This window comes from Erpetoichthys calabaricus, chromosome 3, assembly GCF_900747795.2.
Source record: "Erpetoichthys calabaricus chromosome 3, fErpCal1.3, whole genome shotgun sequence".
Taxonomy (NCBI): Eukaryota; Metazoa; Chordata; class Cladistia; order Polypteriformes; family Polypteridae; genus Erpetoichthys; species Erpetoichthys calabaricus.
Genome location: NC_041396.2, coordinates 248,574,051 through 248,646,139, shown reverse-complemented (window position 1 = coordinate 248,646,139; position 72,089 = coordinate 248,574,051). Strand labels below are relative to the sequence as shown.

At 38.2% G+C, this 72,089-nt stretch overlaps 2 protein-coding genes across 3 annotated transcripts; both read right to left on the bottom strand.

The window, feature by feature from the left end:
* Positions 1-948: 948 nt before the first annotated feature.
* On the bottom strand, positions 949-11,910 carry rnaseka (ribonuclease, RNase K a). The gene is given in 4 exon segments (XM_028797984.2): positions 949-2,124; positions 6,080-6,162; positions 11,655-11,690; positions 11,692-11,910. Coding segments are annotated over 4 exon segments (303 nt in total). The 5' UTR covers positions 11,734-11,910; the 3' UTR covers positions 949-1,982.
* A 13,213-nt stretch (positions 11,911-25,123) lies between these two features.
* LOC114648756 (polyunsaturated fatty acid 5-lipoxygenase-like) lies at positions 25,124-65,755 on the bottom strand. 2 transcript variants are annotated; one of them, XM_028797982.2, is made up of 15 exons: positions 65,551-65,755; positions 48,415-48,561; positions 41,713-41,911; positions 41,376-41,457; positions 41,141-41,263; positions 39,248-39,354; positions 38,989-39,161; positions 38,756-38,899; positions 33,092-33,295; positions 28,941-29,027; positions 28,691-28,860; positions 28,458-28,579; positions 26,063-26,163; positions 25,812-25,982; positions 25,124-25,638 (listed from the first exon to the last, which is right to left on the bottom strand). In XM_028797982.2, exons 2-15 carry the CDS (start codon positions 48,559-48,561, stop codon positions 25,459-25,461), a joined length of 2,010 nt encoding a protein of 669 aa, XP_028653815.1. In that variant the 5' UTR covers positions 65,551-65,755; the 3' UTR covers positions 25,124-25,458. The 2 variants fall into 2 exon arrangements, with proteins under 2 accessions (XP_028653815.1, XP_051780104.1); XM_051924144.1 differs by lacking the exon at positions 65,551-65,755 and adding an exon at positions 64,079-64,099.
* Between the last annotated feature and the right edge of the window lie 6,334 nt (positions 65,756-72,089).

Here is a 72,089-nt window from a genome sequence, read left to right as displayed (position 1 = left end):
TTTTAATGCTTCATTTTAGTGGTCTCGCTTGTTAAGGTTCTCCAACCTTAATTGCTTATTTCAATCTTAAACTGCTGCATCAGTGTTTTAATTGCTCCTTATTAGCAATAAGATGTAAAAGACAACGCAGCCAGCAGTTCTCCAGCTAGCTTTTTTCCAGTTACATCTGTGTGTGTTCATCATGCACAGTTTGATTTAATAAAACACTTAATAGAAAAATGTGACAGACTGAAAATGATCTGTTTTAGGCTTCATATCATTTGGATGATATCCTTGGAAAGGAAACAAATCTACGATATAAGAGCCTTACATTGCACAGACTAACAAGCCATGAAATTAAATAAGGTCTGAGATTGGCATGATTGGTTTCTAATTAAGCAATTGGGTTGAATGAAAAACCTGTAGCCACTGCGGCTCACCAGGACCGACATTGCCTACCCCTGTTTTTACATCTTATTGCTAATAAGGAGCAATTAAAACACTGAATGCAGCAGTTTAAGATTGAAATAAGCAATTAAGGTTGGAGAACCTTAACAAGCAAGACCACTAAAATGAAGCATTAAAAATGTCACTTAAGCAATATGTGCTTCATCAGCAATAATTGAGTTCTCGTTAAGGAACTGGGTTGGAACAAAAACCTGCACATACTGTGGCACTCCAGGAGACCGACGTTGCCTACCCCTGTGCTAGATATCAATTTAGAATAAACAGGTAATAGTTGGAAAAGTCTGTTCAGAAATCCACATAACAGCTCAACAAAAATCTATAATTATGTATTCACACGCTCATTAAAGACTGGAGGACCTGGGATTTTCATTTCAATTTTCTCTCGATGAGACATGAAATTATTAAAATGCAGTCAATCTCAGCAAAATCTCAATTGGAACAATGTATTTAACATTATTTGTGGTGGAAATTGTAGCCAAAGTAAATAATAAAAAAAAACCATTTCATTTAACTTCACCTCACCTTTGTTTATTGCAGACTCGGTCTCTTAATAATTTACACAGGAAAAATGTACATCAAAACATTTAAAAGCCACCAACGTTTCTTAAATACACAAACCTCACATACATCATAATTTTCATTCTTTTTATATAAATTACCAAACAAAAAATAACAAGGTTTCAAGTTCCACCATTGTTGTATGTGCAGATTGCAGGGATGGTTGTATACAAGAAACTAATAGAGCTGTTGATACGTGTTTAAAAAATTCTTAATTGCCAACATGGCCACTATCCTTTAGGAGATCTTCTCCTACTGCAACAAAAGGTCCCAAAAAGAGGACAACACATTTAGCACATCAAAAACAGGGGCCCTCACACTGTCTGTACTTCCACCAGTCCACCATGCATCATATTTAAGCCATGAGGACCCTGAATGCCAAGTAAAAATAAACTAAAATGACACAGTTGGAAATGGAATGATAGAAAAAAAAGGCCAAATAAAAATGAAGTCTGAAACATTCAGAAAAAAGCAAGACAGTCAAGGTTAATATTCATAACAGCGTGTAAGAATGTCAAAGAGGAGACAGGGTCAGTGGTAATACTCAGGTCTAATGTAGAATCCATGGATGTTTGTACTGTTTTGTATGTGTAATCGACATAACAATGCATCTTGAAAACTACATCAGTTAGCAGTTAGATTGGGAGATAAAATAAGTGTGGCCTAACTCATGGCAGCAACTCCCCACCTGCCCGAAGTTCATGTTACATCCCACATCCCCACTGTCTGTGCTACAATTAGTACTAAATTTATACACTATTACATAAAAAGGAAAAACCAATATTATAAAAGACGAGTGGCATCTCCCAGAAAATATCAGCACCAACAGCCACAAAGGGAAGGTGTCCTTAACAAAGAACACAATAAACATAATTTTCCTAAGATTGCAAAAACAAAACAAAAAAAAAAAAAAATCATTTAAGAAGTGATGGTGTATAATCCAGAGGGCCTGCAGGTTCTGCGAGATCAAGGGCAGTCTAGCGCACCATGTATTCTTTCCGCTTGTTCAGCCTCACTTGACAGAAGGAAAAGCCTCCCAACAATGCATAGATGGCTGCTGCAATGAAGCAGTTATAACTCACTTTTTCATACAGCCTGTAAATCTCTTGTGGGGGATTCCTAGAGGAAAAAAAAAAATCATTAGTCAGTCAGTGAGATGATTTTTGCTGCAGAACCATCTCATCCTTAAATATACATTAGAATGCACAGAAGAGCCAAAAGGTAAATGACTATACTACAAATACCTTCTGTCCTGCATAACTTGCCTCACACATACACAAACAATGAGAAAATATCTAGCAGGTACAGTTTACTAGAATCTAAAATGGAGGAGAAATTAGGCAATGTTACCCCATCCTGAACACCTGAAATGTTCTGTAGTTTCTGCACATTTCCTGATCTATGATGTATTCAAGTCTTCAACATATTACAGTTTAAGGGACCACTATCCTGTTTTTGTCCAAATGATACGTTGTTTATGTCTTAAATAAGGAGATGCATTATCACTCTATCCAGTTACTGTTAAATGCGAGGATGCTTTGAACCAGCACTGTACATGTGTAAATATGACCGATTAGAGCACTCTATAAAATGTTCCACAATTAAGCATCTAAAACCTAATCTGCATCATAAATACAGGTCAATGAACTCCTTGCAACGTCGTAGTTTAATTACACTACTGATCAAAAGGGTTTAAATGTAAAGTTTGCAAAAAACTGAAAAAAAACAAAATAGCAAATTTCAAAATATTACCTTTTTTAATGTAACTTTTAAATTTAAACCTCTGGCTGTTTACAGCTTACCTTTTCACCATTATAGGTCATTCATTGCATTGCAACTGATTAAATTTGAAGAAAAAACTGAAGTGTTCTACAACTTTTGACTAGTAGTGTAGTTGACATTTGGAAAACGTAAGCATTGAAAATCAATGCAAACTCAACATTATCACACTATATATGTAGGTCTAACAAATATTTTATTGTGCTCTGCGCACAAGCATAATTTTAAAAGGTATGATTTAAGGTAACACTTTAATAATCTAGAATGGTATGCTTTTTAATCTGCTAATAATGCAGAGGCAATCTGGAAATGCACTGTACTTATTGTATCTTGCAAATAAACCCCAAAAGGGGCCTTTTTTAATACACACATTTTTCAAGCATGCTTAACCAAAATTCCTGCTTACAGCCTGCCAGATGCCACCTACTTAACACAGAGCACAATATAGGAAACAAACCTAGACTAGGTACTGGTCTACTACAGAGCTTATACAATGGAACCAGTGTGGAAGAAAAGTTAGGACTTAGCAGTCACATAATCATTTAGGATAAAAGTATTTTGATATGCTTTCCATATTAAAATATTGCATTCATCTTAAAGAAATAGCATAAAGGGTTAATAAATGTCAGAAAAATGTTCAGGCATATGAGGAAACCAGATAACGGTCAAGTGAACAATAGACACAAAAATGTAATACACAAAATATATTGAAAGATGACTAAGAGATCAGATGTCCTGTATTCAATAACAGTTGTTATATACAAAGAAATTTCAAGGATGGTGGATCAACCAAAGGGTATAAAAATAATCTAATAAAACAGACTTATTTTATATGTCTTTTAGTTGTAAACCAATGAACAGGTCGAGGAGCATGCGCTGGTATAGCGTGTTGCCGCACCCACCACATGATGAAACAGCTTTGGATCCCAGTTGGCAACCCCCCAGACTGACATGCAGTTCAGTCCCAAATAATGGCCATCGATCTCCTGCAGCCAGATGTTACATGGGTATCCCCTTGCCTTGGTCCAGCTACTCGGGTCCTCTGCGAGCTGGATCACCCATGGAGAATCGCTCCATATTGCAGTAGTGCTGTAACTGATGATACCCCCTCACAATGCAGATTATGTGCATCATTTGGAACTCTGTGAGATACCGCTCATTCAACACAAAGTCGAATCAGTGGTACCCAAAGATTCTCCGAAGACACAGTACTGAAGGAGTCCAGTCTTCATCTTTGGTCACGGGATAGTGTCCATGTCCCACAACCATATAGCAAAACACGAAGCACCAGGACTCTAAAGACTTGGACCTTGGTCCTTTTGCAGAGATATTGGGAGCACCACACACCCCTTTCCAGCAATCTCATGATGCCCCATGCTCTCCCAATCCGTTTATTGACTTCATATGATGAGTCACCAGAGACATAAAGGTCGCTGCTGAGGCAAGTAAACCTCTTGATGAGGTTAACATTCCCTCTGCTGACAGACACACTGCTGATGGCTGTGCCCATTAGAGGCCATTAAAGGCATGGATCTTGGTTTTTAATCCAGGACACTCAGACTCCTCCCTCAGTCACTCAAGAGCCCCAAGCGAAGATCACAGCATCGTCGGCAAAGTCAAGATCAGTGAATCTTTCGTCACCAACAGATCCCCCACACCCGCTGGACCCCCCGACCCTGTTCAACACTCAGTCCATGCAAGCATTGAAAAGAATAGGAGCATGAAAAACATTCCTAATGAACCCCAGAATCAAGTGGGGAAAAGCACAGAGGTATTCATGTTTGCACTTGATGAGAACCCTCAGTGCCATGATGCAATTGATGGTAGACTTCTTAGGCAAAAAACCAGACTGCTCCAGTTACTAGTAGGTTAGCAAGTGATCTTGGATCCTATTTAGGATGACCCTAACAAGGCCTTTACCCAGAACAGAGGGCAGTGTTATCTCCCTGGAGATGCTGCAATCCACGCAATCACCCTTCTCTTTCCAGATAGGGAAATCCCATTTTCCAGTCAGTTGGAATGATACCCATCTCCCAAATGGAGGCAAAGATTGCTTGCAATGCCAGAAGGACAACCTTATCACCAGTCTGGAAATGTTTGTCCCGGATACCAACAAACCAACCAGAATAAATGTATGCACTGATTGACAGAGTTATGTAAATTCAGTTCCTTATACAGTAAGACTTACACCTTTAATATTTGACCATTCTCATCATACTGTAACAGAATACTGTTAAAGATGCTCTCTCCTCAGCTTGGTGATGTAGGCTCAATGAATAACACAGATGGACAAGCTTTTCTCCTGCCTGATTACTGACTCAAAGGTTCTATTAGATTTGTCCTGTAAAGGATAAGTTTCTTTCTTTAATTAAGTTGTTGATTTCTACTACACCAGTCAACATATTTGTTGATAATATGAGAGAGAAAACTGGAGAAACCCTAGGAAAACAGATGAGGGTGTAGCATTTAAATCAGGATGTTTAATCCATGAGACAGTAATGTTAACCACTACACCCTGAACAACTCTTTTTTAATACATAACGTATTTACATGGACTGCTTACACTATGATGCTTGTTAGGAAGAGTAGGTACTGTGTATGAAGTATTTTTTACATGCAGTTTGTATTGTAGCTCTTCACATATTGTTCCATTACTTGTTGCCCCTTCTGGCAGTAAAATTATTTTACTGTCATTGTATTATTCAGTAATTGCTGAAAGTCAGAAGGCACACAACTCCAAGAGTGCTACAAACTGGAGTTTGTATTTCTCTTAATAGTTACAACAGGGCAATTCTATTGTTAAAATGCATTTCTATTAGCATGGTTTTGTGTATAACCATTGAGGTTGCCTTCTGTTTAAGTGTTTGTTTAAACTGATGGTATAAGGTTTTATATTAAATGGTGATAAAGTTTTTACTGTTTTCAAGAATTACAATGTATTTCATTTATATATCTGTGTGTCTCACCTTAAATACTTTGAAAATAAACCACAGTGACTGAATGAAAAAAAAAAACCTTTGTCAAGACTATGATACTATAATTTACATGGTTATAACAGCTGGTTTTCATACTTCTTCTGAAAAATGATCACCACCAGGTTTCAGGTCAAGTGTCAGGAAAAAAAAGTCCAGTTCTTTTGGATCACAGTCCTAACTCAATTGATACTGAACTTTCAAACCTACTGGTAAAATTAACAACGCTTTGCAAAACAGTGAAACAAACAAGATATGAAGTAACTTTTGAAGTTAAAAATCTAGCTACATTTTTCAATTGAAAATTTTACACTCGCACTTACTTGTCTTGGAAATCATTTTCTGTGAAGGGCACATCTTCAAACAGCACAGCTGAGTGCACATTAAAGAATATTCCCAGCAATACCTGAAAACACACAAAAGGACCAAAATTAAACTTATACTTGAGATACTCTCCAGATGTAAAAACAATGCTGCATATCTTTGTGTTTGCTATTTTGGCAATGTTCCACTTCTGCATTAAATACTATATTATAATCTTGCCAAGTCTGTGAAGCACCATATCAATTCAAAAGATGACATGATTAGATCTTGCCTGAAGAAGGGGTCTGAGTTGCCTCGAAAGCTCGCATATTGTAATCTTTTTAGTTAGCCAATAAAAAGTGTCATTTTGCCTGACTTCTCACTACATTCATAATGGCTAACACGGTACAAAACCCTAGTACTAATGATGACAGAAAGAGCTAACCAGAAAACACATTCAAAGCTGGAATACCATCGATAGGGAGATCCTTCTCAGAGGATATCGCTCCCTTTCCTGAACTCACTTTTTTTCATTGCTAGATACTGGGCAAGTAGCAGTCATACATAGTGAAGGACATCTTGCTAGTCCACTGCACGGTGCATTTATACGTACATGCAGACCCTTACCCTACCTCTCTGTTTGTGTTCCAAACTGCTTTGCTGGCGTTATAATTTGTTGCAGACGAATTAAAAACATTTTTTGTTTTAATTGACTAAAATACTGTTGACTGGCTGCAGTCTTCTATGTAAACATCTATTGTCTCATCTTTACAAGTACCATTACATAATCTCTAAATGCAGAAGGAACTGCTAAATGTTGTCAAAATAACAGAATCCTCCTATACAAGTCATAGTTTTGTTAAATGTAGTAATAGCATATTATTAAAAAATGCAAGGATACTCATGAAGTTGGTTTGATTTTCTGTGACAACTGCCATATTGAACAGGTTGCAACTCATCCCAAAGCTGCATTTTTTTATTGACTCAGTCCCTAGCTTTAACTATACTGCAACATCTTAGGATTCCACAACTCTGCCACCACAGGTTTGTCAGCTTTCAATGGACTAATAGTTATTTTTGAAAATGTACAGTGGATAGCCTTAAGCTGTAAGTAATTCAAAATTGAAGATTTGGGGAATGAAAATATTAAATTTAATTGAGAATGTCATTATAATGACATCTACCTATCCACCCATTATTAAATACCACCCACCCCCACCAGTTAATGATCATGTGAATGCTAGCCTATCCCTGAAAATTATCCGTAAGTCAGAAATCAACCTTTGAATTAAGTACCAATTTAATAACAAAGTATTCAGATTAATTTAGCTAGTACCTTTAAGGTTACCATCGAAAGCAGGACTTTAGGGACCTTCATATCTCAACTTGATATCATTTTGGATGATGTAGATTAATAGGACGGATAAGGTTGTGATCAGAATAATTTGTTCTTGTCAAAACTGTTCTAATGTTTCATAAACTCTTTATAGCACATTTTGTACAAATAATTCTTGGATGGGAGATTCAAACTGTAGTGCTCGGAACAAAGTCAAAATATCCTTTTAAGAGATAGAGCTAACCAAAAAAAGAGGACTGCAATTGAGAAAGCCAGGAAAATGCAACAATAATACTGTATGTTGATGTTACTATAAACAAATATAGCACTTAAGAAGCAAAACCTGAAAAATTATGCAATGTTACTTTAATACTTGTAGATACACACTCAGTGTCTGGCTTGACTTTAAGCAACTGATATAAAATTATACATAAGAAATTAAAATTGAACTAATACAAAATTGATGATCTGGAGCTAGGAAAGCACACTTTATGTTGGCATCACACTTCACAACTTCAAGTTGGAGAACCCATCCACATAACTACCAGATCTTGTCACCTTGACGATGTCAGATTACACGAGTAGGAACTGCTGGGGAAAAATAGGTTATACAACTCCCTCATGACTTCTTGACACATTTTATGATTTCCAAATTATCATGTGCTTGCTACATTTCAATAGCCAATTAATGTGGTGCCCGACAATGCCAGTGGCTATATTATGTTTCTGTGTATGGTGACTTCAGCTGTTGTCTCAGCATCTTTATCCATTCTGTTGTGGTATGACAAAAAATTAGGCATTGGATAAGCAAGCCTCTTTTCTGTTTGCGCAGTTCAAAAGACTCACTTGCCCTTCTTTATTTGAAACTACATTGTACTCTCGTATAACACTTATTGGCTATCAAATCTCGCACTTAAAAATGCCTACTCCTACAGCATGAAACAATTTTCTTGAGGGCGAGTCACAGAGTGCTAGGACTGAGTCGCGGGTGAGGTCTGATTATCCGCAACTGGCTCAGATTATTTAAATGAAGACTACCACTGAAGGAAAAGCCATGTAGTGATATGCTGGCCTTGAGGAGCTAGTGGATTCATCACTGTCAATCACATATAAAATATAGAAACAAACAAAAATGCTATTGGTAGTATTAAATAGCAGCACGGAGAATATGGAGAATAACAGCTTTCAAATTTAAGCTGCACAAAACCCTTATATCTTGTAAAGTCACACTGTGGATCATGCCAGTCTCCTGATGGGAAAAAAAAAAAAAGAATGCAACACTGGATAAAGTGCAGAGAAGTGATATTAGGTGTACTGCAGTAGTTGCACGTATGGCCTATACAGAAGTAAAATTCACTCTTAAAAAAAAAAAAAAAAAAAGAAAGGCAGAACACTTATAGTTTATATTGCTGATTTTTCCAACAAATCCACCACATGAGGTAAATATCTTTAGAAAATGCACTGACAACAATTAGCAATCATAAAATCTGCTGTCCATTTACTTCGATCTGGGACACTAAATTGGCCCATTAGAGTGTGGGTGTGAGTGAGTAAACACCTTTTGCATGATGCTCCAGAGAGTTTATTAAAATAAATGTAAGTAGTACAGTGAAGCCATCATTTGCACTGCTATCTCATGGATTCAGGATCCTATGCGCTCCCCATGTCTGCAACAGGGCTTTTCCTTGGGCACTGATTTTCTTCCCACATACTCAGAGAAATGAGGTTAGTTTAACTGGCAGTTACAGATTTGCTTGGCATAATTAATAATAGGTGTTCACTTCATTGGGCCCTGCAATGAACTAGCATTCTGTCTGGGACTGGTTAATAGCCTGTGTAACTAAGATACGTTCTGGGCTCCCATGATCCTGAAGTGGATTAAGCAGGTTTTTCCTATAAAATTAATGGCTTTATAATGAAAACGTTTTGTACATGCTCTTTTCTTGAAATTATGAAAGCCCACCTAAACGAAATATGGAATGAAACACAGCACCTACTTATGATTAGTACCTTATTTTTACTTTTTAAAGAAAAAACACGCATTTAAAAAAAATAAATCAAGAGATGTAGCGAGAGCTAATTTGAAAGCATTTTAAGGTACATTAGTATGGTTATATTTGCCTGAACAAGCTTGTATGTGAATTTTCTTTTCTTTATGTTTTGCTTAATACGGGCCTGCATTAGATGTGTAACATATGCAAAATAATAGAAATCTTAAGCATGGTACTAGTATACTTGAGATCGTAAGGAGACAACCTTTACATGACACCTATCATAAAATGTTAACTGATGGCAGCATTCATAAAGTTGTTAAGTAACACTCAGAATAAACGTTTTCAAAAATCAGAAGCTTCTACTTATGCACTTTAGAGATCCCACTAAGGTCTATAAATTATGCACGGACTCTGGTAGGTATCTGAGTACACACTAATTTCTTGGGGAAGTTGTACTCATGATTGCATTATAGGAGATATTTAGTCATACAAGTCTAGTGTTCACTTGTCTGGACATCAGATAAAATGGCAAACTAAAACAGAGAAGTTAAAACAAAAACTGCAGTAAATGCCATTTACCTTACAATAAATTTAATAAAAAAAGCAAATGTGGCACGGGCTGTTATAACAATAAACCGTGACATTCCTGTATATTGCTTGGCTAAAGGGCCAACAGCACATTACTACTCGACCTATATGACAGACTTTTCTTGGATTCAACAGCGCTTATTTTGATATTTCAAAATCAATAAACAGTCACCTAAAATACAAACAGTAATGAAAATGCCTGCAAGAATTTGCTTCCTTATTGTTGTTAAAGGACACAATGTTTAGTGGCAACAAAACCCACCAAAGAAGCTGGTTAAAGCCTGCTAATTCCACTTCCTCACAGCCAGTAGCTTCCAGTGACCTTCAAGTAGGTATCAACAAGAGAGAAGAACTCTACAGAAGTTTTAAGCATTAGCACACTGCTTACCCAATCTGTTAGATTTTCAGTTATCTCAGTGGCTTGTGCAAGATGGAAGCTCCAAACAGGTGACCCTTGAAAATACATTGAGTATGTACTCTCTATATACTATAGGTCGCACCACAAAAATACTAAGTGTGGATCATTCATTTCCCCACCTTTATTCACCAGTAAAACAAACTGAAGAATTAAATAATAGAAAGATGTCACTCCCTTCAACTTGTACACAATGAACCTATCCTGGCTAGAAAGGAGACTGACCCAAGGTTGTATAGATGAACAGCCTTCAACGCAAAAAATTCTCATGAAAAGGCCTAAACACTATTAATTACTCACTCTGCTTCATCACACTTGGTTCTCTATTTCCATGTTTTTTTCCCCCCAATATACCATCCCTGATAAATAACTTTCTACTTCGTTTCATTCTGAAATTAAAAGCGTGTTACTACTATCACTGTCGCCGATATCCTGTACTATACAGCTTAAAGTATTCCACATTCAATACAGTACTTCGCCTTATTGCAGTGCTATCCTTAAAACAGTTCACACAAATGGAATTGTGCTCTGCCAAAATAATTATCTCAAGATTACGACCACTTCAAAAAGAAAGTTAATATTAAATCTAAAATACTAAAAATGCAAACATTTTAACATTGTGTAAAAAACGAAACTGTATTTTCTGAGAAATCTACAATTGAGTCCAACAGGATACAGAAATGGAAACGGGTTTAGAAGCCTTAGACACACTGCGAAGTACAATCACGATCATATGATGCCTAGCGGAAACTCCTAACGACGCCCTTCAGCAAACAGTTATAAAGTACTGTTCTGCCAACCAACATGGACATTAACATTTTCGGACACAACAGATACAAGTCTCTGTGGTGGGGTTGACAGACGTCCCATGCCCTTTAAACGACAGTGCTCAATACAAATTGAAATCAATTAATCAAGTATTAAGGTAAAGGATATCGTACCTTACCCTCTTGTCCACACTCACGAATTTATATATTGCATACCATGTGTAATGTTCTGTTAACCCAATTTGTGCAAAGCCAATAACATCTATAAATCCTTTGCATTCACAACCGTATCTTTTAGTCCTTAATCTGAATGTTCACGTAACCAAAGCCTTCTGAAGATCAAATCGGTTTACTGGTTCTAGATAAAATATGTATTTTTTTACCAGGGTAAAACATGTAATTCTGATTCACATAGCCCATGGGACTACAAACACGCTAGAGGAATTGTACCAAAACTGGCACACACGCTTCATGTTTTTACAGAGATGTTCTCACCAGCATAATGACGCCCCAAATGCTCAAGACGATCCCGGCAAGCCGCCATTTTCGGCCCGCAACACAGAAGGGTCACCATGGCTATCGAATATTTGGTCGCTGTCTTCAAACACCTTGTCCGCTTCACCCGCCGCCCAGATGTAAAGCAGATGTGCTACCGCGAGTACTGACAGAAATCCTCCGGTTTAAAGTCAGCAACTAGGAAGTCTATCACATGACTTTTACGTGCATGCGTAGTTTAGTACCACTCTTCCTCTCCACGGGACGCGGAAAAGACCAGTTGGAATCTACCAAAGGCAATAAAAGGGGAAGTCATGTAAATCAGTTCGAGTGCTTAAACAAGTAACATACTACATTTTCCTTGTGCTTTTCGTTTTGTTAAACATTTTTTGTAACAATTGTAAGATTATAATTTTGAGAGTATGCTTTATTTTGGTACTTTGTGCTATATAGGTAATTCGGGAATCCCTTATCTTACGTTGTAAATGGGAACATCCTTTGTTGCATCTGAAGTCTCCATATGCACTGCGAAAACTGGCAAAATAACTTTGTATAGGAGTGCATGTAAAGCTGTTATTTAGTTTTACAGTGATCATAATGCATCATCTGAGACTGTGAGATGAATCTGTATCCATTAGCATAATTCTTGAATATACACTTAACGAATAGGTAATACAGTTGATAAAGTGTATGCTGCACTTTGTTGTGGAAGGCACAGAAGAGAAAAATTATTTCAGCGGCTAGCATTAGCTAAATGAAAAATATAAATAAATTATATATACTGTATATTTCATTCTATCTGCGGTGGGTTGGCACCCTGCCCAGGATTGGTTCCCTGCCTTGTGCCCTGTGTTGGCTGGGATTGGCTCCAGCAGATCCCCGTGACCCTGTGTTCGGATTCAGCGGGTTGGAAAATGGATGGATGGATTTCATTCTATTTAAATAAATTTAGGAGGAAGTATTTAACGGTGCTTCCCCTGAGAGATTATACTGAATTGGCCGCAGAGATCGTTCTACAGGGATATTCTTGGCATGGGAATTTGTGTTGGCTCGATAGTTTTTATAATTCAGTAGAGACAAAACAAAATAATCCAGAAGCAACATATGATTAATATCAAGAGAATCCGTAGTATTTATTATGGATATTCATATAAATTGCAAAATGTTAACAGGTATAAAAGGAATTTCTTTTAGATTTTGTATCATAATCCAAATGATTCCAAAATTGTAGAGGACACTAAATCTTTAAAGATTGTCTTGAAAGCACAGTACTAAACAACATTTTGGTGCCATTTAAATTTTTAAAAGTATAAACTGAAAGAAATTGATATTTAAAAAGCTAAAATGTTATGACATGTTTAACATGTACAGTATAACTTGTTTAATCCACTTAATTTAAATCAGGTTTGTGGAGTGTGGGGGGCCTCAACTTATCCTGGCAGTTTTCAGGCGCAGTGTACAGGTGCCAGTCAGTCACAGGGCTTACTCACAGACACCCACAGGGCCAACTAGAATCTTTTAACCTCAAACACTCATTGTTGTGGATTGGGAAGAACATCCACATGGGCACAGTGTACAAATTCCACATCACCAACAAATGGATTCACACACAAGATGATACATTTTTAAAGCCATAGTATAACACACCATGCCACTCTGGCTATAGCTTGACTCTAAATAGAAGAACGAAGACCATTTTTAATTTGATAGAAAAAAAAAAGATTAGATAATTTAATAATTTAATAAGTATGGATACATTTCTCTCCACACCTGCGCTGAGCCACTTGGAACACCAGAGGAGCTATATGAGAATGCTTTTTATTGACTATAGCTCAGTGTTTAATACTATTATTATTTTCGATATTTTAGTTAGTAGACTGTCTAACCAAGTTTCCCCCCACTTTTCTGTGCATGGATAAAGGACTTTCTCATCAATCGCACTCAGTCCCGATTTTTTCCTCATCTCACTCATTCAGCACTGACTCATCACAAGGAGATGTGTGTTAAGTTCATTGCTGTTTGCCCTCTGCACCCATGACTGCAGTCCAGCCCACCGTAATAACATCATCATCAATTTGGCTGATGACACTATAATGATTGGACTCATCTCGGAGGGGAATTAATCTTCTTACAGAGAAGAGATCCTGAAATTGTCAACTTGGAGCTCAACAAATAACCTGACACTGAACACCATGAAAGCAAAGGAAATCATCTGTGACTTGAGGAAAAACAGCGCAGAACTTGAACCCCTCTACATCAACGGTGAATGTGTGGAGAGGGTCCCATGCTTCAAAATTCTTGGGTACCTTCATTTCTGCTGGCCTGTCTTGGTCTGCAAGTACCAAAGCAGTCATTAAAAAGGCACAGCGGCGATTTCACTTCCTGAGATGCTTAGGAAGAATGACCTGGATCAAAAGCTGCTTGTGAACTTTTACTGCTCCTCCATACAGAGCGTGCTGACATACTTTACCATAGTGTGGTATAGAAGCTTCATTGCAGCTAACAGGAGGGGGCTTCAGCATGTCATAAATGCAGTTCAGAAGATGGTTGGCTGCTCCCTGCTCTCTCTACAGGACTTGTATACTTTCCGCTGCCTTGGCAGGGCAAAAACAATTTGACGAACCCCTCACATTCTGGTTTTTACTTGTTTGGCCTGTTTCCCTCTGGTAGGCCATACAAGTCAATTAAATCAAGGACAAGCAGACTCAGGGACAGTTTTTTTCCTAGAGCCATAACTACATTTAATCTCAGCATGTACTGCCCATCTCTGTCTGTGTCTTTGTCCCTCTCTATTTTCTCTCTCCTTCTCTCTCTCCCCCTCCCCTGCTCACCTTGGATGTGCAATAATCCTCTGTGAAATAATCACAGTCCAGCACAATATCTGCTCAATCTGTCCAATGTGAAATATCTACATTATTATTATTCTTTGTGTAATATTTCATAGCATTGGTAATTCATTGTGCAATAATCACAGCCTATTGCAATATTGTTCTATTTGTCCTATGTGCAGTATCTTACGTTATTAGTATTCTTTGTGTAATATTCAAATAATTGGTAATTCAATTGTTATACTTGCATGTTTAGTAATATTCTTGTTTTGTAATTCCACATTTGTTGCCTAGCAATTAGCACCTATTAATTAGTATCCTTTATACTTTTTTATTTAGCAGTTTTTTATATGTAATACTTTACTGTTACTTGTATAAATGTTTGATTGTTTTTTTTTTCATTACATCTGAAAGGAGTAGCTGCTCTGTAATTTCGTTATACGTAGTATAATGACAATAAAGGCTTCTTAATTCTAATAATTTTAATTTTGAGAAATATCTAGATACTTTATGTTGCCAGCCTTTGCCAAAGCTGTATTAACAAGAAAGAATAAACCATGTATGCATATGTTTTTGTCCAGACCAGGGTTATTGATAAATATTTTCACTCGCATTTTGAAACTACAAAAAAAACAAGCCTACAATACATGTTGATAATTTGAATAATTTCTTGAAATGATGGATTGATCAATGGATATTATGCAATTGTTCTGGATTTAATTAAAGATTTTCTCTTTGGTGTTTTTAATGTGCAATTTTATGAAAGAAAGAAAAACAGCTTCTCACACCAAAACCAAAAAAACCTGCAGCAAAGAACTTTCTGAAGAATAGAAATATACATCCTTCCACCCATCAATCCATCCATTTTCTTAACCCGATTCCAGTACATGGGTACAGGCAGGAACAACACATGGACAAGGCTCTGGTCCATTGCAAGGTTACCACACCAACCTGCCAAATGAACAACGGCAGATCACCTAACACCTACATGTCTTTGGACTGCAGGAGTAAACCTGAGCACCCGAAGGAAACTCATGCGGACAGAGGAAGAGGGCAGAAATATACTGTATGTAATAATATTTATTTTACCTTGTATTTGGTCAATCATAATGCTCTTATAAAACTCAATTTTATAAAACTCGATTTAATTTTTTTTGTTGATTTAAAAAAATCGTTTAATACTGTAGATCAAAGGTTTATTTGGTTATGGTTTTTATTTTCAGAAAGTCATTAAGATGGCTTCTTTTGAATGTAACAGTAGTCTAAGGCCATGGTTTCTAAAATTTACAATCAGAAGAAGTATCTCTTAAGAATGCTGTTTATCTCCCTTTACATTTTTATTATTTTGTCAAATTTTGTCCCCGACATCAGTAAAAGTACAATAAATGATATTTATTTATAAGTACAGTATTCAATTAACTGAAACTCAGTCTTTTATTATCCTTTTCTCTTGCCTTTGTACAAAGTCTGATCAAGTCAAGGTTATTTTTTCACAATCGTTGTATACATTAATAAGGATAAAAAAATTGAAGTGGAAATTCATGGCACAACTTGTAGTAGAGTAAAAAAAATTGGCTCAAACACAGGAAGCAAAGGGTAATAAAGAGGGCAACTTTTTCAGAGTTGCATTATGTTAGAACTGGTGTCCCTCAGGGATCATTGTTGCTTCCACTGGTGTTTTTAATATATATAATTGATCTGGATAGGAATGTAAATGACAATCTGCTCAGGTTGTCAGATGATTAAACCAAACTAGGTAGAAGGGCAGATAATGTAAAATCAGCCAAATTGTTACAACGGAACTTGAACAGCATGCAGGCTTGGGCAAATTCATGGCATATGAAATTTAATACAAGTAAATTGAAGGTATTACACATAGGAAGTAGAAATGTTAGATTTGAATAGACAATGGGAGGTCTAATACCTGAAAGTACACCTTAGGGGGACCGAACAGTCGTAGTGGACTCTTCACTATCTATATCAATTCAGTGTAGAAGCAATCAGGAAGGATAATAGGATATTAGGTTATATATTGCAATGTGTGGAGTACATGTCAAAGGATGTTATGATTAAGTTATAAAATACACTAGTGGGGCATCATCTGGGGTATTGTATTCAGTTTTGGTCTCCATATTACAAAAAGACATAGCAGTGCCAGAGGAAGTCCAGAGAAGAGTGGCTAGGCTGATTCCAGGACTGAGAAGTATAAGCTATGAGAAGAAATTGAAGGAGCTAAACCATTTCAGTTTAAACCAGCAGAGATTAAGAGCTGACATGATCAAAGTGTTTAAAAGTATGAAGAGAATTAGTATAGTGGATCCCAGTTGTATGTTTAAAATACATTTTTCAGTAAGAACACAGGGACACAGTTGGAAACTACTAAATACATAGACACATGGAATAAATTACCAAGTAGTGTGGTGAAGAACTTGATGTTATTTTGGAGAATCTAGGTGAACAGGATGGACAATCTGATTTGGTTCAATGACCTTTTCTCATAAAAGTTGATCAAATTTCCTAATTTATCATGGGAAATTGTGCTCTTCAGTGAAACATTTTTTTAAACTTTAAAAAAAATACTGCAATTGTTGTACAGGTGGGAGGGGATGAGGCATTTATCTGTCTCTCTGTCTGCTCCACAAGATTTATTCCCAATTGGGCAAAGCTGGCAGCACTGTAAAGATTATGTTTTTTTTAATTTACCGGTGCTTTTAACTCCATCCAGCCATTGCCGCTAAATGGTAAACTCTGGGATATGTTAATGGATGAACCTGGATAATGAACTATCAGTTTCTGAAGCTCTGTCTTCCTTTCTGTTCACCCTCACCTCGGACTATAAATATAACATCAAGTAAGGTCACTTGCAGACATTCACTCTCTCTGATACACTATCATTATGTACTTTCAGTCAATCAATTACTCAGTGTCAAGAAGTAACTACTGGCATTTTTTCATACCTACAGTGTTATGCATCAATCTAAATTGGTGTTTCCCAACCTTTTTTCTGTGGTGGCACACTTTTTTTTACCAAAAACATCCCAAGGCACACCACTATTTTACTTCCCACAAACACATTATATTTCATACACTTGCTCAGCTGTCCGAAGTGGCAGGACTGCCAGAGAAGTCGGTTGAAAAGCAGCTCCAAGATCAGCGTTCACAGACATAGCACTTAGAGAGCACTTTCATGGCATCTCCCAGCTGCTTTGTTCCTTTACCAGCCCCTCTCTGCCTCAGAGGAAGCATATGCCCACTATCCACCAGCCCTATGACTGCACACACGCAGATGGAATGTAGCAGCCTGGGGATATGCCTGAAGTGCTCTAAGTTCTGTGTCCGCAACAAAGTGATCATGGATCTGCTTTTATGCAAGCTTCTCCAGGTAGTCCTGTCCTCATCAGACAAGTCCTCAACCACCTGTAGAGCTTGAACCTCTCAGTTTCAGACCCAGGTGTGCTACACTATTATTTCCACAGCACACATGGTTATCTCTCATTGCGTAACAATGTGCTGCAGCACACTGGTTAAAAAAACTGCATAATGTATATATGTATAACAGAAATATATACCTTTATTTGTACTTCCTTAACTTGTGGAGGGTGTATCCTGTAGCAAAGCCCTAACTTTTTTCATGAAAGCCCCTTTCAGTCAATAAGCCTTAAAAACAGGTGTAAAGCTAAACTTGCAGCACCGCTATTCAATTACACTTGCCTAACGCCTCTCCTAAGGGGAGATACTGTGGGATCTGGGCATCAGTCAAAGCACCAATCACAGGCCCGATTAGAAAGCGGGAAGCTGTGATTTGTCGTCTCCCTCCCATGTAACAATCACAGCCCGTGTTACAACGCACTATGTATGTATGTATATATGTATATATATGTATATGTAGATATGTGTATATGTAGATACACGTAATCACGCGAACTGACTGTGAACGCAGTACGTAGAAAACAAGGAAGATCCCCAAGGAGCGCTGAAGAAAACATTCATTACACAATTGAGAAGGCAGCGAAACAATAAGAAGCGAGCGAGTGACGCATACAAGCATATTCATAAGTGCAGCTAAGGCGGAAACAAAGCACAGTGTAAACCGTAAGTTTAAATTAAGTTTGGCAAGATTGCTTTTCTCCTGTACAACTATACGTTGCATTCTAAACAGTAAGCTTGCACGACTTGGTCATATTACAACTGGAGTGCTGAACTGACAACGTGGTATACAAAGAGAACTATAACAATTGTAATAAATGAACAATAAAACAGCGGAGAACCCGTGGATTAAATAAAAAGGCTGCTTCCTTGGCGAAGCAAGTAAAAAGGATGGCCTTATATGGCGTTCGTTTATAAAACAGCGGAGAAGCTGTGTAAAGACTGCTTCACAAAAAAACAGCAGAGCGCCTTATATGAGCAGGGCAGTCAGCTAAAGAAGGGAATCAATAAATAACTATAATCGTAATAAACGAACAAAAAATAGCGGAGAATCCGCGGATTACATAAAGGAAATGGGTACCTGAACAGAAAAGTGAGTCTCAAATACCTACACAATAACTATAACAATCGTAATAAATGAACAATAAAACAATACAGAACCGCTAAGCAAGGAGAAAGGACGGCCTTATATGGCGTTCGTTTATAAAACAGTGGACAGGCTGTGTAAAGGCAGCTTCACAAAAAAACAGATCCTTAACAAATTGTTATTGGTATATTTTCCCTCAATTTAAAAAGGTTTTCTTTTCTTCTTAATTAAAATTTAAAAGCAATACTTCACCGCTGCGAAGCACGGGAATTTGGCTATATGCAGTGCGTGTGTACGCCTGATGAGCCCAGAATTAGGACGAAACACGTGTCGCGTACTCTTTGCATTATTTGACAGTAAACTATTTTCAACCATTCTATGATCTGCTTCTCATAAATGAGGGCACCGTGGCGGATGTTAGCTGACTTGCTGGCCAACCACTATATTTATATATATATATATATATATATATATATACAGTGGTGTGAAAAACTATTTGCCCCCTTCCTGATTTCTTATTCTTTTGCATGTTTGTCACACAAAATCTTTCTGATCATCAAACACATTTAACCATTAGTCAAATATAACACAAGTAAACACAAAATGCAGTTTGTAAATGGTGGTTTTTATTATTTAGGAAGAAAAAAAATCCAAACCTACATGGCCCTGTGTGAAAAAGTAATTGCCCCCTTGTTAAAAAAAAAAACCTAACTGTGGTGTATCACACCTGAGTTCAATTTCCGTAGCCACCCCCAGGCCTGATTACTGCCACACCTGTTTCAATCAAGAAATCACTTAAATAGGAGCTGCCTGACACAGAGAAGTAGACTAAAAGCACCTCAAAAGCTAGACATCATGCCAAGATCCAAAGAAATTCAGGAACAAATGAGAACAGAAGTAATTGAGATCTATCAGTCTGGTAAAGGTTATAAAGCCATTTCTAAAGCTTTGGGACTCCAGCGAACCACAGTGAGAGCCATTATCCACAAATGGCAAAAACATGGAACAGTGGTGAACCTTCCCAGGAGTGGCCAGCCGACCAAAATTACCCCAAGAGCGCAGAGACGACTCATCCGAGAGGTCACAAAAGACCCCAGGACAACGTCTAAAGAACTGCAGGCCTCACTTGCCTCAATTAAGGTCAGTGTTCACGACTCCACCATAAGAAAGAGACTGGGGAAAAACGGCCTGCATGGCAGATGTCCAAGACGCAAACCACTGTTAAGCAAAAAGAACATTAGGGCTCGTCTCAATTTTGCTAAGAAACATCTCAATGATTGCCAAGACTTTTGGGAAAATACCTTGTGGACTGATGAGACAAAAGTTGAACTTTTTGGAAGGCAAATGTCCCGTTACATCTGGCGTAAAAGGAACACAGCATTTCAGAAAAAGAACATCATACCAACAGTAAAATATGGTGGTGGTAGTGTGATGGTCTGGGGTTGTTTTGCTGCTTCAGGACCTGGAAGGCTTGCTGTGATAGATGGAACCATGAATTCTACTGGTCTACCAAAAAATCCTGAAGGAGGAATGTCCGGCCATCTGTTCGTCAACTCAAGCTGAAGCGATCTTGGGTGCTGCAACAGGACAATGACCAAAACACACCAGCAAATCCACCTCTGAATGGCTGAAGAAAAACAAAATGAAGACTTTGGAGTGGCCTAGTCAAAGTCCTGACCTGAATCCAATTGAGATGCTATGGCATGACCTTAAAAAGGCGGTTCATGCTAGAAAACCCTCAAATAAAGCTGAATTACAACAATTTTGCAAAGATGAGTGGGCCAAAATTCCTCCAGAGCGCTGTAAAAGACTCATTGCAAGTTATCGCAAACGCTTGATTGCAGTTATTGCTGCTAAGGGTGGCCCAACCAGTTATTAGTTCAGGGGGCAATTACTTTTTCACACAGGGCCATGTAGGTTGGATTTTTTTTTCTCCCTAAATAATAAAAACCACCATTTACAAACTGCATTTTGTGTTTACCTGTGTTATATTTGACTAATGGTTAAATGTGTTTGATGATCAGAAACATTTTGTGTGACAAACATGCAAAAGAATAAGAAATCAGGAAGGGGGCAAATAGTTTTTCACACCACTGTATATATATATATATATGTGCATATGTATATATATGTGTATATATATGTAGATATATATATATATTTATATGTATATATATATGTACATATGTATATATATGTAGATATGTAAATTTGAATATGTATATATATGTATATGTGGATGTGTATATGTATGTATATATGTGTATATGTAGATATGAGTATATGTAGATATGTATATATATATGTATATATGTATATGTATATATATGTTTACATAACCTCTTTAACACACTACTTCTCCGCTGCGAAGCGCGGGTATTTTGCTAGTACATAATAAATGTGGCATAATAATAATTGTTTTTTGGAGAAAATGTAAAATGTAAGTTTTCCTGGACAGCAGTGGACTGTGATTTTAATCATGACTGCTGAAGTAATTCGATTCCTAGATTCATCAAGTTTAATTTTTCCAGTGGTTTAACATCTGCCTTTGTAAAGGTCTGTCATATCATATGTCATGCTTGATGCAGTTTTATTTTAACTATGGTGTTGTGTTTTGCTACCCAAATATCAAGCTGAAAAGGTATCAGAACCATTATTTAGTATCCTTCTTAGCTGAATGCAGTGGAAGGTTGAGGTATCGATTAAGCATTTTTGAATTTGTATCCCTACATTTATTTCTATGGCATGAAACAGTATATTCTGTTCTGTATGTGGGATTATCTGTATGCATGAGCCCATGCACTTACCAGTACCACCTTGTACATTTTGATAAATTCATTCTTTGCTGGGTTTTGAGCTTCTTTATCCTAGATGTGGATAAGATTTTTCTCAGGATTTAGGCAAATAACTTCTCCCTGCGTGGAGTTTGCATGTTCTCCCCGTGTCTGCGTGGGTTTCCTCCGGACGCTCCGGTTTCCTCCCACAGTCCAAAGACATGCAGGTTAGGTGGATTGGCGATTCTAAATTGGCCCTAGTGTGTGCTTGGTGTGTGGGGTGTGTGTCCTGCGGTGGGTTGGCACCCTGCCCAGGATTGTTTCCTGCCTTGTGCCCTGTGTTGGCTGGGATTGGCTCCAGCAGACCCCCGTGACCCTGTGTTTGGATTCAGCGGGTTGGAAAATGGATGGATGGATGAACTTGTATGTTATATGCGCTTGTGCATTCCCACATCAATCAACTCTTCCACTGCCACCGACTTGAAAGCACCAATGCACCTAATGTGGGCAGCTCGGTGGTGCAGTGGTAGTGCTGCTACCTGGGTGTCCCTTCCCAGGTCCTCCCTGCGTGGAGTTTGCATGTTCTCCCCATGTCTGTGTGGGTTTCCTCCATGTGCTAAAGTTTCCTCCCACGGTCCAAAGATTAGGTGCATTGGCGATCCTAAATTGCCCCTAGTGCGTGTGCCCTGTGGTGGGCTGGCGCCCTGCCTGGGTCTGTTCCTGCGTTGTGCCCTGTGCTGGCTGGGATTGGCTCCAGCAGACCCCCGTGGAAGGAAATGCTACGTTAACTCAGGGAGAATGTGCAATATCCACACAAACAACAACAAGTCACCCGCTCTGAGCCCAGTAAATGGATCTGTGAAGCTGCAACACTACTCATGCCACTATACATAAGTGCTGCTTGCCCATACATTATTCATTTATTAAGTTAATTTCCATTGCCAATACTGAAAAGCAACATTTTCAACAGCTTCAGGCATGTGTCTGGTTTTGTACTATTTTGTTTCCTTATTTATGTGAAAACGTTACCCACAGCACTGACACTGATCAGATAACAGAACAGGAATGTGTTCTTTGTGCGGTTTGTTTACTTAAATAAGAACAAACTGTGGGTTCTTTTAGTGAATTTTACTACAATTCTAAACCACTGCTCTAAGCAGAGTACTGGCGGCAACTGCCTCACTGCTAAAGTTTCTCTATAGGCCTACTGTATACAGTTTATTCGTAATGTGTGCTCTACTGCCCTCTACAGGATTTGCATGCTTATTTATATTATCACCGATCCCCATTTCCTTTCAAATAAACAAGCATATTTCAAAATTTACATATCCGAGCACTTCCTGCTTGTAGACCTCAGTAATCTCTGTGCTCACCACGTTAAAGACCTCCACAACTTCCCTTCCTTTGGCTCCGATGACTCTGTCACCACAACACCCTAGATTTGCCCCAACTTCAGTTCCTCCTTCTACCCAGTGACTCTCCGCCATTCTCTTCTTCTCACCGAGATCATTTAATAGACTCAAGCAATTTCACGCTCACGTTCAAGCTGCATGTTAGTAATCAAACCGCCCAGATGTGCTCTTCAACCACTAAAATTATTAATAAATTAATCCCTTAAAACATCACCTAACTTGACTAATCACACAAGCATAAAGCAAAAAGACTATTGTCTCTGTCCAGAGCTACCTACCAGGTATTGTGGCTGCCCCATCTCATAGTACCACAACTGCGCTCACTAATATCAATTATGTAGTACTTATTATATATTGATTGTACTCTGAACCTTTCCTCAATTTTTCTGAAGGATTTCAGGCAAAAGAGTTTCACAGAACAAGTTGTATTAAAACAGGGTAAGGAGTACATCAGGCAAGCTCTCTTATACACTTAAATGGAGTTCTGTATTTTAAGTCTTTCTTGTTGATAATGGCACCAGAGAGTGGTAGCATGGTGGCATGTTGGCTTGACATTGAAGCAAAAAATTTCACTGTTGACAATACCAATACTACTACTACTACTATTACTACTACTACCACTATTACTACTACGGCTAAACACCCATCTTTTCATTCTTTCTGAAGATCTTGCTGTGTCCTCTCCTTGACCCAAAGTTCTCATTCCTGCCTATTTGAGATATCACCAGAAATGAAAAGATTTCTTTGGAGTAATCATACGCAGTAGGAGTGATATTCTCCAGTTTTTTTTCTCCTTTTTATACTATATATTGTAGTTGTCACTATTCTCTCCCTCTCTCTGTCCCTCTCTCTTTGTCTCTCGCAAAGTCCCATGGAAAGTTACAAAAACTAGGTCTCAAGGATTCACTGAGGCTTAGACACAAAATCAAACTGGCTCCAAACTTGAGAAGCAAGATGTGATGTATGTTAAAGGGAATAGGGAACTATAAACCCACTGGCACTGGCACTGACAAAAAACAATGCTCCTAATATGTAAATAGTTTATTATAGAGATCACAAAGAGTAAGACAAGAGCAATAGGAGCAGAAATAGCTTGCCTCAAAGGCAAGCCGAGAGTTAACAAAAACAAGTCTACAATCCACAAATCAAAATCCAAAAACAATAGCTGAAGTCCATATACCAGAGAAACAAAACGTGATTACAATATTACAAAACAGAAACATCAAAAAACAGAAGGAAGCTAGACAAACATACTCATAAGACCATGTCACAGTGACAGCTCTGAGGCTTTCTCAAGGTCCCACAGCTGCAGCATTATTTAAGAAAATGTCTGTAAATCAGGGTGCCTTTCAAGACATGCACTGTGACTGAGCAAGGTCAGATGGCTTGTTCACATCAACTGATAACTCATTTTGTGGTTTCCAGCCAATCTAATGAATTCCATGTTTCAAAGAACAGCATGGAATCTTTTAAACTATACAGGATGTGAGCATGAAATGAAGTGCATACAACATAGAGCACAAATGAAATCATTTCTAATGATGCAAAGAGCAAATGTTTAGAGTATGCTTGCACATGGAATGGTGCACCTTGGTTCTGTCATGATAATGCATGCTAGTGAACCTAATCAAGTATGTGGGTTAGAAAATGGATGGCCTGTAGTGAAGAACTTACTAACATAAGAAATAACACTGAACAGTCTCTGGAATCATACTCTGTAGGTTACTCTGAGCAGTTCGAGAGAATGCATTCTTGAAAAAGATGAATGTAGGTAATCCTTTTCTAATGAGTTAAAAAGTACAAGTTATAAAATCTTCCAGCATTTCAGGGTCTGCCAGGTTGTACATGTTTTGAAGTCCAAGCATAAAGCATGAAGCCTTTGTCTATGATTTAACAGGTATTTGTTCAAGAATGTGGAAACAGACTGAGACTGACTTTCAGAAAAACACATAGAAAATGGCTTTATTTTAGAAAAAGTTAAGATTTCAACATTTCCCTTTCCACGTTTCTTGGTCCTTGGACTAGACATTCACAGTTACATTATGACCTTGTTTTTTCTTTCTCATCTTGATTTTGAATAATCCCAATGCTGAATTTGGTCCACATCTACTTGGGTTACCAGGTCAGTTGTAGATACATTCTCAGTTTTTAGCCTTGCAATATCACCATTCACTAATACCCGCCAGCATGTGACAAGAAGCTAGGCAAACTTCAATTTGCAGAAGCTTCCTATTTGTCACTGGCACACTTTTCTGAGCTCCTTCCACACTCTTCTCACTATATGGTGATACTATTCTCAATCTGGCTTGGACACAAGTACAGATATTTCAGCTCACTATTGCCATGCCTCTCTACGATAATCTCTTCAATCTCCTTGAGTTCTTCCTGAAACTTTTTGATCTCAGCCTTGGCAGATGCTTCAGTGAAGTATTCTTCAGGGTACTGGCCAAGTGGGATCTGTGTGAGAAGGAAAATAAGAGAAGCATTTGTATATTGTCAAGATTGGCCAATGATGGAACCTTCCATGCCTGTACAAGGTATGGGTAACAACCACCCAAAATTTAAACAACTTAATGAAGCAGAAAGAAAGTAGAGCCAATACAAGTAACATTCTGCAATGGTCAACTTACTGCATTAGGCTGGGCACGACTCAGGTGCCACGTGATGGCCATCTCTACACATGACTGGTGCATATCCGGGAGTGTGTCCATAATCATCTCAATTGTAATGGAATCCTTGCAGGAAGGCGGGGGAAGACGCATAGTGCAGGGTGTGTTTGGAACCCAAGAGCACCAATCAAACTACAAGAAAAGGATAACCATACTGTCAGTCACCCAGCCTGATACAGTTGTTTTGAAAACAATGTTTGTTCAGCAATTACCTGCCCATTGTTGGTTGCAGCATGTTGGACAGAGCATGTGAAAATGACCATTGTCAAAAGAGTAATGAGCTCTTTTCTATCCTTCAGGTCACTAGATAACCCTGAGGAAAAAGTATAAGAGAAAATGATGGGCAAAAGACTGATGAGAGGACTTTCACCTCAGTGTTTCTGGCATGCAGTTATTGTTGAGCAACCACCCTAATGTTGGTGCTTGACTGGAGATCACATTCAACATGTTACCAAGGAAATTCTGTGGTGATAGATCACTTCTTAGCACTGCCACAATGACCTTGAATCTATTTATTTAGCTGGTGCTTTTATCCAAGAGGTATTATACAGTTGATTCACTCAGAAGCAGATCACGCAGTGAGTTAGTGATGGGGATTATAGCAGAAGGACAGAAGGTTTTTCCTTCCTATCAATTATGCTATTCACTATCAGGGATGGTGTTCATTTGAGGTGAACTCATATCTGCTATTAACTCACTGGACTTCTACTCATAATGCACAACGAGTATCTTGTAATTGTTCATTATTTTTTTAATGGTCAAAAAGGGCAACTGAAAAATGAAGGAGACAAATACATGTTCTTTTTGAAGGCTAGAGTAAACCAAACCCAACCATCAAAGCATGAAACATATGGACATCAAATATAAAGGAAAACGACAGAATAGTAGCATTCTTTGTACTTTTTCTTTTTAGAATTTATCCAATAATCGGAAAACACAATGATGCACTCGACTATTTTCGGTAGAATGGCACAATGACATGATGCATCTCAGTGACATTTGAAAACAAACAATATGGTTTATGCCATACACAACAGGATTATGGTAATGGTAAGATGTTACTAACAAATGCTTCGAAACTTCCAAAAGAGTATTAATCAGTTCCTTTGAGCACAAAAAGAAAGATCAATCATAGTAATGTATAATAATAGCATGTGAAAAAATTGCTGTGAGGAAAAGTAAGCAATAGTAATACACAGAAAATACAAAGAGGAGCAAAAGATCACTCCAAAAAATAATTGTCTGAAAAATAAGCAGCAGATCAAAAAATGAATGGGAATGAAACCCATCATTGGTGAGAAACTGATCACATAACAGGGGATGCCACAAATTTGGTGAGCACAGTACTTAAGAACTTGAGCCCTGCAGCAGCTCTTCCTGTAAGAAACATCGTCAGTTGTCTCTTCCCTTGGTTATTAGCTATGGACAGCCAGTACTGATAGTCATAGATAGATCAGTTGAAGTAATAGCAATAACTAGTGTAGTAGGGATGGTGTAGTGGAACTGATCATTGAAAGAATTGGTTCAGGGTGATAGCTTTGTCCACATTCCCTTCTGGCTCCCCTGGATTGCATTAGTCCACTACTTATGCCCAGTCCATTTCAAATATTTTTCAAGTTATTCTCAATGAGTTTTTTTATTGTAGCTCCTTAAGGTTCATGTTCACTTTCACATCTTTCACATAGCTTTAACTTCTCCCACCATGTTTGTTTAAACTATTCTGTACACATTACTACTACATTCAACACACTTGATACAAGAAACTGATGAAGTGTTGCATGTTGGTCAGGCATATAATAATTTCACTGTACTCCGTACATGTGACAATATTCTCTCTATTACTATGAAATTGTACACCTGCATATTGTCCAATGATCCCCATGTTTACTTTTTTGCCATAATGAAGTGGGTCTCGGCAGCACGGTGGCGCAGTGGGTAGGACTGCTGCCTCGCAGTTGGGAAACCTGGGGACCTGGGTTCGCTTCCTGGGTCCTCCCTGCTTGGAGTTTGCATGTTCTCCCCATGTCTGCGTGGGTTTCCTCCGGGCGCTCCGGTTTCCTCCCACAATCCAAAGACATGCAAGTTAGGTGGATTAGTGATTCTAAATTGGCCCTAGTGTGTGGGTGTGTTTGTGTGTGTCCTGCGATGGGTTGGCACCCTGCCCGGGATTGGTTCCTGCCTTGTACCCTGTGTTGGCTGGGATTGGCTCCAGCAGACCCCCGTGACCCTGTGTTCGGATTCAGCGGGTTGGAAAATGGATGGATGGATGGAAGAAGTGGGTCTCTTATGATAGCTGCTACGTCTGCTTCTGCATAATGCTGCATTTATTCTAATAACCACTTTGAACCTGAACAAATTGTCCACACATGCTGAATACACAGTCTGTTATGATATCTTCTTGGCTGAAATCTACCTGGCCGTTGTACTGCTATTCTCTGAATAGTTACCATATCTGTATGATACAGTATTTTGCCACCATCTAAATGTCTTCTCCAATGTAATTTCCTGCTCACTGAATACAATGAGGGCATCCATTTTTCTAACTGAAAACAGTGACAGTGAACTACTTATTCTTTGCCTCATTTCAGAACCATCAATGTCTCTTACCAAAATTTGGAGTATCTACAAATCCTTCATTAACCACATCATGAATCCAGCTCTGCAGTTCTTGATCTTCTATAACCTCCTGGTCCGAAGAATAGTAGAGAGTCACAATTCCAGACACAAAACTGCAAAATAACGCACACAAAACAGAATGTAAATGCCCTGATCTGGAACCATGGGATCAAGGGATAGCCAAGGTGCACAAGTGTTATGCAACTGTTTGGTGCACCACTAACCTGTGAATGGTGTTCCACAGCATCATGCAGTCCTCCCTGTAGAAGTAATTTTTGAGCCGGGTCACACCCCGTGCTTTGAAGTCAAAAGTAGGTAAGAGAGACTTGAAAGTCAGCTTCTGATATTCCTTTTGAGCTACTAGGAGCAAGCCAGTTCCTCCAGTGGACACCACCTGTATAATGGATGGCAGCACATTAAGAGTGACCTTTGGACACTTGTGTGACAAAAAGAAGGCATTGGCATCAAACATACCCTCTTGAAGATTCCATCTTCAGAAATTAGCTGTGTGCGGCCACGTATGTTGATTTCCAGAGTATATCGTAGGTGGGGGGTGAGGAGCTGAAAAGACACGAAGAAACAAAACTGAGGCAGCATCAACCAGAGGAACAAGTTGAGGTAAACAGAACAATAGAAGGTGGTACAACGAAGATGATTTGCATCAAGAGCATCTTCACTTTAGGTTTAGTAGTGTGTTCTGGCCAATGTATTGTGGAAAGCAGTCCCCCGATTAAAAATAGATAAAGTCCTTATTTACAATCAAATTTTAAATGACTGAAGAATGAAGAGAACAAATAATATACACCAAGAAACAGAGATGTATAGAAATAAAAGGCAAAAACATCCCTACTCTGTGAAGAACATTAAATTTACAAAACAGAGACGATGAATGAATGAAACCAGTTCTGACAAAATGGAGAAGGCAGCAGACCACAGACAGAAAAAGAAAAGAAACAAGCAGGGTGATCTCTTCACCAACCATTAGACAGCAAGTCATCCACAAGACTGGTTACCAAGGGCCATTTTCTAATATTAGGGCCAAATGCTCTATTTATCCTTATTGCTCTGAGATCAAAAAGAATTAGATAATAAGAAAGAAGTTTTCCAAGAATCAACAGAAAAACTATTAAGTCTCTCCTGCGAAAGTCAAGTGACAGATTCCATGATGCTTAGGAAATACAACCTTGTCTGTATTGGATTAAGAGAGAGACTGGAAGCATTTAGAAAAAAGAAAATGTGGGGACAAAGAGAAATTTGGACAGAAAGGATCACTGAGAGAGTTTGAGACAAAAATAAAATAAAAAATGGTGGAAAGATAAATAATAATAATAATTCATTACATTTATATAGCGCTTTTCTAGGTACTCAAAGCGCTATCCACACAGGGAGGAACCAGGAAGCAAACCCACAATCTTCCACAGTCTCCTTACTGCAAAGCAGCAGCACTACCACTGCGCCACCTGTGAGGATGATAAGATGAAGGGAAAGTCCCAAAAGATATCGAGAAAAGATTTGAGAACATGTAGGAAGCACAAATAACAAAGGGGATCAGTGGACAAACCCATTATGAAAACATTTACAAGGAGGTAAGATATACGCGATGAACAAAATGAAACTGATTATGCTGATGGCTGAGGTTCCTGGAGGACAGGGTGATATTCTTATTTTTTCCTGGATAAATTGATGGAAGATGAGAGACCACTTTACCACACTGAACACAAATGGAAGGGCTTGTAGGAGGCTTTGGGCAATGCAGAAAAAAAAGAGTGTCAATTGTTTTTTATATTACCAAAAGGAATGAGAAAAGACAAAAAGCTGATCAAGAGGAAAGAAGGAGGAAAGCAACATTCTACATGTCCTAAGAACTGATCTCAGTTGAAGTTAAATGAAAAAGAAGAGGTAAGAATGGAGAATCCAGACCTTACTGTCTAGGGTGTCTGGAGTCGTAAATCATAAAAGATATCACTCAGTGTTAATAATTAAATGAGACCAAAGCACCACCACCAACTCGCAAAACTTCATTATGAAAAATGAAATTATGTAAGTGCCAATGGGGTGTAACGTAAATGATTCTCTCTCTAACGTCATATCTTCAAACTGTAAAGGATAAAATTACTGGTGTTGCAAACAATAGATTTTAGTCTTGTGTAGGGAACAGGGAAAGAAAGCCCATGTTCAATAGAAAGCTTAGAAGGAAGATTAGCAGGAACATTAATCCAGATCCATATGGACCTAAGGTAAAAGGCCCAATGATGAAATTCTAGGTCTGGAAGAGACACTTCCCCATCAATCCTATCTCAAATTAAAGTGACCTACTGATATTCTATTTCAAAAAAACTGGGAAAGGAGAGATCTGACTGGACCGATATTTGGTAGGAGGACAGAAAGGGAGCATAGAGCTAACAGTTTATAAGGTGAATAATATTCATTTTAATAATGGACAAATGAATATGGAAAAATAGAGAGGAACCGTAATACTTCATTTTTAAATGCACAGCGATAATTGGATGTAACTATAGTTCTCCCCAAATTAGAAATGTCAATACTGAGATAGTTGAATGAATTTGTGACAGGGATAGAAGAAGGGAGAGTGGAGCAGATTCCGTGAAGGTTCGGACCCATTTATTTTGTTTCCAGGAACAGTTTCATATTCACTAAACAAATTGAGTTCATGAGGTAGATCTGAGGGGACGCTACCTAAGAAAAGTAGGACGTTGTACACATATGAAGAAAACTTTTGTGGAATACTATGTGTATTTATAATGGTAAATAAAGGGCATTCTGGAACTTATTTCAAACCCAAAAATACCAGAGTTAGTCCAATTAACAGGAGAAAAGATATTTACTCAACTAAAAGACTTCAGGGAGGGTAAAACAGAAGTAACAAAATGAATAAAACCAAAATAATATAGTCTACCTGGGCCTTGCTAAACATTTGCCAACTACAATTGCTACTCCTCTCCCATCTTTCCTTTTAATCCTCAGGCTGGCTTTCTTTTGCTTCTCACTTCTCTGCTCCCAACTTCAAGCTTGCCTAAACGAGGAGTGGGAGTCAGGAGGTCAGGAACAGAGCAGTGTCAAGAGCTTGCCTAGTTGAGAAAGAAGAGTAGGCCAGTTAGAGGAGTTCTTAACAGGCTAATCTCAGGAGTTCCTCTGGTGCCAGCTATGCCCAATATAAAGTACCTGCAGTCCAGAACACCTATGATGTCACTTGTGTCACGTGTGTGTATATATATATATATATATATATATATCACTTTCGATGCACCCACTCAATAGTGTCATCCTCGACTTGTACTTTATTAATAAAATGTGATATTATCTAGTGTCATTTGTGACATCAGTATGTCTGTCTATCACAAAGTCAATGGGTATGTTGAGAGTGATGTATCCCTCAGCTAGCCAAGAAGCACTCCTTTTTCAGCTTGATTACCTGAGATGCCTGTAGAGAAAAGCCAAGCAAAATGACACCTTTTATTGGCTGACTAAAAAGATTACAATATGCAAGCTTTCGATGGCACTCAGGCCCCTTCTTCAGGAAAGATTATCTGCAGATACATCTTGCCTGAAGAAGGGGCCTGAGTTGCCTCGAAAGCTTGCATATTGTAATCTTTTTAGTCAGCCAATAAAAGGTGTCATTTTGCTTGGCTTTTCTCTACATTCATAATGGCTAACACAGTACAACACCCTAGTACTACTGAGATGCCTGCAGAAACTACAACCTACAGCCTAAGCAGATTGAATGTAGCATGCCAGTGTTGATGCCCACTAGTAGTCTGTGGATTTATTAAATTTTAAAGAATTTCCCTCACTGTTATCACACTGGTTCCATTCCATCTGAACTAGTGTGGTGCTGAGGTGTCACCCATTGCATTGGCTGCACTCAGTTCCTAATCTGTGATCCTGAGTTGGTTTGTCGTGTGGTGGGTGTGGCATTGCGCTGTTTCAGCGCGTGCTCCTAACCTATCCCAGCTAGAAGGATATCCTGTCTGGAATTTGTACTGGCTTGTTGTGTGGGATGTCTATTTATTGGAAATGCCAGGTGGAGACTGGCATTTCAGGCAGAAAAAGGCAAAAATTAGTGTAAAATAATGCCAAAAGTTAGTGCTAGGCCTAATACTTTAGTAGTACTGTATGTCCAGGAATGGCTAATAATAATGTTATCCTTATGCTATAGCTTATGTCATAGGAGGATGTCTTCAGCCTCACTTGTCTAACACACCATGTTTACTCAAACCCATTCCTTCAGAATGGACTATTGGCATTGTTTAAGGTGTCACATCACACTTAGCATATTAATGAATAAACCAGGCCTTGACTCCATTTCACATAAGACCTCTTGGCCTTTATATATAAGAAATGACTGTCTTAAGTACATTATTGAAGAAAGGTGCCCAGAAGTTGATTCAGAAAATAAAAACTCATAGAAATCCTTGGTATCACTACATACCTAATCCTCAAAGACCTGTCAAGGGCACAAGCTGCCTTCCTTTCAATCTCAGCACGAACTGGTGACTTAATTATTTACAGCCCCACAACTTACCTGCACTTATTTAGCCAACCAACACCTGGAAATGACTAACCCCTCCCTTTGTACCCCCTTTTCCCTTCCAAACAGACAGTACCTTATAAACAGGGTGAACTGCAGGCAGCTGCCTCAAGGTGGCCACACAGAACACCTCAACCACAAGATGTGTCCGCAGCAGGTGAGACAGAAGCTGGAAGATTTGGAACTCAGAATGCCGAACCCATGTCTTGGCTAAAACCCAAGCCAACTCAGGATCTGAAGGCAAGAAGATTGGGTTGTTCTGTCCAGGTGTCTGTTTCAGCTACAAGATATAAAATTTTAGAGGTCAACTCCTTATTTTAGAAGTCAGAATTCCTTATTCATTAGAAAGATCCTTTACCCTGGATGTCTCAGTGTAAGTCAAGATCACATGGTGTGAATATCTTGTTAATGAGGCTCTGACTGCCAGGTCTTATGCACTTACCTGGTGATTCATTTGGGTTTTAGACAAGCAGAGTAGATTCCACAGGAATTCTTTAGTGCTGCCAAAAAAGCATGGTCTCAGCCTGGTGGTGAGTGTAGAAAGTATTACCATGATGGAAGCTTCCTCCTTTGTAAACTCTTGGTTTACAGGTATTTATGTCTTAGTGAGTATGGAGACGGGGGAAAGGGTGGCAGCTTTTTGACTAAGAGACCAAGAAAGGTTTAATTGAAGCATGGAGGTTCAATACCTGAAGTTGGTGGACTTGAGTTGGATTTATTTTCGTTAATGAAAAAAATTGCACATTACTGGTCATTCTGTGGGCAAACTGTAAAGTCTTTAAAGCCAAAGTCACATTACATTTCTTATAGTCAGAGAGGATGTCAAATTTGATGATTGAATTGCAGATCTTGTCATTTCATTATATCAGTTTACACTAATTGAAATTATTCGGGATGTCTAATGAGACAACTGCATGACAACGTTCCAGCACAAATTCACATTTCAAAGTATTGCAACCTTGCAACTTTTGACAGCAAATAGGGCTACCTGAGATAGTCTGTGCTGTATGAAGGGTTTAGAGGTATGGCAAGTTCATCCACAATCTTGTCCAGCAGGAAACATTTCAAGTTTAAATTATTTTTCTTGTTGAGAATCTGCTAAACAAGTGGATAGGTCAGAGTAATTCTCCCTGCTCAGTGGCCTTCATAGTTTACATTTCTCCTACAGACTTGTATATAAATAAGGAGGGAGAGTGAAGTTGAAGGGAGGGGACCATAACCCAAAAACAAGCAGAAGAATGTGTGCAGATGTCCTTCTGGAGCCCCCACTACTCCCTCCACCCCCACTTCCATTTTATTCCTTATCTTTCCTCCTCTCAATGAGGCACTTGGCAGCCAGGAGGTTTCAATGTGTTCATTAGCTAAGGCTATGGAAAGAAACTGCCTTAGGACAAGTGTAGCCAAAGAGTGCATAAGAGAGAAACAAATCAGTATAGTAATACCTAGCTGGGTAGACTTTCACTGCCCTCTGTACTCTTCCAACTTCCTCTCTTCTTGTTATTCCCAGTTTAAAATGTCATGTTTATAATTTTCTTCACATGACACTGTGAAGGCTATCCTTTTCCCCATTCTTCAGATTTTATAAAATATCATTCAATCACTCCCATTTTCCCCAGTTTTCTTGACTGAATCTCTATTTTCACATTTTTTTCCAAAAAAAATTGCTAATTCCCAGCATTCATGATTATATGAAACAATTAATTTCTTCTTAACTGTTAGTAATAACAGTTGTGATGGGTTGCCACGACCATTACCCAGCCAGGACACCAGCTGGATGGAAGGCCTGGGGGAGATAGCATCTGCAAGGCACTAACTCCTGCGGGAAATTAGAGGGCCTCCTGGGTAGCTGTGGCACCATATATTCCAGCAGGGCACATTGGGAGTTGTAGTTTGGAACAGCTTTGTTGGGTTCCGTGGAGGTTGCCAGGGGGACCTGCAGAACCCTACTTTGGGCTTTCATCATACCTGAGAGTGATTCCATGTCTGATTAATGACATAATCTTTTTCCTATAGCATATTAAACAAACTCTCCATTGTTTGATATTACAGAATGTTCTCCCATCTGTTTTCTACTCTCAGAATCATAGGAATATTACACTTCATGGGTTTAAAGTTCAGACCTCCGTTATTGCTCTTTACTTACTTACTTAAAAATACCCTGCGTCTTCTTGGATGGCCAACAGAGGGCAGCACAGACTAAAACTAATAGAGGCTGGTGTGTTTTATTGCAGTTTTTTCAGTTACTTAAATGCAGTTCTCAAAGCACTAACCTAATTCCCGTAACTTAGCCTCAAAATTTCACTACCTTAACGCTATTGGCCACAGCACTGTTACATTTGTTAATATGTATGTGCTAAGTGGCAATTAGTTATGCACATTTTGCAAATCACGAAGTACATGCATCATTGTATAGACACAACTTGCATTGTATAGACACAATGCTCAATTGACATTGATGCGCCGATCACAACAGATTGTCCTTTTATCATTTAGAAATGTACATTTCTCATTCATATTAGCAGAATGGGTCATTGTATGAATCATTGCATGCTAAATATAATGTACAATGAGTACTGTATTCATTTGTCAATTTGGTAGAGATGAGAGAGAGAAAGGTTGCGAGTATGTGCTGATTACAGCCGCCTACCACGCGATCAATTGCTTGGATTGGGACTCAAGTGCAGCGGGTGACACCTCAGCACCACACTGGAACAGTGTGAGGATTTTTTTATGGTCGCTGGAGTGCCAATCCTGCCACCAATTCCCAAGTTTTCCCAGTAGGTTGGAGGACCTGCTTGCAGGCCTGGATGCAGATTAAAGTTATACCCAGAATGAAGCAATTGCAGGTTAAGGACAATACTCAAGGGCCCAACTGAGTAGATTCACTTCTGACATTTACAAAAGATATATAATAATAATGAGCACCCCTACCCATCCATTCCACATGTGCAAGTCATTGGTAATTGTAACCAATTACTAATTACAAATCTTTATAGGGTCTACCTCAGTGTTGCTGCAAGAAAACAATGGAGCAAGTAGCAAATGTAAGAGCAAGAGTTAGAGGTGTCAAAATGCATGGTGGAGGGTTAAGAGGTATGCAGAGAGAATGAGGATGAGGAAGAGACAGTTGACTAAACATATCACAAGAGATCAGAGCCAATATTGTTGACCGTGTAATAAACCATGGCCTAAGCATGGCGGAGGCGAGGTGAAGGGTGGAGGTGGCATGCATATGACCATCAGTGCCATGACCAGTTGTATCTACTGGGGCAATGCATGCTGCTTGTGAAGACATCACTGTGGAAGAATGGCGAGGGTGAGTGTGACATTCAAGAAAGATCTTCCCCCTCTGCTTTGGAAGACAAGACATCAGATGTGATGTTGATCAAGTGTTATGGCCAAAACAGAGAAGACAGGCAGGATGCGGAGATGGCTTGAAATTACAGTTGCATTGTATTTACTATACAGACATCACTGTATGTTTTGTAATGTTTTGTTTTCCTTCTATTAAAAAAAGATTTTGTTTCATGTCATCATTTGGAAGTTATATTTGAGTATGTGTGTTGTATGTGTATATACTGTACAACAAAATAAATGGTGTGTCTGGTTTTGGTTCCAGTACATGGTATTTTTGGGGGTTTACCTATGCATTGGTCAAGTGTGCTGTCTTTATGAGGATAATAGTTTACTGAATACTTATTTTGTTTGTTTTGGTACATGTTGTCAGTGTTTTTAGGCACTTGTGATATAGTGTTGTGATAACTGCCTTTATAGACTTGGGAACTGCACTTAGAGTTTTGAGACAGATGTTAACATTTTGGATGGTAACATTTTGGAAAATGCATCTTAGCAATCAAGAAAGACTACACAGTGCATCCGGAAAGTATTCACAGAGCACCACTTTTCACATTTTGTTATGTTATAGCCTTATTCCAAAATGGATTAAATTCATTTTTTCCCTCAGAATTCTACACACAACACCCCATAATTACAATGTGAAAAATGTTTACTTGAGATTTTTGCAAATTTATTAAAAATAAAAAAAATTGAGAAAGTACATGTACATAAGTATTCACAGCCTTTGCCATGAAGCTCAAAATTGAGCTCGGGTGCATCCCGTTTCCCCTGATCATCCTTGAGATGTTTCTGCAGCTTAATTGGAGTCCACCTGTGGTAAATTCAGTTGATTGGACATGATTTGGAAAGGCACACACCTGTCTATATAAGGTCCCACAGTTGACAGTTCATGTCAGAGCACAAACCAAGTATGAAGTCAAAGGAATTATCTGTAGACCGCCGAGACAGGATTGTCTCGAGGCACAAATCTGGGGAAGGTTACAGAAAAATTTCTGCTGCTTTGAAGGTGCCAATGAGCACAGTGGCCTCCATCATCCGTAAGTGGAAGAAGTTCAAAACCACCAGGACTCTTCCTATAGCTGTCCGGCCATCTAAACAATCGGGGGAGAAGGGCCTTAGTCAGGGAGGTGACCAAGAACCCGATGGTCACTCTGACAGAGCTCCAGAGGTCCTCTGTGGAGAGAGGAAAACCTTCCAGAAGGACAATCATCTCTGTAGCAATCCACCAATCAGGCCTGTATGGTAGAGTGGCCAGACGGAAGCCACTCCTTAGTAAAGGGCACATGGCAGCCTGCCTGGAGTTTGCCAAAAGGCACCTGAAGGACTCTCAGACCATGAGAAAGAAAATTCTCTGGTCTGATGAGACAAAGATTGAACTCTTTGGTGTGAATGCCAGGCGTCACGTTTGGAGGAAACCTGGCACCATCCCTACAGTGAAGCATGGTGATGGCAGAATCATGCTGTGGGGATGTTTTTCAGCGGCAGGGACTGGGAGACTAGTCAGGATAAAGGGAAAGATGACTGCAGCAATGTACAGAGACATCCTGGATGAAAACCTGCTCCAGAGCGCTCTTGACCTCAGACTGGGGCGATGGTTCATCTTTCAGCAGGACAATGACCCTAAGCACACAGCCAAGATATCAAAGGAGTGACTTCAGGACAACTCTGTGAATGTCCTTGAGTGGCCCAGCCAGAGCCCAGACTTGAATCCGATTGAACATCTCTGGAGAGATCTTAAAATGGCTGTGCACCGACGCATCCCATCCAACCTGATGGAGCTTGAGAGGTGCTGCAAAGAGGAATGGGCGAAACTGGCCAAGGATAGGTGTGCCAAGCTTGTGGCATCATATTCAAAAAAATTTGAGGCTGTAATTGCTGCCAAAGGTGCATCGACAGAGTATTGAGCAAAGGCTGTGAATACTTATGTACATGCGATTTCTCAGTTTTTTTATTTTTAATAAATTTGCAAAAACCTCAAGTAAACTTTTTTCACATTGTCATTATGGGGTGTTGTGTGTAGAATTCTGAGGAAAAAAATGAATTTAATCCATTTTGGAATAAGGCTGTAACATAACAAAATGTGGAAAAAGTGATGCGCTGTGAATACTTTCCGGGTGCACTGTAAATGAAGGAAGCCTGGCATGCAGCTGACACCATCTAGTGAGCAGTGTTACGGCATCACATTTTCCCCATTTCCTACTTGTCTTTACTATTTTCTGGATCTAGTTTAATGCTGGCATAGCTCTAGTGACAGACATGGGTCCAGATGGGAAAGTGAAGTTTTGCCCAAAGCCTCTTTCTATAATAGGTGGGCTCAAAGCACTTTGAGCATGGGAAAGGTATTAAATAAATAAAATATATATTTATTCTCTTTTTTTGTCACCTGTATTGCCAATGGAAGTAGTCCTTGCACAGGGTCCTCATACAATAGGCACAGAGGGGCACACAAATACTGTTGTTTGCCACGGATCTCATTGGCAGGAATGTCTTCTAGAACAGAATAATCCACCAAGTAAATATTTCCAGCCTGCAGAGAGGTATGCAAATCAGTAAAGGGTTGAGGAGAATGGAGAGAAGGTCATGTGGGAGTTCCAAACTACGCTAAAATGTGCTCACCTTCATTTCCTTATAAAGATTGGTTTTGGGACCCAGTGTGGCCTGCACCATATCTCCTGTGACAGGAAAATTATCCGGGAGGTGATAACAACATTCAATCATCATAGGATTGCTGCCGTTCAGAAATTGGTAGCCAAAAAACCAGTCCTCCTTCCAGTGCTCCATAACATACTCTGGTTTGGACAACAAAAATGTTAACTGGCAGACTTCTGGACAGACATTAGAAGCCAAGTTATTTAGGCCAATGTGGGTCTCCTACCTGCTACTGGACTCCTTAGTCTCCAGAAGATTCGACGGAAATCTTCAAGGTCACACCAAGACTTTCCAAAATTGATCACTAGCTTCTTGAGTGAAAGCTCCAGCAAGCTGTAGGCAGAAATCACTTATGGTCACCAAGCTATTCCTGGCAGGATGAATTGAATGGAGTGGCTGAAATACACCTGTTCACCTCGGGTGGCACTGCACTGCATGGGGAGAGAGGCACAGCACCAGCAAGGTGCACCTTGCACCTTTTCGTGTTAAAATTACAATGGTTCTTTGTCCTCAGAGATCTTCTTTACATATTCGGTAAAGCATCAGTATTAAAGACATGCCATCATGTGCCTGATTAATAAACAGAACTTTAGTGTGTTGTTTGAGAGAGAAGTGCTTTCTAAAACAACATGTGGGAAGAAATGGGCATTGGGGCAGTGACACATACTCTTTGTTTCTGCCTATCATGGAAATCACCAGACATGCTGGCGGTACAAACATATTAAGGGCACTAAATTCAAAATATTATGTCAATGAACTCTCAAATTTTCTTTCAGCAGGAGCACACATTTTATTCTCCAGGTGCCATGCAGCTGTAACAGGGCTCAATTGAGCCCATTACACTGCAAAAAATGAAATCTTAACAAGCCAGACAATCTTGAAAAGAGATAATAGATCTTGTTTTTCTTATTTTAAGAATAACTGACTTGAGTAGATTTGTATGTGTAAGATATATAATCTCATTTTTAGAAAAGTTAAGTTAACAAGTTAAACTTTCTCACTATATTGGCAGATAATTTTGCTTGATTCTAGTACCTTTTTCACAAGAAAAAGGTACTAGAATCAAGCAAAATTATCTGCCAATATAGTGAGAAAGTTTAACTTGTTAACTTTTCTGTGAAGAAGCACAGAGGATTAGGAAGGAGCACAGGTGCTCTAAAAGAACATGACTCAGGATGGAATATAATAACATAAGCAAGTGAGAATGGGTTGTCTTCAACAAAGAGCTAGGCAGCATATTTTATTGCAATATGTACCCTTACGCTCATTTATAACAACCAACAGGGAAATGACACTTTATAAGTGCTATAAGAGTAGCTTGCTTTCAGTCTGGAAATGGATATTTAACTGAAGAAGTCGGATCTGAGTTCTGAAATCTGGTCCTGCAGAAGTCTTGCTTACTGAATAACTATTGTAATGGATGGCAAGGATGGACTGGCTTCTCGAATGGGATGAATAACCCCTTGCCTAGCCTATAGTGAAAAGACAGGGAAGAGACCACCTATAAAGGGTTTTATAATTCCCCAAGGTATTAGATGGCAGCCTCCCTTGAATAGAACGCCCTGGCGCACACCTGTGGAGAGAGGCCTGCAGAGTGCTGTGGGTGCCACCAGAGTGTGCTGCTGAGAACAGGTTTCCCTAATTTTGGGAAGTTCCACCTGATTCAGAAGTGCTTCCTCCTTGCAATGCTGTGGCAAAGGAGGAAGTAGGGGAAAAAAAGGAAAGAAAGAAGTGTATTACACTGTATTTGGGAGAAGGGAGCAGTTGAAGGTACTTGTTTAATTATAATAAGTTCATTTGAACCAAAGACTGTGGTACTGTAATTGTGTACATTATGTGGTTTTGGGGCTCAATGACGCCCTCTACATGCAATAAAGAGAAAAACTCAACACTTTCAACTGCATATGATTCTTTTTCCTCTGTCTCATAAACACTGACCCTAATCTTCTGCTCCAGTTTACGTGACTAGTTATTCTCGTGATCATCTAGCCTAGCCTCCACTATTTAGAAACCCCACCCCCCAAACTTAGAAGTCACTAAACCAATCATTACACCCAGTCAACAGATGACTTATCCTAAATCATACCCAAACTCTCCCCACACTTAACCGACAACTCACGCGTATTGCAATGAGCCTTCAAAGTCACTTGTCTTCTCATTGTCGAAACGACTGTCCTGTGGGAGATCCTTCTCAGATTTTGCATCAATACACTTCGGAACCCCTGGTTTCCAAGCCTGCCATCTTGTGGGTTGAGAGGAAAGTAGGCATCAAAAGAATAAATCATGAGTAGATTTACCAAGTGAACAGTCTAAGTCTGCTCACCCTAGAAAGAACAAACACAAGGATTGAATACCTGTATGTCTGCTTCCGCTCTTGCAGTTCTCTTCTTCGGTGAGCAAGTAATTCAGGAATAGTGTCATCTAGCATTCTCTTAGCTGTAAGAAAAGTTGAAGGTGAGTAAGAAATAGAGAAGCTAGAGAGATGGAAAAATGGTAGAATGTATACTGATCAAGATAATGATCAATTAAGTTAAAGAAAAGGGGCACCAAGGTGAAAATGAAAGGAAAAGTAAAGATATAAATATACATGGATAAAGCTGGCAGTGTGGTCTAGCCTTAGAGTTGCAGAGTCGTCATCCCCATGTGATTCCAAAGTGGTGGTATCACTGGGCTGGAGATATACCTCCATACCTGTTCCCTCTCGTAACTCTATGCCCATGTCACCCACAAACCAGCGGTAACAGGGAAATGTCAGGGAAGTGCCATCAGGAGTCTTCACTTTCACATAAAGACAAAACCAGTTGTCCTCCACCCAGAAACGACGTTTCTCCAGTCTGACAAGCCAGATGGAGCCGAGTGGGACACTGCTCTTTACTTCATACTCATCCACCTGGAAAACACAAGTTAAAAAGTAGGTTTGCTGAGCTTACATTATACAAGAGGTATATACAGGTTATAGGAGCTGAAAGTTATAATAAAAAACAAGCTGAAGGTCAGAGCCAAAAGGGAAATCAGAACAAAGCATCCAAACTAAAGGGCAAAAATAAACATGAAGGTAAGAAACAAAGCTAAAGTCAACTCCAGAATCAGAATCATAATTCTAAAGCTAGGGCCTACTTGGGAAAAAAAGCTAACTACTACTAAATATTTTAGTTGTTTGGGAATATCTGGACGATATTGAGCTTATTGCATGTCAGCATGTTTATACTGTAAAAACTGGTGACATCACTCCAGCTACTGAGATGAGAATGGAAACGTGATGACATGCAAACAAAATGGTGTAAAGCAAATAAAAAAAAACTATTAATAAAAAAGAACACCAATAAAATAGAAGCAACAGTAAAATCTAGAATAAAAATTGAATTTTCACATATAAAACCACCAAATCAGAAAAAAGTTCACATATTAAAGTGATTTATTACTACACAAATATCATGAGTTAGTAACTTACCATTCTCTGAGGGTTATTAATCTTGTTAGGTTAATAGATTTACTAAGGCTGCTTGTTTTAAGTCTAGAATCAGCCAAAAGGACATTACATGGTCTATGATATCTGACCCTGAGGTCCAATTTTTTTCCTGACTCTAGTGTAATTTTTATTCTAATTTCTGGAAAAAAATTAAATTTAACATTAGGTAACATTGAGAACCTATGTATAAAACAGAAAGAATCAAGAACTGAAAAATATAGTATTTGTTTAAAATAAACAAATGATTAATTGGAAATCTATCCTTTCTAAATGTTGTGCTGCTGGAGTTAACCCCTTCACATGTACTGTGTGAATGGTTCCAAATCTAAAATCAATTTCATCCCCAAGTGTTTTTGTTCCTAGTATTTCAATGTTACGAATATCAAAGATGTTTAGGCTAAAATACAGAAGTACCCATTTGAAGTGTAGAGTCCCAGTAACAGAAGTTGTGGCTCTCTACATGAGCTCTCTGGCTGAGGGTTGAGCCTTGAAAATTAGGCACTTTGTACATTGGTCCTTTTCAAATCATTAGCCAAATTGTGCCTGTTACCTACAAGTTAACTTTTCCAGCTTACAAGCTTACACTTTCTTTCACAAATCCCATTTAAAGGATGTTTTTCCAGGTCTTAGTATTGTTACATGTACTCTGATAATTGCTGACATTCTTATCATTATGGCCCCCATCCCATGTCCCACATACAAGCAATGTCAGAACTGTACAAATACTGCATCATTTTCTTTTGTGTTTTTACAGAAGACCTATATCATTATTTAACCAAACCTAAGTCTCACTTTTAAAAGTTTCAACTACCTTTCCAATTATTCATGATTAACAGTTAACAGAATCAAAAATAAATGAGCAAATCATTACCAAATTAATGGGGATTGGGGAGATAGGTAATCAAAACTATGGATGGTAATATACAATGTGAAGTATATCAAACCTATCATATTTTAAAATATGTGATATAACATTAGTAGCATGTTAAATTATTCATCAAATTGTCTGTAAAGTAATTACTCAGATAGATAGATAGATAGATAGATAGATAGATAGATAGATAGATAGATAGATAGATAGATAGATAGATAGATAGATAGATAGATAGATAGATAGATAGATAGAACTTTATTTATCCTCAGGGGGAAATTTGGCTTTTACTGAAGCTCCTTAAATACCTACATAATTTGATATATAAATAAATACATATATACACATCCTATGGCCTAAATGCACACCAGAAAGACTAAATATGAAGAAAATTTAAAATGAAGGAAAACTTCTGACTTAGCAGTCACAGTATCAGTGAGGCATTATACAGATGTATTGCTTTTTGTATAAGCCGCCCCAGTGGCGTTTCTTCACACACTTCTGCTGAATAATTCATTGGCTGAAAGGCCTCCATGTTAGTGTGTCAGAGAGAGGACAATGCAGCATTGTTCATAATTGCAATCAGTTTTGTTTTAATTCCCTAATTCGCTTGTGCCTCCAGGAGATTCAGATTGCATCCCATAATTGAACATGCCCATTTAATTAGCTTGGTGAGTTGGTGGTCCTCTCTTGAAGTGATATAATTGACCAGCAAACCACAGCGCAGAAAATCACACTGGCCACCACAGTGTAATTAAATAACTTTTAATAGTTTACTTTGAGATAGGGGAATTCCAGCAGGTGTCCTTGCACTATGAGCAACTAATACTAAACCTGGTCTTCCTTACCAGAGTTATAGGTGGTACGCTACAATGATATGCTGTAGCTTCTTCAGTACAACAACAACAGCAATGCATTTCTTGTACGGCCCAAAATGACTCAAGAAATGTATCAATAGGCTTTAATGGGCCATATTTTTTTTAATTGTCCAGCTTGACTCCCTAAGAAGACAAGAAAAAACTCCCCAAAAAGAAAATATTGCCCTATTACTTCATTTTATGGATTGAAGTTTACAAGACTAGTTGTTTGAAAGAGAAACCCATTACATGTACTGCTTTTAGAAAGTTCCAAGGAAAATGTTTTCTTTTTTCAAATTCATTATCAATGTGTTTGCAGTTTCCATAACAATTTCACACCACAAAGTCTGTCTTTCTAAATTTAATAAAAAATCTTCCTCTTATTTTAATTCACTTACAGCGAAATGGAAGGTTACACTGTTAAATAACACTGCTAAATGGGAATAGGGGAACAATGTTGTATTTGTTTTATTGTAGTTATTATTACATATTTATGTGACATGCCATCTATCCCATTAATGCTGAGTATTTCACTGTGGGAGATTAATATCTGAACAATACTCTGGCCTCAGCACCTGCCTGAACCTCAAGCACACTTTATTCCCTCTTGCAAACAGAGTGACGTGTTCAGTGAGAATTCAATAAGAGTAAATTCTCTGAGCAACACCCACTGTACTTAATAGTAATTTTTGAACTCGTGTTGCCTCCTCTCGACTCATTAAGATTTATAAAAGGTCTGCTGAACTCTAAACTTAACTCTTTTTAACCTTGCCCATGTGCCACTGAGAGTTCTCTAACCTCTGATTATGATTACATATTTTAATTGTTTTAGATATACATGGAATCACTTGTAGTCCTGATTAGACAGACTTTTTTTAAATCTTGTAATTTTGTTTTACTGTAATTTATGTTATATTATTTAACTTCCTCTGTATGGTATTTATCTGAAGCAAAAGGAATTACTATAAAAAAAGACTCCTCTAACCTCTATCCTTAGTGCTCAAAAATGTTTTTGAACTCAAAATCCCCTCCTAGCACTCAGTGGAAATTCTGTAAGCCCCACTACCCCAAGCTTTGCTTTCTTTTTTTTTTTATAATATTTTTATTTTATTAATTTTCATTGTAATCATTCCATACAAACAGATCAATTTATAACCCAACAAATTTGAAAACAAATCAAACCCCACCCCTGAGAAGGAGAGCTTAGCTAAAGGAAAATTTCTTTAAGCTTTTTAATAAGGCAACATTAGACAAAAGAAGGGGAGAAGTAAATATCTATATAAATAAGAGATGGAGAAGGGAGTTAAATGCAATAATAGTTATTTCTCTTATTCTGAAATAATATTGATTAAATCCTGCCATGTTTTGAAAAAATTTTGTACAGATCCTCTAACTGAGAATTTGATTTTTTCCAATTTCAAATAATATAAAACATCGGTTTCCCACTGACTTATAAGAGGAGAATTAGGATTCTTCCAATTTAACAAAATAAGTCTGCGTGCCAAGAGTGTAGTGAATGCAATCACCGTTTGCTTGTCCTTCTCCAATTCCAGTCCATCTGGAAGGACACCAAACACAGCTGTTAGTGGGTTAGGAGGGATTGTGATACTAAGGCTGTCTGAGAGGCACTTAAAAATTTTTGTCCAAAATGATGTTAGTTTGGTGCAGGCCCAGAACATGTGACCCAGTGAGGCAGGAGCTTGGTTGCAGCGCTCGCAGGTTGGATCCTGGCCTGGAAACATTTTGGACAGTTTTAAGCGAGACAGATGAGCTCGATATATAATTTTTAGTTGAATAATTCTATGCTTTGCGCATATAGAACTCGAGTGAATTCTCTGCTTTGCTACCTTCCACTCCTTTTCTGATATATTGATTAAGAGATCTTCTTCCCAATGTCCTCTTGGATCTTTGAAAGGTAGGGACTCTAATAAGATTTTATATATTGCGGAAATAGTGTTTGTTTCCTCGGAATTGAGCAGTATTTTTTCCAGCATTGTGGAGGGTGCAAGGTGGGGGAAATCGGGCAATTTCTGTTTAACAAAATTTCTAATTTGAAGATAGTAAAAGAAATGTGTAGCTGGGAGGTTAAATTTTGAACGTAATTGTTCAAAAGATGTAAATATGTTGTCTATATAAAGATCTCTGAGCATTTTAATCCCAAAACTTTTCCAGGTATTAAAAACTTGATATACTTGCGAAGGTTGAAAGAGGTGGTTCCCTTGCAGAGGTGCCACTGATAAAAGATTTTCCATCTTAAAATGCTTCCTAATTTGGTTCCATATTCTGAGTGAGTAAAGCACAATTGGGTTATTAGTATATTTGCGATAACTTTCATTTATTGGAGAGCAGAGCAGGGAATATAAAGAAGTACTACAGGATTTTACTTCTATTGCAGACCAAGCCTGTGTATGTGCATTTATTTGTGTCCAGGTTTTTATGGCTTGTATGTTTGCTGCCCAGTAATAAAACTGAAAAGTAGGTAAAGCCATGCCACCTTCTGCCTGAGGTCTTTGTAGGGTCGCTCTTCGGATACGTGGGTGTTTTGAGTTCCAAATGAATGAGGTTATTATTGAATCTGTTTAAAAAAACGATTTATTGATATATATTGAAATGTTTTGAAATAAAAAGAGAAGTTTAGGAAGGATATTCATCTTAACCATGTTAATTCTTCCGGCTAGAGTGAGATGAAGGGTTGACCATCTATGCAAGTCTTGCTTAATTTTTTCCATACAGACGCCAAAATTTTGTTGATAAAGAGCTTTATGTTTACTTGTGATATTTACCCCTAGGTATTTAAACTGATCTGCTATGGTAAAAGGTAGGGTGTCTAATTTAATATTATATGCTTGTGAGTTCACTGGAAAGAGTATACTTTTATTCAGATTAATTCTAAGACCAGATATCTTTTGAAATTCTGTTAGTGCTGTTAAAACAGCAGGGACAGTGTTTTCTGGGTCCGATATATATAAGACCATATCATCTGCATATAGAGAAATTTTCTGTTCCAGTCCTTCTCTGACAATCCCCTTTATCTGATAAGAATTTCGGCAGTGAACCGCCAGTGGTTCAATAGCGATTGCAAACAACAGTGGCGACAAGGGACATCCTTGTCTGGTACCACGTTCTAGTTTAAAGTAGTCTGAGCAAATTTTATTAATACAAACTGAAGCTTCTGGACTGGTATACAGTAGTTTGATCCAAGCACAAATATTCGGGCCAAACCCAAATTTCTCCAATGCAGTGAAAAGGTAATTCCATTCCATCATGTCAAATGCCTTTTCTGCGTCTAATGATAGTAATATCTCTGGGGTGTTTGATTTTGCTGGTGAATATATAACATTAAACAAGCGTCGGAGATTTGAAGATAGATGTTGGCCTTTAATAAATCCAGTTTGATCTTGTGATATTACCGAGGGCAGCACTTTCTCCATCCTTCTAGCTAGGATTTTTGAGAGTATCTTAACATCATTATTCAGGAGTGAAATTGGTCTATATGATGCACATTGTAACAAGTCCTTATTTTGTTTAGGAAAGACGGTGATTAATGCTTGTCGAAATGTTTGAGGTAGTATTTGGTGGTCTTTAGCTTCTGTAAATGTTACCAATAAGAGTGGAGCTAGCTGAGTGGAGAATTTCTTATAAAACTCTACGGGGTAACCATCAGGGCCTGATGATTTCCCGCTTTGTAGTGACTTTATAGCGTCTAGTAATTCTGTTAGCGTTAGAGGTTTATCCAGTTCCTCAGCACTTAAAGCATCTATTTGTGGTATTTGTGAATTATCCAGAAATGCATTAGATTGCGTGTTGTCTTCTTTGGGCTCAGTGGAATATAAAGACTTATAGTAATCTCTAAATGTGTGCATTATTTTATTATGGTCGATGATTTCTTCTCCATTCTTGTTGGTGATTACTGGTATTGCATTGTGAACTTCTTGTTTATGAATTTGTTGAGCTAAAAGCTTATTAGCTTTTTCTCCGTGTTCATAGTAATGCTGTCTAGACTTATAAATAAGTTGTTCAGTTTCTTTAGTTGTTAAGATGTTAAGTTCTGTATGCAGGGCCTGCCTTTTCCTATGAAGAGCTTCACTTGGACGCCTGGCTTGTTCTTCATCTATTCTAGTAATTTCATTTCTTAGCTCTGCCACTTTCTTGGTTTCTAATTTATTTCTATGGGAAAGATATGCTTTCTAACTTACAGCTCCACGGCAGAAGTCTGGTCCCAGCTTATCCAGTACGGTTCTTTCACTCTCCCCATGCTCTCCAATCAATGTGACGTACACATAATTGTTTGTTCCAGAGTACTCAGATGTTCCAGTGGCTACTGTTACTTTGTAGGCTGCCATCTGCAAACAAAAAGACACAACAATTGTCTAGTTTTCTAACTTTTCAAAATATACCCCAGTCAATGCCTGTACATTAAGTGGAGGGTAAAGTGTGTGTTATTCCAGAATGTAGTTCTGGGGAGATCTGCATCTCAATAAATGCTAGGTGTCTACACAAATACAGGCTGTACACATGTCCCTTACACCTCAGTGCTTTGATAGCTATTTCAGTAAGTGGTAGATTAGGATACTTTTTTTTTCTTCAACCTTCAGATGGTGCAGTACTATGAATGGAGATGTTCCCACAGCCATTTATATGGGAATGTGACAGAGGCCTGCTTGCACTCACGCTGGGTAACACAAATCTTAGCTGGGAGATGTTGAAGATTTATATTGTCAAATAAAACATGTATTTTAAATCTTTTGAAATCAATAATATTATTGTAAACTTTTAGGATATAAACTACAGTACATCCTATCCTGTAGCTTTTATCCAGAATCCCTGTTGTGGGGCATCTTACAAATTTAGTCTTGATGCAAACCTTAAATTTCTTGATAATCAAATACCATAATACGACCAGATTTACCACCTAAATTACCTACAATAGTAACTTAATTCAAATTAAAACAAAAAAATATATCACCAGTTCAGAAATATCTATGCAGTTTTAAATGCTGCTTATTAAACATTCACTGTCTTGGAAGTCAAGCTGCTTTGGTAAATAATATTATATTAAGTACAAAATTTGTTTTGTGTCTTCTTACTGAAACTTGGCCTAGTAAATCTGACACTATTCCCCTAGCTGAGGTGTCACCAGATGCATACACATTCCTTCATTAACATAAAAATATTGGTGGAGGAGGTGGCCTTGGAATAATTCATTGTGACAAAATGCAAACCGCCATGAAAAATTTAGCCTAATTCAAATCCTTTGAGGCACTCATTTGAAATTTTAAAATAGATTCCAATACAATTGCAATTCTAGTGTACACAACACCAGGGCCATATTCATTGTTAATGCCTGAATTTAACAACCTTTTATCTCATTTGGCTATAAATTATGATTGTGTAGTGTTAATGGAGGATTTTATTGTACACATCAATGTGGAAACTGAGACTTTTAGTACTTGTTTACTCATTTGTTAAATTCAGCATGATTTTGTCAGATTGTCAATGCCCCAACTCATAATCATAATCACACATTAGATTTAATTAAAAATTACTCAATTAAATTATTTCTGATCACTACTTAAATTACATTTGATTTGATTCTGCCCTTACCAATACATTCACAGATTAAAATAAAGATACTGTGACATCTAGATTATAACTCTGCTTAAAAAAGTGTAGATGAGTAAGTCAAGTGTAATCATGGAAATCAATTAAATCAGTTAACATCAAATTAGACTATGACCTTTGGATACAGTGGCTTCAGTTAAAATGAAAAATGATTAAAGCGCATAGAAAAACTCTCCCTGGTTTAATGAGAGCACTTGAACTCTTAAATTAGCGTAGAAAACTGGAGTGTAGATGGAGAACAGCAAAGCTTTTTGCATTGCATGGAGAAAGAGTGTTAAAAATATAAACAAAGCTCTCTTTAAAGCCTGTTCAGATTACTATTCTAAAATAATAAATAACAACAATAGTAATCTTCGTGTACTGTTTACAACAAAAGTCGAAAATGTAACATTCCAGATCGCAGCATCACAGTTCTAACTGCATACTAGCCTGGCATACCCTGTCTCACCTTACATTCAGTGCTTTAAAAATTTTAATCTTGTAGCAGAAGAGGAAGTCTTAACTTTAATTTCTAGAATGAAATCTAATAATTGTTCCCTAGGTCCACTGTCAACAAAACTAGGAAAATGATTAATGCTTGTCCTTGCAGTGACTATGCTTAGCATTATCAATAGCTCATTACAGAATTGCACAGTTCTTGATGCATCGAAAGTTTCAATTATCAAACCATTATTTAAAAAGTAAGACCTTGACTGACATGCACTTAATTGTAGACCCATTTGAAATTTTCCCTTTCTCTGTAAAATACTTGAAAAAATAGTTGCCAATCAGCTTCAATCTCACCTTATTCATCACAATTTATTTGAAAATTCCAGTCTAGCTTCCGCACTGGTCATAGTACAGAAACTGCACTAACACATGTTGTAAACGACAGTCTGATATTACTAATGCAGGAAATTCCACTGTAATTATGTTATTACATTTAAGCACAACATTTGATACCATTAACCATTCTATTTTACTACACATGCTGGAAAACTACATTTGGTTTACAGGCAAAGTCCTTTATTTCTTATTTATCAAATCAATTCTAGAACATACAGAAATGTGCTGACAGTACTCCATCATTATACTGTATACAGAAGTGAGATATGGTGTCCCACAAGTCTCACTACTGGGACCTTTACTGTTTTCACTTTCCATGCTTCCACTGGGAGCTATCATTAGAAAACAACATTAATTTTCACTTGTATCTAAATAACACTCAGTTATACAGTACCTTTCTTTTAGACCAAATGACGTTTTTCGGATGTCCAAAATTAGATGTGTAAGTGTGTTAAAGGAATAGATGGATGGGAACTACTTGTCTTGAACACAGATAAAACAGAAATATTAATTTTTTTAAGGTAATGATGCTCGATTGCAACAATATTTTGTCAATAGTTAATTTTGTTGGAATCACTATTAGTTTTACTGAATCAGCCAGCAATCTAGGCAGTATCTTTGACAAATAGCATGTCATTTAATGCGCATGTTAGAAAAGTATCCAGAACAAGTTTTTCTCCATGTTAAAAATGTTGGAAAATTGAGGTCTTTCCTAAATATATAGGATACTGAAAAATTATTTCATACATTTATTTCTAGTAAGATTAACTATTGCAATGGCTTCTCAAATCATTCTTTATACAGCTTCAGTTAATTCAAAATGTTGCTGCAAGACATTTTACAAGAACAAGAAAATATGAAGACATAACTCCAGTTCTCACAGTATGTCCTCACACTGGCTCCTGGTTAGGTTTAGAGCAGATTTCAAAATCCTTCTTTTAACATATAAAGTCCAAGATCCTGCTTACTTATCTGAACTTATGATTACTTACAAAACAGAGCACACATTAAGATCTCAAGATGCCAGTCTGCTTATGATTTCAAGGACTAATAAAATAATAGTAGGAGGTTGAGCTTTTAATTACAGGGCCCCAAAGCTGTGGAATGGTCTATAAGAGATGCCCCTTCAGTCTCAGCTTTTAAATTCCAGGTGAAGACTCACCACTTCACTTTAGCATACTCAGACCAGAACTGAAAATTAACTGTGCATACTGTATCTTTTTTTGTTAGTCATTAGTACTAAAACATAAGTAATATGATAGTTATAAACGGTTACTAACACTCACCTATTCAGTTTCTCTTATTGGTATTCTCATGTGTCACTTGATGCCACTGCTCTACTGCCAAGTTGTCTGTCTGCCTATGGAAAAATCATCTTAGATGAAAGAACACTGCAGTCATCAGGTAGAAGGGTCCTTTCATCAGACTGGCCGGCCCAGTACTGACTCACCTGTAGTTTGGCTAGTAGAGGGGAGGCGGATTGTTGGCTGACGTTTCAAGGAGTTTGACTGTGTCTGGATTGTCTGAGTCCTTTTCCACAATCCAACTGTGGTTCTACAATAGCTGATGTTTTTCATTTATGTGAAAGTTTCTACTTTTTTGATGTATTTTAACAAATCTGTATTCTTATATGTGATATTTCTGTATTTAGTGAGATGTATAATCTATTCTTCCCTTTCACCTTGAGTGCTGTCATGGCACTCTGTGTCTGCACTTGGTAAGGAGCACTGTGTTAGAACAAAGTAGTTTGTATTGTCATATTTCATTTCTGAGGTGGCAATGATAAGAATAGCCATCTAGCTTTGTGAAGAGAATTACTTGTATTCTTTTTGCATATTGTATCTATCCAATTTTTTGGCACCCATTTTATGCTCAATGTACCTTGGGAGGGGTCTCTCTCTTAATTGACTTTCCCAAGATTTCTTCCTTACAAGGGTCTGGTTTTTTTGGTTTTTTTTGAGAAGTTTTTCTCTTTTCTTCTTAGCAAAGTAATTGGGAATGTCAAAAAACAGGGCCTGTTAAAGCCCATGTTGGCATTCCTTTTGTGATTTTGGGCTATACAAGAAATAAATTGTATTCGTTGCTGCTGTTGAACACACATCTCGGCACCTCAAAATTAGCCTTGTATTAGTAACTATGGGACTTTGTATGTACGTACCCTGTGTGGACTGGTGTTACTTCCAGGGTTTAGCTATACCTTTAGCCCAATGTTGTTAAACAACTAAACATAAATCAATTAAAACATTTAAATAACATTCAAATAAAAATCACACTGTGCAGATTTGGTAAAATAATGGAATGTTAGATTAACATGAGGGTAACACTTAGGTTCATATTCCATGTCTGGTTTTCCTCTTATCCTTATGGCTTTTCAATCGGGTGCTCTGGTTCTTCTGCCAAATCCCCAAATATTTACACGTCAGGTTAATTGGTGGGCCTAAATTGTCCCTATTTGAATAGGGTTATGCATGTGTACGAGAGTACAATACAATACAGTTTATTTTTGTATAGCCCAAAATCATACAGGAAGTGCCGCAATGGGCTTTAACAGGCCCTGCCTCTTAACAGCCCCCAAGCCTTGACTGTCTAAGAAGACAAGGAAAAACTCCCAAAAAAAAAAACTTGTAGGAAAAAATGGAAGAAACGTTGGGAAAGGCAGTTCAAAGAGAGACCCCTTTCCAGGTAGGTTGGGCATGCAGTGGGTGTCAAAAGAAGGGAGTCAATACAATACAATGCAATACACAGAACAGAACAAATCCTCAATACAGTATAAAAGTTTAGAAGTAAAAAAAAATAAAATTTTTGAAGTACGGAGCAGAATTTAACAGTAGATGAGATCATATAATAAGATTTGGATATTTTTAGAGTCCTGGAGACCTCATCCATCAAGTTGCCACCCCCATTTGGCCATTCCATGGATGTAACAGTGCTGGGCCAGCCAATCCGATGAAAGGACCCCTCTTCCCACGAATCCTGCGATCCTCCATCAGGGATGACTTTACCTTAGGCAGGCAAAACAACTTGGCAGGTGGGCCGGGGCACCAAGTGCCACATTTGAGTACCAAGAAGAGAAACAGAAAAGGTGAGGGTTAGTATCCAATTATAACTATCATGTTACTTATGTTTTAGTGCTAATGACTAACAACAGAGATGCAGTCTGTACAGTTAATCAGCAGCTCTAGTCAGGATATGCTAAACTGAAGTAGTGAGTCTTCAGCCGGGATTTAAAAGCCGAGACCGAAGGGGCATCTCTTATAGAAGCAGGCAGACCAGAGAGTGTGCCCTGCAATGGATTGACACCTTCTCCTGGGCTTTTTCTTGCCTTGCACCCTTTGCTGCTTGCTGTCCATGACTCATAAGCATATTTAAGAATGTTATGTTAAATGAATATCTGAAATGCAATATGTTCTCTGCCAGTGTCTACCTTGACTTAACTTATTATAATCCTATTTTTGGTTAAATTTTAGAAATGCACTTATTTTAAATGAATGAAGAGTTTCTTAACATCTTACTCCCTTGGATATTGTATAGAGAGTATTAGAACTGTATATTAAAAGGGACAGCCTTAGGGTGTGATTTCCAGGCACTTAATACAAAGTTAAAATTTTACCCAATAACAGCAATACAGGCTAAAGAGCATCTACACTGCATGCATTTCTGCAGTCTCCCATTATTATTATGCAAAGTGGTGAAAATTTCCTGGTACAGCAAGCTGCAACCTGCTAAAATATACCCACACAAATATCTATGTTTTTTAACCCACCTATCCAGTATGTGATCACCAAGAGCCAGTGTCTATCAAACTACACTACATATACTGTATATTTATATATAAGATGTAAGCATAAATAAAAAATTTAAAAAAAAACAGTTTGCCATGTACAATATATAATCCTCTCTTGTACCTGGCATGGATCCTGTAGTTGAACTATCTTAATCCCTTCCTACAGGCCTAGACTCATTTTTAATCCATCCATCCATCCATCCTACTTACATGGTAAATTCACTAAACATTTTCCCTTTCCTAATAGGTCACGTACAGCCTAAATTCTAAAGACTAAAGATAGCTACAAAAGTGAAGCAGGGGTGCTATGTTACAGCTGCACTTGTTGTTATTTAGTGAATTGATATTAACAGAGTTGTCATTTGAAGCATCCATACATCAAATTTTGCTAGACACAGCATGTTAAACTGCAGTGGCCCTGAAGTACAGTGCACAAAAATGAATCAGAAAACACAAAAACAAATTGGAAACACAAATCAGAAAATTAAAAAAATTGAACATGCAAAAAGCAAATCAGAACATGCAAAAAAATGAATACACAAAAATGAATCAGAATATGCAAAAACAAATTGACTACTCAAAAAAATTGAGAAAATGCAAAAACAAATTGAGAAAATGCAAAAAAAAAGCTGGAAATGCAGAAACAAAAAGAATTCAGAAAACAAACTGAATATGCAAAAACAAACAAAGAAATGCAAAAACACATTAGAAAGGCAAAAACAAATCAGAAAACGTATAAACAAGCTGTATATTTAAAAAACATTCATAAAGAACAAATACAAATATAACCCTAACCCATAACCCCCCTAAAAAGCTGACAGGCTATGACAGACTGTAGGGCCAATCACATTTGCTATAGTAGCTAACAGCTACTTTGCTGTCACCCAGTGCGACTAATGTCATGAACCAAGGCAGAGTTGTAAAGTTAATAAATGACAAGTTTTCTCACCTGTTCTAAATAAAGGTGATATTTTTACGTTACATCCTTCTCCATTGGTTAAATACAGTAAGTGGGTTAACGGATGGAATGTTTTAATTTCATGCACGTGGAGTTGTGCCCATTTGGGGAGGAGTTGTCTCATTTTCCTGGATAGCTGCACACAATGTGGTGTTATGCCATTTAGGGAGGGGACATTTTTTTGTGCATTTTGTAAATGTGTGTTCATTTAGTTCTGAGAATTTGAAAGGGTGTGCACAGCAGCTTGAAACATCAACAGGAAATTTCCTGATAGCCATTCAATCTCTGGTCATGTCTGTATCCCATCTTCTTTGGTGCACAGGATAGGAGCTAAAAACTTGATTTGATGTTGTTTTGAAAAAATTATATGAATAGCATTGGTGAGCTGAAGGGCCTGTTCTCATCAAAACTGCTTTAAGGTTCTGAAGTCACTTCCCCCTAGCTGACCACACAACTGAACTACTAAATATAGAAATGAGCTGCTTCATATTTGCATGCTATGTGCATCCGTGCCCATTCCTAGTCATAAAGCAGAAATGAGTTGACACACATGGATAGCAGACAAAAGAACCAAAGGGTCTCCTGAGCAGCCTTTCCTTGTCCATCAATGTTCAAATCATTATTTTATATACTGTAGAAGCATAAAGATATATCAAATACTGTCAGAGACTATTCTTCAACTATGTGACTCAGTAGGTGAATCTCAATTCCAATGACCCCTTTTCTAAAGTACTTTACAATCAGAGTCCCTACGTTTACATATACTGTACAGTATGCACAGTTGGCCCCACAGCAGCAGAAGTAAACTGATTAAAAGTACACAGCAAGTCAGTGATGGGAACTGATTGTGTTAATCTGAGATAATATGGCCCATCTCTGTACATTCCATGACACATCTCAAGAGTTCAATACAAAATACTGACCATAATGTAATCTGACCAAACTCAAACTAGACTGTGGGCTGAACCTGTAGGAGCAGGGGAGAAGATTTCTTAAAGGAGTTAGATGAACATGGAAGGTTTCAGATCTAAAGATGTCTTGTGCATTTCCCATAAATCCATCAATTGCCATGACTGTTTTCCAATATAGGTTTGTGAAGACCAGCACAATGCATGAATCCATCTTTCAGTCCAGTTCAGGGCACACTCATGTATATACCCAAAATCACACTTAGAACAAATTACAAATGAAAGTCGACCAAACCTGTGTGTCTTTCACATGCAGAAATAAATACAAGCACTCAGAGAAAATCTACACAGGCACAGGGAATGTTTGCAAACTCCTTGTTGAAAGTGACCAGCCAATCAATAAACCCAAATTCTAGAGCCATAGAAGACAGCATTCATCACTGTGCCATCCTATCATAGGTTAATGGGGTCAATATTATGACTTGGAAAGGGTACAATAAAATGTTTACTTGTATGTGCTGATCAACATGCACACGCCACCACTCTCCAGTGCTATGATTAGTGAGTATAACAGGATAGGTTGAGGAGCATGCACTAATAGAGCATACTGCCACACCCACTACATGGCAAAACAGCTCAGGATCCTGGTTGGCAACCCTCCAGACAGACACGCAGTTCAGTCCCACCCTCTGGAAATGACCATCTATCTGCCACAGCCAGATGTTACATGGGCATCCCTTTGGCCTGGTTCAGCCGCTCGGGTCCTCAACAGTGAGGATCCTGCGAGCTGGAACAGCCTCGGGGAATCACGCCGCATGGCTATAGTGCCGTGACTAACACTCCCTCAAAATGCAGGTAATGTGCCTCATTCAGGACTCCATGAGCATCCACTCATTCGACACAAATTCAAACCAGCAGTACCCAAGGATTCTCCAAAGAGACACAGTACCAAATGAGTCTAGTCTTTGTCTCAGGTCACAGGATAACACCAGGACTCTAAAGACTTGGACCTTCATCCTTTTGCATAGATATTAGGAGCGCCACACACACCTTTCCAGTAAAATCATGACCCCCCCATGCTTTACCAATTTGTCTACTGACTTCATAGGAAGAGTCACCAGAGAAATGAATGCTGCTGTCAAAACTGTCAGAGAACCAGTGAGGTCAGGCCTGTTGGGGATCGGAACTTGTGTGGTGCTGAGGCGTCGCCCGCTGCACAGCAGAACTCGGGTCCCAATTTGAGGTAGCGTGGAACATGTATAACATATATTATTATTTTTAAAATATATTTTTCTGATACCTTTATCTGAAAAGACTAGCAAGATCAGGGTTCACTACAACTGTTTGTAGATGTTTGTTTTTAAATAGAGCACAGGTAGGTTGAGTGACTCAGGGTCACACAGTGAGAAGACCTGAAGCAGCAATCTTGTGTTTTAAAGTGCAGTGCTTCATTTTTTTATGCAGAGATATGATACTATCTTGTGCCTCCCAGATATGATACTATCTGGGAGGCACAAATGCTTACTTTATATTCAGGTCCTATGGGTTTCAAACTCTGACTAAAAGACTAAAAACCTTAAACCTATGCAAAACGAAGAACAGGCCATAATTTCCAACATAGATATTAACAGTCATACACAGAGACTGTGAATGTTAATACACACACAGAAGACTCTTATAGATTAAAAGGACCCTGAATACACTCACCATATATCCCAAAATGAAGACTGAGAATGAGAACCCCAGTCTTGCACATGGAGAACTTAAGTCTACTCTAGAGATGGAGAAATCCAACTTAAACACATAAAGGGAAAAAAAAATTTAAACCAGTCATAGGGATACTATACTCCAAATCTGCACACCAATACTGAATATGCATTCATAGCTAGGGACTGAGAATGCAATCAAATTTAAAAGGGATCAAGACCCCAAACCACATAGAAAGGATGAGAGTGTTAAACACATTAGTAGAGACTGGGAGCCTTAACCACTACACATTGAGAAGGAAAACCCAAATTAGCTCTTGGAAACTGAGACCTCAAACCCACACACATATAAAGGTAGAGAACCTTAAACTAGCATGCAGACTCCAGAGCTACTCATGCAGAATGACACTGCAAGTCTTCTGCCAGAGAATGAAATGACAAACCTGTACACATAAAAAGAGAGAATCTTAAATTCACACCAAGAGACCTTGACTCCAAACCCACACACATTGTGATGTAGCATCGACCCGTCATTTGATTCAATAATATAATTGAAAAAAACAACATTGTGACCAGTCAGAAATAGCATTTTATAGGTGCATTGCATTTTGAGTGCTGTGATATGTGATTAATTGGCTTTTTATTTTTTATGAAAAAATGTGTCATCTTTGATTGCACTTTGTGCAGCCTGAGAAACAAATCAACAGCGACTTCATGTTCCTCCTGAGATTTTGAAATTCAGATGCACACAATGAAGTAGAATGTTAGACATCAGAAGTGGTAACTCCAAAGACTCCCATAGACAAAGAATGCTGGAATATAGTTTGATCCTACATACAGTATCTAGAGACTGAGATTCAAGGCCAGTGTGTTAGGTGAGGTGACAAGGCAATCACTTCAGGTGTTACTTTGTCCAGGGCAGCATTTTCACACAACTATATTTTTTAACATCTGGAAATAATAATTCAAAACTAGAGTTAAATAGAACCTGTATACATCATATGTCTAAAGTACATACTGCCTTTAAAAAACTGAAATATTTTCAAATTTCTCAGAACTTCAATTTGCACTGTTTCACCACACTGCAGAATCAAAACAGCACATGTGCATTTTGATGTAACTGAGCGTTTTTCTAATTTTCACATATTGTGTTGTGCATATACCGATTTTCATTTTGTAAAATATTGTTAATGTCAAGGATATCATAAAGGTGTGGTTTACAGGTACAATGTAATGTCTGTTAAATGCCTCTTTTTGTTTGCACAGTGTGTGTGTTTAGTTAAAAAGGACAGGTGTATTTTAGCTTACAGGACTGATTTGAAACTGCCAAGGTATTTAAAGAAACCTGAAAGGGGAGTGATAAAGCAATAGCAAAACTCTTGAAAAATAGTTTTTTGTTGGCTGGGTCCTAAGGGAGAAGTGAAGAATTTATACCTTTTTATTGTTTTCATGCCCATTTTGGGTGTTCTTTTTCATTTTTTCCAAATATAATATTTATTATTTTGTCTGTTGTTCCAAATACAGTATATACTACATTGTGATAGTATTGTGTTATGAAGTATGTATCAATCCATGCTTCAAACAGATACATGGATGGGAAGGAGTTTGCAAGACAGCACTGTTTTAACACTTTGGCCTGGCTGAGACCCTAGCCCGAGCTTATCCACTGCTTCCATCTTAGTCTAAAACCCCTAACTAGCACATCCTGACTGGCAATGCAAATATGCTTATGATGCCCAAGACTCTAAATTTGCAGTGACTCATCCATTGCAGGGAGACTGATCACTTACACTTCTGTTACCCAAAGCTTGGCCTGCTGGCAGGAAAACATTTGAAATGGTCTGCCAATAAATGTTTTCTCTTTTTTTTTTGTTAAATTACTTACTAAAATCTTAACACTGCAGGTAGCAAAGTATAAACTGTTTTCAAATAGCACGCACATATAAAATACTTTTAACATAGATCATAGTCCTCAGATAACATTTCTACTCTACTGATGAGTCAGACAGCCCTGCTTGTGGTCCTGTTTCTGGGTGAAAGCCAACTATTAATTAATATCTCAGTTAGGGTTAGCAGCTATGGTGATCAGCAAAAGCAGAACGGTAGCAAGTGAAACCTGACAATTTAATCTTAATTGGATGGATTAATTTACTTTTATTTAACAATTTAATAGGCTACCCCTGGATTTGGTTAACTGGATATACAATTTAAAGAGATTTTTATTTTCATGGGAATTGTTACGTATGCATTATTTTCACTTTTACTTTAAAACTTCAGTGAAAACAATATTTGAAATTAACTTTTCTTTAAGATCACATTGAATTTTGATTCCGTGTTTGGATTTACATTGTGACAACGCAACATATAACAGCCTGTGAGTGAATATCGTTTCTTTCTCTCTAATAAATAAACCAACTTTTTCGAATGTTTGTCCCTGTGATTTGTTACTTGTCATAGCAAAAGCTATTCTCACAGAAAACTGTAAACGTTATAATACAAATGGCATATCAAGATCTCCTTTTGTGTCTAATGTTATTTACGGAATATATACTACATTACCTTTCTTGTTGCCTGTTAAAATTTTACATGTTAGAATTGTTCGGCCAATTTTTAATATAACTAATCTTGTTCCAGTGCATAGTCCATCACTCATACATAAATTAAGCAATAATATTACAATACATCCTTCTTTCAACAGTAATTCGGCCGGTGGAAGACCGGATGGTGTTAATGCTTGTAGATATTTTATGGGATATTGTAATTTGATGTTTTCATCTTCCGCAACATCACCACCAACTGCTTCAGCATAGTCTATTGATATACATTTAATCAATTTGGCGTTTAACTGATCGACAATTTTCGCATTAATTCATTTGACTTCATCGTTTCTCACTGCCATATTTAGATGAATGGGTGATTCTAAACTGGATCTTTGTAAGTGTGTGTGTGTGTGTGTTCATAAGTAAGCCCTTTAATGGATTGGTGTCTGTCTAGGTTAAGTGCCGGAATGCACCTAATGACCATGGTCTTGTTTGAAAATAGTTGTAAGTAGGGTGTGACTTGAAAGAATCTCATTGTAAATATCCCAATCTCGTGGGACATCCTTCCAAAAAGTCTCTTCAAAAAGTCATGTCTCGTTGCAGGATTAGTCTCATCTCATTCCAAGATTTTTTTATTATAATAAAGAGAATTATAACAGAGAAATAGAACTTTATTTGTCCTCAGGGGGAAATTTGTCTTTTTACAGAAGCATATTAAATAAACAGACAGACAGACAGAGCCCCAGTAGCATTTTCTGACTCACTTCTGCTGAATAGTTTGCTACCTGAAAGTCCTCAGTGTCAGTGTGTCACAGAGAGGATGTACCGCATTCTTCATAATGGCACTCAGTTTTACTATCATTCTCATCTCCATTACTACGTGCCCCATAACTGAGCCTGCCCTTTTAAACATTTTGATGATTCGGTGGGTCTCACCAAATGGATGTTACCATCCCCGCATACCACAGCAAAAAAAAAAAAAAAAAATTGCACAGGCCATCACAGAGTTGATATGTGCAGAATCAGCTGAGAATTTCTGAAAGTGACATGACCTTGTGTTATATTTTTACTCTGAGGTGTAGAGACTGAAGAGAAAGGAGAAAGGACTGTTTCTTGTGGTGCTCCAGTGTTGCTCAAATCCACATTAGAGACACAGTCCTTGAGCTTCACAAGCTGCTGTCTGCCTGACAGATAATCCATTATTCAGGACACCATAAGTTCATCCACCTGCATATCTCTGAGCTTAGCCCTTAACAGAGATGACTGGATAATATTGAGGATACTGGAGAAATCAAAAAACATAATCCTCACAGTGATGCCAGCTTTATCCAAGTGAGATTAAGCTTTGTGGGGCAGATATAAAATTACATCCTCCACTATTGTGTCTAATAGGCATACTCTTCACCAAATGACTACAAGTCCAGTAGCACTTACGTCTCATACCATTGAAGACCTTTGAGAGACTGGACCAGGACTATATGGTGTGGTAGAATACCTGGACTCACTGCAGTTAGCCTATCGGACAAAGATTAGAGTGGACATATATAGTCCAGGACCAGCCCTTCAAAGGTCTGTCCACTGTGTTTGATTTGTCAAACTATCGTTTCATTTAACAAGAGTGTGAACATCAGACACTTCTATGAAACTAAACATGCTATCTTCCACAGTGCTTACCTACTTGATAACACAACCAGATAAGACAGCAACAGAAACCGCTCAGCAAAAGACAATAGCTGCTTCATTTTGTGGGGCCTGGGAGTGAGATATAAATAGCAAGTCTTTTATAGATTAAGAAATGGAAAACACTGCATTTTTCAAGTATTTTGGAAGAGCTTTTTTGCAGAATTAGAAAACCAATATAAGGTTGTTGACTGTGTCAAACAAGTACTTTCATTTGACTCATCAGTAATATGTATGGTCAACATTTTGTATTAGGACTGTTTCTCAGTTCTTTTGTCAAATATAAAATCAGTCAATCACATATCCATCTCAGTTGATGAGCCAATAAATAATACAGATAATGCCTAGTTGTTGGTGTTTGTAAGATACTCTGAAGGTAAAGTCTTCAAGGAGGAGTAGGCGTGCATTAAGCCCATGAAGACTCATGCAACCATAATTTTGGCTGCCATGAAAATGGGTTTCGAAGATAATTGTTTGCAGCAAAATAAAATAAAATCTCTCATTACTGATAGGGTCAGTCAATGGTCAGCCAAGAAAAAGGTCTTACATCACATTTAGCAGCAGAACATCCTACAATCAACACACTGCACTGTAGAATTCGTTAAACTGTATTTTGTGAAGGAAACTATGCAATGATAGTCAATTTTATCTACTTGGTCTACTTCAAATTTGAAGTACCACATTTTTTAAATGCTTCTGAAAGACAACAAAGCCGTATACGCAGACCTCCTTCAGCATAATGATGTTGAATGGCTGAGCAGGGATCAGTTCTTTAGTGATAATGGAGCAACCAAATTTGTGCATCAACCAGAATATTCCTACAGCAGAAGAGTTTTATTCTTTCATGAGAGATCAAGAGGCCATGGCTAACCACTATGTGACCTCACTAGCCACCAATACAATTTCAATCTGCAACTCTATGGACATAGCATAAGCACTAGAGATGTACTTGAAGTCACACCATTTCATGCACACTTGGACTTGTTTCTGACTAATTTAAAAAGGAGGATTTTGAAATTTTCCACTCTGTAGGATGTTGCTGATCCTGTGAATAAGACCACACTTTTTATAATTGAGAAACTGCTTATCATTCTCACTGAGAATTACAAAATATGGTTTTAGATTTTCAAAATCTAGAGTAAAATGCTTTTATTTTTACAAAATTCATTCACTGTTGTGGCCACTGGGACATGCCAAGCCGAAGCCAAGATTGTATAGTCCAGTATTGATAAGGTGCCACGTCTGCTGGAACTGATTCAGTTACAGGGCTTCACCATGATCAAAGGCAAGCTCAGTGAGGGGTATCTATGCACGATTTGGATGCAGTCTACCAAACAGTACACTAATTGCACTCTCATTTTGATTATGTTTGTATCTACCTACATCAGTGTGATGATTATCAATATAAATCTCATTAAAAATCAGAGGCACAACATACGCACAGACAAGCATCTCAGACAATGCACACAACTTGGTCTGACCTCCTACAACCCTGCCATCAATAAGCTCACCATGGACATGCAAATGTGCCTATCCTACTAACATTGTATTTAATTTTGTATTATTCTTCCACAATATGCAGTATCTTAAAAAGTTTATATGTGAATTTTGAAGGACAATAAAGCAAAAAAATAATTTATAACTATTACAAAGTAATTACAGCTAGCAAGTGGGCCAGCTTGCCCTGGCAAACCATTTTTTCCAAAAGCGGCCCTAATGCTCAAGACTTTGTGCATAAGTGTATTGCTCAAATCCTGACTGAGAATGAGATGCCAAACCCATTCACAGAGAGTGAGATCCTAAACCCATACACTGTTTGAACCCCAGTTACCCTTACCTAGAGACTGAGACTCGAAACGTCCACTGATAGACAAACCCTTGGGAGACAGAGAATGACAACCTATTAATAGAGATAGAGGAAACAAAATCACACACAAAGTATATTCCTTTATGTACACCCAAAGTCACAGACAATTCACATTTAAAGACTAAGATCCCAGACCTGGAAAATCTGAGCGCACTCCAATACCCAGATACTGAGAACCTAAACCTCCTTAATTTTAAAGCAGGGTAAATGGAAGAGCAAACTGTGCTGCATTAGGAAAACTATGAACACAAAAAACTGGAGACAAGAAAATGCTTCCTAAGCTCAAAGTTGGTCATATCATAATGTCTTCAAATATTTAGGTCTAAGTTTGAAAGTCAGGGAGAAGCCCAAGTTAACAATGTTGTTTGACCTGTTTGTTCAATTTTAAAGTGAGCCTTTTAGGACAGCCATAGTGGTCAGGGTCAAAGCAGCTCCATTCATCACTGCACCTCTCCAAACACATTGCAATCCTGTTAAGACCTGCTGCTAATTCTCACTTTATTTATATCTTGGATTTCAGACAAAACTCTTTCAGAGAGGGCAGGCTAAACCAGCGTTTCCCAACCTTTAAGTATTTGTGACTCGAGTTTTCATAACAGTTTTAATCGTGCCCCCCTAACATTTTTTTGAAAGGAGCCCACTAAAACCAATTTGTTCCTTTTAAATTAATGATATATCATAGATGCATATTTTATTATACCTACTTAACTTTTATCGACATTTATCTAACTCTATATTTATTTTTCTAGTATCAGAATGTAGTTTAAGTTAATTTGTTTTGGTTTCAATAGATGTATTTTTCATATTTTTGATTCTTGTTTTCTTTTTTTCACATCTTCGCGTCCCCTTTTTGTTACTTTGCTCCCTCCTAGGGGGGCCCGCCCCACAGTTTGAGAACCACTGGTCTAAACATGTGGAACTCTGATTTGCATTTTCCCAAGTAGGAACATGTCCACAGGGTGACATTCTGACAGGTGTGCATACACACGCCCTCACACGCTCATATAAATGGAGAGATATTTGGTCAGATTTTCAGTAAAATGCACATATACATTTCAGATTTCCCATTTAGACTGATTGAAACCTGATCTTGACTTCTGTTTCCTTTTCTACACTCCCCAAAAAGTTAAAGTGGCATTTGAAATGTCTTCAAAGCATCACCAAATTGTTCTGGTTTTTTATTAGTACTTTTTACTATGCGACTCTTCAATTCCATCCGGGGGATGGTAAATGTTAACATTATACAAAGGTAGTCTGTTATACCTGCATTTTTATCACACTTTAATTTAATACTGTTTTTTATCAGTATGCTGCTGCTGGAGTATGTGAATTTCCCCTTGGGATTAATAAAGTATCTATCTATCGATCTATCTATCTTTGTACAGACAATTTATAGAAATATGCCCCCATGCTAACATAAACACGCACCCCGAAACACTAACCTGTTGTGAGCTGGTCAAACCTTTAGCCAGGGGCAAGCACTCTGCTGCCTGGAGGTGTCTGGCGTCCTGCGGTTTCCTTGTTGTATCTATTTCTGCTCTTGTCACACTTTTAAATGCAGTTTTGTGCTGCTGTGTCAGCGAGCTGCAGAGGAAGTGAACTCAGTCTGGGATGCTTCTGCTGTTTGTAAATGAGTGCTTCAGAAGGTGGGGGGTGTTTGTACTCTCTTCAGGTCAGCTGGTTACTCAGGGAGTGGACTTCTTCTCTTCCTTCCCTCCCTCTCTCTCTCTCTCTCCACCATGAGAATGTTTATAAGCAAGCAGCCACGCCTATCATTTGTTCTATCAACCATCTAACTCCTTCTAAGCTACAGAAACTTCCATCCTACTCATTTGAAAAAAGAAAGATTCCACAACCTGCATTTTTTTCAATTTCCAAGTGGTACTTACATTTCTAGAAAGCCAACGTTTAACAAGCGGTTGGTGCAGGTCAGCTGCTTACAGCTCCTCCCAAATGGGTATCCGTCAATAAGGGCGCGCACATAAAGGCGACCTTCAAAAGGGCGACCTCAATTGGGCGCGGCGATTAAAAGCGCACATAAATAAAAGCGAGCTTCAAAAGGATGACCTCAATTGAGCGCCGATTAAAAGCGCACATAAATAAAAGCGATCTTCAAAAGGGTGACCTCAATTGAGCACCGAATAAATGCGCGCATAAATAAAGGAGCGCCTCAAGAAGATGACCTCAATTGAGCACGGCAAATAAAGGCGTTCGTAGATAATTTAGTTGCTTACACACATTTCAGGAAAACTATCATTTCTTGGCATATGCTCTCAAACATTTCTCAAAACTGTTTACACATTTTTAAAATCTTTCTATACTGGGAGCAAAACAGCACAGCAAGGTCCAAAATCACAAAAACCTGCCTCAGAATTGTATATCTGCAGAAAACTTTCTGCACTCACTGCATCAGTGCTGGTTAAAGCCCATTTGGTGCCCTAGGTGGGCTTGATGGATGTCATGGACGTCACCCCTCATTGTCTATAGTGGGTAGTTGGTATTATTAGACCTTGAAAACCTGTGGAGGGGGTCCATATCAGTGTCCAGAGCATGTACCCTTTCAATGGCACATATGGTATCCTTTTGTGCATATACTGTGGACTTTAATGAGTGTGCGTCCCTTGGTGTATGGAGTGTGTGTACTTTTATTTCATAAATGGCACCCAGCGCATAACAGTGCTTACTCAGTATCATCAGAGTTAAACAGGGTGCACATGCCTTTAGAAACACAAACGGTATCCCTTTGGTACATAACATGGACATTATTAACATAATCCTATGACCCTTAAGATAACTACACCCTAGGCTGTAACAATGTTGCCTAATGGATTTGTTGCCAGCTTTGGTTTGACCGGCTCTGTATTACATGAATATCCATAACAACACTGCACTAATAAATTGAATAAACAGTTTTCATGTTTATGATTGTTACTCGGCACCGTGGCGCAGTGGGTAGCATTGCTGCCTCACAGTTAGGAGATCCGGGTTCGCTTCCTGAGTTTGCATGTTCTCCCCATGTCTGTGTGGGTTCCATCCGGGTGTTCCGGTTTCCTCCCACAATCCAAAGACATGCAAGTTAGTTGCATTAGCGATTCTAAATTGTTCCGAGTGTGTGGGTGTGTGTGCCCTGCGGTGCATTGGAGCCACGCCCGGGGTTTGTTTCCTGCCTTGTGCCCTGTTTTGTCTGGGATTGGCTCCAGCAGACCCCCGTGACCCTAATGGATGGATGGATGATTGTTACTGATGCAAGGATAATAAATATAAGTCACACAGAAAAATAAAGAATTATATATATATATCTGTCTATTATAAAAAAAAATCTTGGAAGGCTTGGAAGGAGACGCTACGTAATCTTCTCGGAAGACAATTTGACGTCCCGCGAGAGTCACTTTAACGTCATACGAGACAAGACAGTGAGATAAAAGGACAGCTGCTGTACAGGCTTTTAAATGATCGACAAGCAGCGCGACAAGCAGATCATGCAGCTCGGCAGCAGAAAGACAGCAGTTGATCAGACCGCATTCCCTCAGCGTGCATTCAGCCCATACCCCCCCTTGACAACGCAAGCGGCAGAGATGCAAAGTGGCTGGAGTGTAGCGCACCCAGGAACATATATATACTGTATATATCTATATCTACTGTACATTCTAAAGGTGCAATGTATTGTGAATAGTATATAGTGGGGTGTCGGTAACCTTGTGGTTTCAATACTTGCAAATATTTGGCCATGTATGTTGTTAGGCTGAAGGTCATGGATTGGATCCCATCTACCACCACCTTCCTATAAATGTTTTTTTTTTTTACTTCAGACTCATGTCTCTTACTGCAATATCATCGATGACAGTGGTAGAGAATTGTTGTGAAAAGCTCTGTAGTGTTTGCTCTGTGGAGCTCAGTGTTTCATCCCTGCAAAACTTTTTAATGACACTTTTGCTTAGAGTTTGAGCACTGTTTGAAGTATATTCCAAAAGTGTTTTAGGGTATTAAAATGATTATAAATTGCAGGACATGTGTTTACAGTTTTATGCTACTAGTTTAAGACCACCGAGCTTTGAGTATAGAGAAATGTGGGCCAATATGCAGTAAGAGTGTGTAGATAACTGAGAATAACCTTTAAGTCTGCTCTTTAGCATTAGGATGCACACAGATAAAAAATCTAATTTTACTTCCTCTGTAACCCACTTACACCCCTAGGCACTTAGCACTCATAACATTCACTCTACTGTATATGAGGAACGTTATGTTTAGACTGTATAATGCACTAATGAGACCACATATAGAATATTGTGTGCACTTCTGGTCACCAAGTGATAAGAAAGATACAGAATTACATGAAGCTGTGCAGAGGAGAACAACCAGGTGCATCCTGGGACTTAAAGACATGAGGCCAGAGAAAACATGGAGACTACTGCTGGACAAAGGCAATTCTGAGCTTCATCATTCATCTTCTTGGCACTAGGAAAAGTTGCAATAAAATATGAAAGGGCTAATCAAAAGGTAAAGGTAATTTGAAAATCGTGTGGTAACTGCAGTGAATAAAAGTTGATGCAATACAACATGTTTGTGATGTCTTATGGACAGTTTGAACATGTACAGTGCAGCACTCTGTCATTAGTCTTGTTGAAGCCAAGGTCAAATGAACATGGAACATACACTTCCCATTGTGGGATTACCACAAATGTTCAACAATATACATTTGTGAGATTTCTTTGGGCAGAGGGAGTGAAACCTGCTGAAATTCACTGAAGGATGTTTGCTCAGAACACAAGTGAAAACAGCATGATGCAACTGTTACCCTTGAAATATTCAGAGTCAAAGAGCTGCTGTTCTTCCATCCAGTCAGTGTTTAGAACTGTGATAAAGAGAGCACACGCATTGAGGTGTCAGCTTCACACATGAGGATTTATTCTTCCTCTATTTGCTTTACTCTGCTCTATGCTGCCTGAGCAAAGAGAGACCATCTAACGACCTGGAGGTGGAATAGCACTTAACTCATTTAAGCCATAATGAAATCAAACAAAATCCTTAAAATAAATAAGCAGGATGAATAGGGGTGCTTCTTTTCTGTCTGTCTCATTTTAACCTTTTAAGTCTCTTTTACTCTGTCATCCTTTTTTTAATTTATTTCTGAATTTACTTTTTTTTTCTTCAACTCTCTACACAACAAAAAGCTTATCAATGGGCATACAAATTTAAAGCAGGAAGAACAAGTATAGCTAACGAAGCTTGATCTGGTCGACCATCAACATCTTGCACAGAAGCCCACATCAACATATGAATTTACTTTATCAGAAAAGAAGAACAGATTATGTTGTCTGCTGTTGCTGTACATTTGGATATCAGCTATGGAGCTACACATGCCATGATGACTTGGGGTACTAGAAAGAGTTTGCCAAATGTGTACCTGAAAAGCTTACTGATCTGCACAAGCCAACATCCTTTGGTGAATTTCAACACTCCCTCTGTCCAAAGAAATCTCACTATGGTGCATTGTTCAACAACAGTACAACCCTGCAATGAAGCATCCATGTTTATTTGACCTTGGCTTTAACTAGGCAGACTGCTGTGCCATGCATGTTTGAACTACCCATAAGCCATTGCGAATGTGTTGTATTGTGTCACCTTCTATCCTTTGTGGTAATTGTGTAATTTTCAAATTGTCTTTACTTTTTAATTTATACTCTTATTTATACTGTACTTATGTCAGAAATGTATCTGTGTTAATTTTGATCTGATAAACTCACTCAATCCACCTTCTACTCACTAATACTAGTTTGGGTGGCCTATCTTCAACCCAGCCAAGACTCGGTAGATTAAATACTTGGCTTGACAATACACACCAGGCATGTGCCCTCCCAAAAGTTATAGGTCGGACATTGTAAACTGCCAAGAGATGATGCTAGTTGTGAAAGGTGTAACCTAAAATAAAGATGAGTTAAGTGGTTTTATTATTGCCAGTGAAGTATATGCGGGTTATCGACTGGATAATGGGCAAGTGTGCACCCTGCGTTTGATATGGAACTTATATGAAGATCCTCAGAAAGGATAAATTATATGAATAGTGCCTTTAAACAGTCAAGGACTCATAAATAATCACAGAGAAGAAACTAGTCAAGTTGTTATATTAACTTTTTTCTTTTTTTAGAAATGAGAACTTCTCTCATTTTGATGAGGAAAGGAATGAAAGTGGGTGTGCTGGGGCCAGGGAGTCTAGTGTTCCTTTATTCTTGTTCCTGTCCCAGCCTCCTTTTGTCAGTGGTCAGTAACTTCCCATCTGTGTAATTTATTAACCAGACTTCAGGTTTCATTTTTTATTTCAGTAGACTTCATTTTTACTTCCTCATGTTCCTGTTTGTGCTTTTTTACATTGCATTTTGAATTTTCTTACAACCCGCCTTATGAGAGTGCTCATGGTGAAAAGGACTGATAGAAGTTTGTCATTTTTTTAAGTCTCATGTACTCTAGAAGCAGGATACACATGTAAGTGATAAATGTCAGTGTGGAGGAGGAGCAGTTAGTCCTGCTGTAGCACAACTCTATAGTACTCGATTCAAAGTCTAGGCACTGCCTATTTGGAGTATGTATGCTGTCCCTGTGTCCTTGTGAGTATTCTGTGGACTCCAGTTTCCCTCCCACATCCCACAGATGCACATCTTATGTTAATTGCCTGCTATAAACTGGCCCCATGTTGGTGTGTGTATGTGTGTCCTATGAACTGGTGCCCTGTCCAGGGTTGGTTCTTACCTTGTGTCTGATGCCGCTGGGATAGAAACCACCTTCCTGTTACACAAAACTGAATAACCAAGGAGTAGATACTACAGTTTATACTGTTTATTTATGGACTTCAGTATGTGACTCCAGGAAGCAGAGTGTTTGCGACAACAGGCTTTGGACTCCATTGAGATTTAGTTTCTTTAGGAATGCAGGAATTTCTCTTTCAGATTTTTTTTGTTTTACTCCATTTCATTGCAAATTGGTCATAATTTAATATTTATGATAATGAAACTTTATATGTGCATTGCAGACTTGAAAGAAGTCTATGGCTGTGTACCTTTTAATGTCTTATAAAAGGGTCTTCAAGAGCATGGGGGTTTGAAAGTCGCTATTTCTCTTCATTTTATCCCTGATGTTGTGGGGAGTAAGTTATGTTCCCATTTGTGTTAAGACAAGACTGTTTAGGGTGGGTGTTGGACTGCACCAAGGGTGCATCTTATCTCCAATTGTAATCATGATTTCCATGGACAGGCTATCAAGGCATACCTAAAGATTGGTGAGAATCCAGATGCTGAAAGACAGAGATAAGAACATTAGAACAATGTAGGCAAGAACAGGCCATTCAGCCCAAAAAATTCTATCCACTTAATTCTTCCAAAATAACATCAAGTTTAGTTTTGAAGGCCTCTAAAGTTTTACGGTCTGCCACACTACTTGGCAGCTTATTCCATGTGTCTATGGTTCTCTTTGTGAAGGAAAACCTCCTAATGTTTGAGTGAAATTTACATTTAACAAGTTTCCAACTGTATCCCCGTGTCCTCATTTTAAAGTAACAATATTGATGCACTGTAGTAATCCCCTTTATAATTTTAAACACTTCAATAATTTATTTTTGCTTAAACTGAAATCTTTCCTCATAACTCATCCCTTGTACTCATAAAATCAACCCAGTCGCTCTTCTCTGATCTTTTTCTGCAATGTCGTTTTTGTAACCTGGAGACCAGGGTGTCTTGAACAGGGCCACTTGTGCAATCCTTGTTACCTTATGAATCTAATGCTTGATTTTACCTTAATTAGAATGTATTCCTGTGTTTATTGTAAAACACCTTATTCTGATGTTGTCTGTGAAAAAGATTGATGTATGTCATAAACTCCCATGTATGGAATAACTTTGAAGCAGAAAGTATAGTTTAGTGTTAAATGGTTCTTTGATCCTGTATATGCCTTCCTACACATATGATAGGAAATAATTACAGTTACAGTAAAT

Bases quoted from the DNA above. Each gene is read 5' to 3' on its own strand.
- LOC114648756 (XM_028797982.2), bottom strand. From the start codon at position 48,561: ATGGCAGCCTACAAAGTAACAGTAGCCACTGGAACATCTGAGTACTCT. The intron at 38,900-38,988 runs GTGAGCACATTT...ACCTCTCTGCAG, and splicing joins ATCTTTATAAGGAAATGAAG to GCTGGAAATATTTACTTGGT. The intron at 26,164-28,457 runs GTAAGAGACATT...CTTTTTCCTCAG, and splicing joins TGTAGATACTCCAAATTTTG to GGTTATCTAGTGACCTGAAG.